Source organism: Micropterus salmoides, unplaced genomic scaffold, assembly GCF_014851395.1.
Source record: "Micropterus salmoides isolate LMB-PRFRI ecotype aquatic unplaced genomic scaffold, ASM1485139v1 Ms_hic_scaffold_9, whole genome shotgun sequence".
In the NCBI taxonomy this organism is placed as follows: domain Eukaryota; kingdom Metazoa; phylum Chordata; class Actinopteri; order Centrarchiformes; family Centrarchidae; genus Micropterus; species Micropterus salmoides.
The window spans coordinates 3,484,076-3,556,164 of NW_024044681.1; the positions used below are offsets into that span (position 1 = coordinate 3,484,076).

Consider the following 72,089-nt stretch of genomic DNA (forward strand, 5'->3'; position numbering starts at 1 on the left):
TAGTGTCCTTTGCATCTGAGTGAAATTTGTTTCTTAATACGAACAGATTTGGATTATATTTACAACAAACTGTTTCGGCATTGCATTATTTTTTTAAAAGACATTTATCAGAAGAAGAAGAATCATGTGGAAGGATTCTGGTGTCTCTGTGGTGTTAACTGATGAACACATGAATAATATCTGGTCTTTGGAGCCTCAGCTGGTCATTTCAATGAACAACAGGTGAAAGAAGAAACACCAAAGTAGCACACAGGCAGATTTAAGGCTTTAGGAGCACACTGAGGAAAACGTCGACATCAAACGGAAACAAACCACGTTCGTCTCTTCTGTCCACACGTGGATCCAGGCGGCTTCCCTTTAAAATCGCCTTCTCTTCTGTAGTTTTTCAAGTCACTTCCAGTTTGTGAGTCGCAGTTTTTAAACTAAAGCCAGTAAAAAGTCAAAGCTGGGTTACTGTGAATTTCTTATTTTTTTGTGTGTGTCTTAACTTAAAGGTGAGAAATCAACGAATCAACATAGAGCAGTTGATTTATCAAGATGTTGTGAGGCCGTTGCGTCCATCAAAGGAATCTGAAGCAAACAAACTAAAAAATAAGAACTAAATTAAAAATAAGAACTTCATTCGGGTTTGTCAGTTTTTTTTAATAACCAAACCAAGTCTGTATTTTATCAGTACTGAGTCTTTATGGGTCTAAATGTGATCAGAAATAGCCCCACGGCGGAGTCGCTGTACAAACGTGACCTGCCTGAAGATTCAAACATTAACTATAATCAGATCCTCAGTTTATGATACATTCTTAAAACTAACTTTTACATGACTATTTTCTTATTTTTCCCTTTTGTAAATCTCTTCGCTTCTTCCCGCCCCATAGTTTATTTTGGAAAACATGTACGGTAGTCAACGACGAGAAGCGGCTAATGCTTTTATCCTGTTTGAATTGTGTCCTGAACTTCACACGTGATGTTTGTCAGTTTAAAAGAAATTTAAATATAAGAAAGTCTTAGTTTGTTGTAAAACGGAAAAGATTAGTTAGTTTTGAAACCGCTCGATGAACTACCTCTCGTCTCGTGCAATATACATTGTAAGCTAACGTACTAGCTAGGTAAGTTAGCTGCGTTCTACGCACAGATTTTTCTCACTTGATGTGTTTTTCCAACGACTCCTGGTTCTTTCATCACGTCATCTACACATGGAAGCTCTTTAGCGTTAGCTTTAGTAATGTTAGCTTCAGTCACATTAGCTACAGTAATGTTAGCTACAGTGACTTTAGCTATAGTAATGTCAGCATCAGTGATTTTAGCATCAGTAACAGTTTCAGTGACATTAGCTTCTGTAACATTAGCTTCAGTCACGTTAGCTTCAGTGATGTTACCGTCAGGGATTTGTTGGTGATTTATTGTCAGTGAAGCTAATGATCAGTAACATTAGCTTCTGTCATGTTAGCTTCAGTGAAGTTAGCTTCTGTAACATTAGTTTCAGTCACATTAGCTACAGTAATGTTAGCTACAGTGACTTTAGCTATAGTAATGTCAGGATCAGTGATTTTAGCATCAGTAATAGTTTCAGTGATGTTAGCTTCTGTAACATTAGCATCGGTGATTGTAGCATCAGTAACATTAGCATCAGTAACATTAGCTTATGTCATTTTAGCTTCAGTACGTTAGCATCAGTCACATTAGCATCAGTGATTTTAGCATCAGTAACATTAGCTTCTGTCACGTTAGCTTCAGTACATTAGCATCGGTGATTTTAGCATCAGTAACATTAGCTTCTGTCACGTTAGCTTCAGTACATTAGCATCGGTGATTTTAGCATCAGTAACATTAGCTTCTGTCACGTTAGCATCAGTGATTGTAGCATCAGTAAGATTAGCATCGGTGATTTTAGCTTCTGTCACGTTAGTCTTATACTTCAACCGTTTTATGACAAACTGCGACTTTCTTGACTTTAAATTATCTTTTTGACAAACATCGTGTGTGTAGCTCAGGACACAAATCAAACGGGATCAAAACATTAGTTGTCTCTCGCCGTTGACTACTGAACATATTTTTTCCTAAATAAGGTCCTGTGGCGGTCCACCTGAAGGGCGGGGCTTACACTCATATAAAAGCACCCAGCTGGGACCGACTGATCAGAAGAGCCACAGAAACGTTGAAGCCAGTTGGAATATTTAAAGGGAAAAACCCAAAACTGTGATTTTACTTTCACAACATGAGAATAAAGTGGTTCTTTTATTTCTTGTAAAATTATGATTTTATTTTGATTTAAGTCATTTTTATATATTTTTTAATATATATTTTAATAAAAGTTTTACCAGATACATGTTGTTCTTGTTTAAGTAGTTGTCATATTCTACTTGTTGCTGTGAACTGGATTATGTTTCAGGTAGCTGAGCAAAAGAAAATGAATCTGCTGATCATCACAGAAAAACAGTAAAAAGTACCAAATAAGTGCTGGTTACAGGTTCTCGTGTGCTTCTTACTGTTGGTATTGGAGCACTGACAGAATAATCAGCATGAAGTCAAAGTTGTGATGAACACTGGTGACTTTCAGATACTTACGAGTCAATAAATGTGTTAACTGAGCGACTAGTAATCCATTTCCTGTTGTGAACGTGTCTGAATAAACACGGGGAGGGGATGCGACCCCCGCTTCGCCCGGTTATAGGAGGGAAGCTGTGCACATTTACCGTTTCCTCTCATACAAAAAAAAAAACGCCTCACGCCGTCTTGAGTGTAAATATTTTACAAAAAGAATAACTCCACGCGGTTCGTACGTGTCGAAAGCAGAACCTTCGGTCAAGGCGTCTCAGTGAGTAAAGCAGCAGGATATTTACAGGAACACGCACGTTCTCCACCTCCCTCACCTTCCGGTCAGAGTTCAGCCAAAGCCTTTTTTTTTTTTTTTTTTAACAATACTTTAAACATCATGTGATCCTGACGCCAGGCCCGTTTCTGTGGAGACGACCTCTTGGACCCAGCAGGGGACTGAAAGAGAGAAGAAGAAGAAGAGGCACTTCTCGGATGGCTGGTTGGTTTGTCGTCCCCTCTGACAGAGTCTCTCTGCGTTCGGGTCGTCTCCTCCGACTCGTCTTCAGGTGTTCGGTGGTCGCTCTGGCCACCGGGCGGCGCTGCTGTGGTCTCAGTGGCCTGATGCAGGAGGCACTTGGTAGTGACGCTCTGAGTCCAGCTCTGCTATGTCATCAGGATGGGCTTCTGCCGGACCTCCAGGATATCTGACGAAACGACCACAGTGAGTCTACGGCGAACCCGCTGACATTTAGTCCTTACAACTTACTACTTGCTACTAGGACTTAATTACTAGGTACTAGTAACTATTCCCGTTTTACTAGAACCTGCTGACTAGATCCTGGTAGTTATTTTTGGTTTTACTAGAAACTGCTGACTAGATTCTGGTAGTTATTTTTGGTTTTACTAGAACCTGCTGACTAGATCCTGGTAGTTATTTTTGGTTTTACTAGAACCTGCTGACTAGATCCTGGTAGTTATTTTTGGTTTTACTAGAAACTGTTGACTAGATCCTGGTAGTTATTTTTGGTTTTACTAGAAACTGTTGACTAGATCCTGGTAGTTATTTTTGGTTTTACTAGAAACTGCTGACTAGATCCTGGTAGTTATTTTTGGTTTTACTAGAAACTGCTGACTAGATCCTGGTTATTTTTGGTTTTACTAGAAACTGCTGACTAGATCCTGGTAGTTATTTTTGGTTTTACTAGAAACTGCTGACTAGATCCTGGTAGTTATTTTTGGTTTTACTAGAAACTGCTGACTAGATCCTGGTAGTTTTTTTGGTTTTACTAGAAACTGCTGACTAGATCCTGGTAGTTATTTTTGGTTTTACTAGAACCTGCTGACTAGCTACTGGTAGTTATTTTTGGTTTTACTAGAAACTGCTGACTAGATCCTGGTAGTTATTTTTGGTTTTACTAGAAACTGCTGACTAGATCCTGGTAGTTATTTTTGGTTTTACTAGAAACTGCTGACTAGATCCTGGTAGTTATTTTTGGTTTTACTAGAAACTGCTGACTAGATCCTGGTAGTTATTTTTGGTTTACTAGAAACTGTTGACTAGATCCTGGTAGTTATTTTTGGTTTTACTAGAAACTGCTGACTAGATCCTGGTAGTTATTTTGGTTTTACTAGAAACTGCTGACTAGATCCTGGTAGTTTTTTTGGTTTTACTAGAAACTGCTGACTAGATCCTGGTAGTTATTTTTGGTTTTACTAGAAACTGCTGACTAGCTACTGGTAGTTATTTTTGGTTTTACTAGAAACTGCTGACTAGATCCTGGTAGTTATTTTTGGTTTTACTAGAAACTGCTGACTAGATCCTGGTAGTTATTTTGGTTTTACTAGAAACTGCTGACTAGATCCTGGTAGTTATTTTTGGTTTTACTAGAAACTGCTGACTAGATCCTGGTAGTTATTTTTGGTTTTACTAGATCCTGGTAGTTATTTTTGGTTTTACTAGAAACTGCTGACTAGATCCTGGTAGTTATTTTTGGTTTTACTAGAAACTGCTGACTAGATCCTGGTAGTTATTTTTGGTTTTACTAGAAACTGCTAACTAGATCCTGGTAGTTATTTTTGGTTTTACTAGAAACTGCTAACTAGATCCTGGTAGTTATTTTTGGTTTTACTAGAACTGCTGACTAGATCCTGGTAGTTTTTTTGGTTTTACTAGATCCTGGTAGTTATTTTTGGTTTTACTAGAAACTGTTGACTAGATCCTGGTAGTTATTTTTGGTTTTACTAGAAACTGCTAACTAGATCCTGGTAGTTATTTTTGGTTTTACTAGAAACTGCTGACTAGATCCTGGTAGTTATTTTTGGTTTTACTAGATCCTGGTAGTTATTTTTGGTTTTACTAGAAACTGTTGACTAGATCCTGGTAGTTATTTTTGGTTTTACTAGAAACTGCTGACTAGATCCTGGTAGTTATTTTTGGTTTTACTAGAAACTGTTGACTAGATCCTGGTAGTTATTTTTGGTTTTACTAGAAACTGCTGACTAGCTACTGGTAGTTATTTTTGGTTTTACTAGAAACTGCTGACTAGATCCTGGTAGTTATTTTTGGTTTTACTAGAAACTGCTGACTAGATCCTGGTAGTTATTTTTGGTTTTACTAGAAACTGTTGACTAGATCCTGGTAGTTATTTTTGGTTTTACTAGAAACTGCTGACTAGCTACTGGTAGTTATTTTTGGTTTTACTAGAAACTGCTGACTAGATCCTGGTAGTTATTTTTGGTTTTACTAGAAACTGCTGACTAGATCCTGGTAGTTATTTTTGGTTTTACTAGAAACTGCTGACTAGATCCTGGTAGTTATTTTGGTTTTACTAGAAACTGCTGACTAGATCCTGGTAGTTATTTTTGGTTTTACTAGAAACTGCTGACTAGATCCTGGTAGTTATTTTGGTTTTACTAGAAACTGCTGACTAGATCCTGGTAGTTATTTTGGTTTTACTAGATCCTGGTAGTTATTTTTGGTTTTACTAGAAACTGCTGACTAGATCCTGGTAGTTATTTTGGTTTACTAGAAACTGCTGACTAGATCCTGGTAGTTATTTTTGGTTTTACTAGAAACTGCTAACTAGATCCTGGTAGTTATTTTTGGTTTTACTAGAAACTGCTAACTAGATCCTGGTAGTTTTTTTGGTTTTACTAGATCCTGGTAGTTATTTTTGGTTTTACTAGAAACTGCTGACTAGATCCTGGTAGTTATTTTGGTTTTACTAGAAACTGCTGACTAGATCCTGGTAGTTTTTTTGGTTTTACTAGAAACTGCTGACTAGATCCTGGTAGTTATTTTTGGTTTTACTAGAAACTGCTGACTAGATCCTGGTAGTTATTTTTGGTTTTACTAAAACTGCTGACTAGATCCTGGTAGTTATTTTTGGTTTTACTAGAAACTGCTGACTAGATCCTGGTAGTTTTTTGGTTTTACTAGAAACTAATTACATATTTTTGCCACTGAAATCTCCGGGGCTCTGCAGTTCAGATATTACGGTACTAGCAACTATTCCATCTAACTAGTATCTGTTAGTTGGAGACTAGTACCTGTAGTCACTACTAAATATTCAGTAAACTAGTAAATATTAGTAGGATATTACTAACATTTTCATTCTTACTGGTAAGTATTTTACTAGTAAAAGGCTTGTTGATAGTAACATTTTAATTCTTTCCAGTAAAAATGAAACAGATGATATCTAAACTGCAGAGCCCCGTAGATTTCAATTAGTTTATAACTAACGACTACCTAATCAATAGTTACTAGTAAAGCAGGAATAGTTACTGGTGACCAGAGGTGGGTAGAGTAGCCAAAAACAAGTACTCAAGTAGAAGTAAAGTAGTGATCAAAAAAGTTGTTGAGTACAAAAGTATTTACTAAAAAAATCACTTGAGTAGTGAGAAACTGAGTAAGTCAAGAAATAAAAAATAAAACAAGTCTCTTATTTCAGTCTGGTAGTACTGCGATAAGTAAAGCTTGTTTAAAAAGAAATTCTTTCCTTGTTGTCTATAATATTAAATTATGATTTAGGAGGAAAATCTGTGATGTTCCATAAATTATTGCTTATTAAATGCAGGTGTGTCTGTGTTTTTGTGTAATCTGTCATCAGGCTACGCCAAGATAAATACAGACGGCTTGAATATTTTCATTAAGGTAGAAAGCAGGACGACTTTTTAAGCATGATTTACTGTGTGTAGCCATTATTAAACATATTAGCATTAACACGTGTGACCTCTGACCTGAGGCGCTGCAGCGTGCGTGTGACCTCCGACCTGTGGCGTGTGACCTCTGACCTGAGGCGCTGCAGCGTGCGTGTGACCTCTGACCTGTGGCGTGTGACCTCTGACCTGAGGCGCTGCAGCGTGCGTGTGACCTCTGACCTGTGGTGTGTGACCTCTGACCTGAGGCGCTGCAGCGTGCGTGTGACCTCTGACCTGTGGTGTGTGACCTCTGACCTGAGGCGCTGCAGCGTGCGTGTGACCTCTGACCTGTGGTGTGTGACCTCTGACCTGAGGCGCTGCAGCGTGCGTGTGACCTCTGACCTGTGGCGTGTGACCTCTGACCTGAGGCGCTGCAGCGTGCGTGTGACCTCTGACCTGTGGCGTGTGACCTCTGACCTGAGGCGCTGCAGCGTGTGTGTGACCTCTGACCTGAGGCGCTGCAGCGTGCGTGTGACCTCTGACCTGTGGTGTGTGACCTCTGACCTGAGGCGCTGCAGCGTGCGTGTGACCTCTGACCTGTGGTGTGTGACCTCTGACCTGAGGCGCTGCAGCGTGCGTGTGACCTCTGACCTGTGGTGTGACCTCTGACCTGAGGCGCTGCAGCGTGCGTGTGACCTCTGACCTGTGGCGTGTGACCTCTGACCTGAGGCGCTGCAGCGTGCGTGTGACCTCTGACCTGTGGCGTGTGACCTCTGACCTGAGGCGCTGCAGCGTGCGTGTGACCTCTGACCTGTGGCGTGTGACCTCTGACCTGAGGCGCAGCAGCGTGCGTGTGACCTCTGACCTGTGGCGTGTGACCTCTGACCTGAGGCGCTGCAGCGTGCGTGTGACCTCTGACCTGTGGCGTGTGACCTCTGACCTGAGGCGCTGCAGCGTGCGTGTGACCTCTGACCTGTGGCGTGTGACCTCTGACCTGAGGCGCTGCAGCGTGCGTGTGACCTCTGACCTGTGGCGTGTGACCTCTGACCTGAGGCGCTGCAGCGTGCGTGTGACCTCTGACCTGTGGCGTGTGACCTCTGACCTGAGGCGCTGCAGCGTGCGTGTGACCTCTGACCTGTGGCGTGTGACCTCTGACCTGAGGCGCTGCAGCGTGCGTGTGACCTCTGACCTGTGGCGTGTGACCTCTGACCTGAGGCGCTGCAGCGTGCGTGTGACCTCTGACCTGTGGCGTGTGACCTCTGACCTGTGGTGATGCGGTGCAGCGGCAGCGTGACGTAGGTCAGGTGTGAGTAGAGCAGGAAGTAGTCATCCGTCCGGTTGAGTTTGAGCCAGGAGCCGACCAGCGAGCGTCCGGTCCCCGACAGAGAGCGGGAGCGGAGGTTGGTGGTGGTGTGAAGATCTGAAGCACAAAGCAGGTTCATCGTTAGCGCTGATGATTTAAGCCGACACAGTCCTGCTGAAATAAAACAGACGCTGAAGGAAAAACCGGGCCGGCCAGTTTGCGTCTCAGTTTATTTTTCACCTTCGTCGTCTTCCTCCCTGAAGAACTCCTCGCTGTCGTTGGCCGAGTGAGACTTCTTCATCTCTGCGTTTCGGTTTCGGGGAACTTTCCGCCTCAGCGATGGAGAGAAGAAGGAGGGGCGGTTCCTCTCGGGGGTCGGAGGTGTGCTGAAGGACGTCACCTGGAGGACGACACGTCGTCAACATACTGAGTCACGTTTCCACTTTATACCCAGCACGCCTCAGAGGCAGAGTGGAAGTGCATGTCTGACAGCTTCAGGTTACCCACGCATCTGCAGGCGTTAGTGAAAACCTGCAGGACTTCCTTTAGGTTCTGAGAAAACAAACTCCTCCCTGTGTCAGCTGGAAACAGGAAGCTGCAGATTAAACTAACCAACAGGATGTGAAGCAGAATAAATTCTGTCTCTGCAACTCCATTACAATTTTAAACCAAATCGAGGGAATTGTGAACCAGAAATGTAATCCGACGCTCCCGTACGCCAGAGCCGTTTTCCTGCCGCTGATTAATGTCAGCTGATGGAACTCCAGGGCTCACGAGGTTCTGGGAGGACGTTTTCAGTTTGCTCGGTGCTGTTTATAACAGACAACTGGTCCCTGACCGTCTCGCGGTGATACCGCTGTTTGGTATCCTAAAGGAACTACAGCTACATTTATTCATGACGCTTTTATCCAAAACGACCTACAGGCATGTGTCTTATCCACTGCGCCATCCCCACCCCTGTCAGCTTCCCTACAGTGACAGGTCTATATCCACTGGGCCACCGTGCCGCCCCCGGTCAGCGTATCGACACTTATAATTATATCAGTCAGCTTTTACTTTGAGAAGTTCTGAAATGTAAAATGCGGATCAAACGCCAGGACGCACACAGAGCAGCTCACGCTTTACTGTGAGCATGTGCAGAAGCGTCCTTCTAATCAGTTTGTTTCACGAGGGAGAAAAAAAGCATCTTAGCAGGATGTCGGGATCGATCATGAAACCCTCCCATCAGGAGTCTCGCGCTCTACCGGCTGAGCTAAGCGAGGATTTGAAACAACTTGACTTTGTTTCCGACCCGCCATGTTAACGACTTATGCGCCGACCCCTGGAAAGAGAAACACTGACAGCAACATTTTACTGCAACATGAGTACTTCTACTTTCGTACTTCATGTACATGCTGCTGATAATACGTATTGGAGTGTTTTCAGGATCTGAATACTTCTCCCAACACCAACGTGGCGGCCTGAGCAACAGAAACTTGTGTATTTGATGGACACGTGTTGCAGCTCAGGTGAACACGTGGCGTAAATTAAATGGATCAAACGTTTGGCACGTTCCCTTAAACGACGACTTCAATCGATTATAATAATAATCACATGATCATTTCAGCTCTGAACGATCAGGCCGGCGTGTTTCTCTGATCGATTTGATGTGTGAAACCGGAGAAACTGGATTTCGGTCAGTCAGCAGATGATTTGGTAAAAACAAAACTTCCTCCTGAGCTCTGAGGATCCATCTGGAGGACAGACTGTTAAAAGATGTATGATCCAGTCGGCCGCATCCATTATTGATCGTGACCTGATTTCACGTCTTTGTGCGGAGCGTGGTCGTGCTGCCCGCCGTCGCCTCTCGGGGTTTTCTGTTCTGTTGCTCGACAGCCGCAGACAAACAGGAAGTGAAACTGCTCCTCGGTTCTGCTGAAAACCTCCACCGCTTGTAAACTGACTGACGGGAAGTTTGTAAATTCAGGCTGCGAAACACCAGACGGAGTCTTTTAAAGTCTTTCTAATGAAGCCTGCAGGATAGAAGTTCATGCAGGCGGGTGGAACAGAAATATCCTGATAAAATGAGTTTCACCTCATTTGCACACAAAACGTCTTGGAAAGAACTTTGATCTGTTTTCAGATATTTATGTTCCACCTCGTCGCTCCACGCAAAGACATCTCTGCTGGTCTTCATTCGTCTCTAGCAGTGCTGGACAGGAGGACAGAAAGAGAGAAGGACAGAAAGAGAGAAGGACAGTAGGACAGTAAGAGAGTAGTACTGGACAGAAGGACAGAAAGACAGAAGGACAGTAAGAGAGAAAGACAGAAGGACAGTAGTACTGGACAGAAGGACAGTAAGAGAGAAGGACAGTAGGACAGTAGTACTGGACAGAAGGACAGTAAGAGAGAAGGACAGTAGTACTGGACAGAAGGACAGAAAGAGAGAAGGACAGAAACACAGAAGGACAGTACGAGAGAGACAGTAGGACAGTAAGAGAGAGACAGTAGGACAGTAGTACTGGACAGAAGGACAGTAGTACTGGACAGAAGGACAGTAAGAGAAGGACAGTAGTACTGGACAGAAGGACAGAAACACAGAAGGACAGTAAGAGAGAAGGACAGAAGGACAGTAGTACTGGACAGAAGGACAGTAAGAGAGAAGGACAGAAGGACAGTAAGAGAGAAGGACAGAAGGACAGTAGTACTGGACAGAAGGACAGAAACACAGAAGGACAGTAAGAGAGAAGGACAGTAACACAGAAGGACAGTACGAGAGAGACAGTACAGAAACACAGAAGGACAGTAAGAGAGAGACAGTAGGACAGTAAGAGAGAGACAGTAGGACAGTAGTACTGGACAGAAGGACAGAAACACAGAAGGAGAGTAAGAGAGAAAGACAGAAGGACAGTAGTACTGTAAGAGAGAAGGACAGAAGGACAGTAAGAGAGAAGGACAGTAGGACAGTAGTACTGGACAGTAGGACAGTAAGACAGAAGGACAGTAGTACAGTAAGACAGAAGGACAGTAGTACTGGACAGTAGGACAGTAAGACAGAAGGACAGTAGTACTGGACAGTAAGAGAGAAGGACAGAAGGACAGTAGTACTGGACAGTAGGACAGTAAGAGAGAAGGACAGAAGGACAGTAAGAGAGAAGGACAGAAGGACAGTAAGAGAGAAGGACAGAAGGACAGTAGTACTGGACAGTAGGACAGTAGTACTGGACAGTAGGACAGTAAGACAGAAGGACAGTAGTACTGGACAGTAGGACAGTAAGAGAGAAGGACAGTAGTACTGGACAGTAGGACAGTAAGAGAGAAGGACAGAAGGACAGTAGTACTGGACAGTAGGACAGTAAGAGAGAAGGACAGAAGGACAGTAGTGGACAGAAGGACAGAAACACAGAAGGACAGTACGAGAGAGACAGTAGGACAGTAGTACTGGACAGTAGGACAGTAAGAGAGAAGGACAGTAGGACAGTAGTACTGGACAGTAGTACAGTAAGACAGAAGGACAGTAGTACAGTAAGACAGAAGGACAGTAAGACAGAAGGACAGTAGGACAGTAAGAGAGAAGGACAGAAGGACAGTAGTACTGGACAGAAGGACAGAAACACAGAAGGACAGTAAGAGAGAAGGACAGAAACACAGAAGGACAGTACGAGAGAGACAGTACAGAAACACAGAAGGACAGTAGTACTGGACAGAAGGACAGTAAGAGAGAAGGACAGAAAGACAGTAGTACTGGACAGTAGTACAGTAAGACAGAAGGACAGTAGTACAGTAAGACAGAAGGACAGTAGTACTGGACAGTAGGACAGTAAGACAGAAGGACAGTAGTACTGGACAGTAGGACAGTAAGAGAGAAGGACAGAAGGACAGTAGTACTGGACAGTAGGACAGTAAGACAGAAGGACAGTAGGACAGTAAGACAGAAGGACAGTAGTACTGGACAGTAGGACAGTAAGACAGAAGGACAGTAGGACAGTAAGACAGAAGGACAGTAAGAGAGAAGGACAGAAGGACAGTACTGGACAGAAGGACAGAAACACAGAAGGACAGTACGAGAGAGACAGTAGGACAGTAGTACTGGACAGTAGTACAGTAAGACAGAAGGACAGTAGTACAGTAAGACAGAAGGACAGTAAGACAGAAGGACAGTAGGACAGTAAGAGAGAAGGACAGAAGTACTGGACAGAAGGACAGAAACACAGAAGGACAGTAAGAGAGAAGGACAGAAACACAGAAGGACAGTACGAGAGAGACAGTAGGACAGTAGTACTGGACAGAAGGACAGAAACACAGAAGGACAGTAAGAGAGAGACAGTACAGAAACACAGAAGGACAGTAGTACTGGACAGAAGGACAGTAAGAGAGAAGGACAGAAGGACAGTAGTACTGGACAGTAGGACAGAAACACAGAAGGACAGTAAGAGAGAAGGACAGAAGGACAGTAGTACTGGACAGAAGGACAGTAGTACTGGACAGTAGTACAGTAAGACAGAAGGACAGTAGTACTGGACAGTAGGACAGTAAGAGAGAAGGACAGTAGGACAGTAGTACTGGACAGTAGGACAGTAAGACAGAAGGACAGTAGTACTGGACAGTAGGACAGCAAGAGAGAAGGACAGAAGGACAGTAGTACTGGACAGAAGGACAGAAACACAGAAGGACAGTAAGAGAGAGACAGTACAGAAACACAGAAGGACAGTAGTACTGGACAGAAGGACAGTAAGAGAAGACAGGACAGTAAGAGAGAAGGACAGTAGGACAGTAAGAGAGAAGGACAGTAGGACAGTAAGAGAGAAGGACAGAAGGACAGCAGTACTGGACAGAAGGACAGTAAGAGAGAAGGACAGAAGGACAGCAGTACTGGACAGAAGGACAGTAGGACAGTAAGAGAGAAAGACAGAAGGACAGTAAGAGAGAAGGACAGTAGGACAGTAAGAGAGAAGGACAGAAGGACAGTAGGACAGGAGAAGACAATCTGCTGCATCAGTGGTTTTGGGTCAGCGCCCCCCCTCTATCCATCATCCAGGTCCTTTATTGCCCCCCATCAAAAAAAAGATGTTTTTCTGAATTTTTTTATTTTATTTATTTATTGTAGTTGTTGTTGTTGTTAAAAACACATAACTGAATGACAACATATTGATTCATTTCCCAGGTAACAAATGTTTCCCATGTGAAAATGTTATCATTATATTTAACTAATAAGTGAAGTGGGGGGTCTGAGGCTCCTCCCCCAGAGGAATCTGAGCATTAAACACTTCATTTCCTGCATTCTGCTGAAATGCTGCTCCAATTTATGGTGGAAATGTCTTTTTATATAACGGGACTCAAAGTATATAATAGAATCTAACGCAGTCAGGCTCTCAGGCTCTCAGGCATTCAGCTTGTTTCATTTCATGCGAAACTGACCGACACCTGTGACCAGACAGAAAGCTCACCTGTTAACCCCAACAGAGCAACAGGGCTTCAGGTTTTAGCGTTACACAGAATATCCCTGTTGTAAACGTGGAACCAGAAGACGTTCGCGGTGTGTTCCTCAGAGAAATAAACACTTTTCCACAGTAATACCAAGAAACACAGCGTTAAGTTTCCAAAAATAATAATAATAGTGGTCTAAAATAGACGGAGATCATTTGTGACACGCAGCTAAAGTGTGGACGAGGCCTGAGAATAACTTTAACAGGTCGGTTTAATAACTTGACTAAAGCTGGAAACAGGAGTGTAAAGAAAGTGGAAATAACAAAAGTTGTACTTGAGGTCTCGGGTTTCACGGTGTTTGTGCTCCTCACCCTCTCGTGCATGGGGGACACCTGGTCCTCCTCGGTGCCGCAGGGGGAGGTGTCGCCCGTCGGCACCCTGCTGACGGCCATCTCGGCGTGACCTTTGCCCTGCGGCCCCTTCATCCTCACAAACTCCATGTTGTTGTACTTGTAGAAGCCAAAAGACATCCGCTGGGCCATCTTAGCAGCGACGCTCACCTGCAGCACAAACAGTGTTAAATTTGGATTTAATCACCTCGACTCTCAAATATATTGTCCGTATTTCTAAGTAGCAGAAACTGTAGTTTCTATCCGTGTGTCCCTCCACGTGTCCCCCAGTGACACAGAAAGGGTCTAATTAGTACATCACACCAAAATCTTTCTTCTCCGGGAGCCGTTTGTTTCAACATCGAGCAAATAAATGAGCAGGACGCGTTTGGACTTTTCTTTTTTGTTTCTTCTGCCCCACCTTGTTCTGCTGTTGTAATAAAAAAACCTTTCATAAATAAAACAAACAATAAAAGTACTTGTCATCCACATGTTTGAGTCAAGCGAGATGGCGAACAGCATTTAGCTGACGGCTTCTCACCCGGTTGTCGTAGACCTTCTTGAGGGCCTCATAGCGGATCGAGCCCTGGAAGATGACGCCCTGGAAGGTGTTGCTCTTGTCGCTCGCCACCAGCTCCACGCACACCATCTCCCCCTCGCCCACCGTCATGTCACTGAACACCTGCACGAACACCACAAGAGGAATGATTTCCTTTACCGGCCTTGAACGAGGGCCTCTGCAGACTCGTGATAAAGTTCAGAGACAAACAGCCTGGGACCGTCGGGTTCAGCCGAGCGACTTTAAACACTTATTGACTTCCAGCAGAGGAAACTCTGATCTGGTGTTTTTCCCTCCAGTCGGCCAATAAAACGAGGTGTTAGTGCAGGAGCTTGTTTTTAAAAGCATCAGGTTTACGCTTCATTCACCTCCAATCAGCTGCTGCAGTTTTAAACAAATGTACTTTTTACACCCGATCAATACTTCAATAATCGCAGTAAACCATCCGACCCCTGAGCTGCTCCCAGTCCGTTTCACTCCTTCATGTTTACGAGCTCAATTTGATCTGAACTTACAGTATTATAGGGCGGCAACTAACGATTATTTTCATTATCGATTATTTTCTTGATTAGCTGTTAGGTTCAGAAAATTGTGAAAACTGTCGATCAGTGTTTCCCAAAGCTGAAGGTGACGTCCTCAAAGGTCTCGTTTTCTCCACAACCCAAATATATTCAGTTTACTGCCACCGAAGAGCAAAAGCAGCAGAAAATATTCACATTTACGAAGCTGGAATCAGAGAATTTAGACATTTTTTCTCAAAGCCATTAATTATCAAAATAATTTACAACTAATCGGTTAATGGACTAATTGTTGCAGCTCTGCAATAATACATCACAACTTGTTAGTTAGCAGCTGGATGATGAAGTGTCTCTGCCCTTTGAACAGCAGGGCAGTGCAGGTTTGAAAAACTCCAGTAACCGTCTTTCAGGCCAAATGCGAGGCGCGCGTTGGGGGCGGCGCCATTACATGCAAAGACGAGGAGAGACGAGATATCCCGGCGGAGATGCAAAGGCGCAAGTTGAAACTCAGGATTACTATTTCAAAAAGAGAAGATTACGGTTACTAATCCCAGTTACGCTGCTTTACTGCGTTACCACCATCCTTGACGTGCACGCGTGACGGTGCTGCAGGTCAGAGCGAGTTCAGGCTGAGAAGCCGGACCTGATGTTCACCTCAGCTAAATGAAGGACAGAAGGAGAGAGAGGCGTTCTTCCCACAGCTGGACGCATCACCGTCATTGTGTCACAGTCTGAGGTGTAAAGAACATGTCGTCCGTTGTCAACTTTGTTCGACCAGCAAAAATCTTTCAACCGCCAACAATTCTACACGTGATTTCCTGAAGCGCCTGAAGCAGCACAGCTGAAACTCCGAGACCTGCTTTATTTGTTTATTTCTGCCAGAGGCCTTAAGAAACTAAAATGATATCAGTTAGTCGGGAGAGACCTGCTTTATTTTTATTTATTTTTGCATCCTCTGGTCTGAGAGGCTGCATGTTTCCAGTTTGGCTGCTTGTCGACTCCTCAGGTTCATTATTGTTCCAGTGGATTCATCTCTAAACAGCGTGCGTGTGAAAGTAACATAAGTCATATTAGCCGAACTCTGCTCATTTCACAGGCTGCCGTGTGGCTCAGAAAGGGTTAAAGTCGGGAGAGAAACGTCACCTCCTCAAAGTTGTCGATCATGAAGAAGATGTTCGGGTAGCTCATCTTGGACTCCTCTCCTTTGCTGTCCATGGCGTGTTTGCTGGGAGATGCAAACACTTCCTGTGAAAAGGTCAGACAGACAGAACGGATGAAAGGTCGGCAGCTTCATTAACGTCCGCTCAGATAAACGCTGGCCCGGCTTCCTACCTGACATTTCTTCTTGTGGATGTGGATATCTCCTGCGTCTGAGCGCGTGCACACGGCACACGTCACCACGTAGTCCAGCTGCAAGAGAGCAGAGTTATTTCAGGTTACTGTTGGCGTCAGTGGACAAAGAATAATCACAAAATCTACCTGCCGTCAGACTGAAATACGGTAATTGTTTCCTGCTTCCTGTCCTTCTTTCTATCCTTGCGTGGGCGCTGACTGAACGCCACCTTGTTACTGCTTTGTTCAGTTTGCTTAGTGTCTTAAGTTAAAGTTAAACTGTGTTGTAAACAGAAAGTATTTTGCGTTGTCGCTGAGATTAAAACATTTTATTTTGGGCCAACCTTTGGGTCTCACTGCTCCCTTATCTCCTGCTACACTCATGAGCTGATGTTTTTCTTCTCCGTCACTGCTTTGTCAAATGTTTAAGTGTAAATGAAACCACAGTGCAGTAAAGTATTCATACAAATGTGTAGTAAAAAGTTGGTAGTACATACTGTAGTTATCTATCTGTGTGTCCCTCCATGTGTCCCCCAGTAAGACAGAAAAAGGCCTAATTAGTACATTTTACACAATCACACCGAAATCCTGACACAAGTTTCTTCTCCACGAGCAGTTTGGCCGAAAGACACGGACATCGACTGTTTTTCAACATCTTGCAAAGAAATAACCTGGAAATTTGTAACAAATATCCAAAATAAGTTGTTTTCTTTTTAATGACAAAGTATCTCAAACACAAATGGCCGTATTCTCCTGTAGATAATCAAAGTCCTCACGCACCACATGCTTCAAGTCTGTAAATCTCTAAAATTCATCAAATATAAAAAAAATCATCTGCATTAAAAAGATATTTTATGCTCATCAAAACTTGTGACCTGTAATATTCGGGTTTAATCTTTAATCATGATGAATTATAGTGCAGTACAGTTCAGACTGCGGTGTTTTTGTTCAGACCTGATGTGTTTCTAACAGTGTGAACAATATATTAACTCTTCTGTTCATTTTGTGGAGCGACGCGCTTCAAACAGCTGTAGAATGACCATGTTTCATTGGCCAGTTGCCCTGTCACGTGTGAGCGTGAGCACACGGGTCCAGTACACAAAAATTCACCTTGGAGCACGCCACGTGATGCATGTGCGTACTTTGAGAGAGAGAGAAACTAAAAGAAAAGAACGGACAGAAAAGCAATATCGTGCAACCCTAAAGTGAACAAGAATCTCAGCTCAGATTTGGGATCCACCAGATGCAGCCTGGAATTTTAAAAAAATATGCGACCTCAGTGTGGACGGTCAGATCGGGATGTCACGATAACAGATACTTCTGTAATAATGAAGGTGCTTGTTTTTCTAGGTACCAAAGTTAACGGGGACGCAAAACGCGGAAGATGGTGACAAGTGCAGCTGCAGCTCCGCGGCGACTCATCGAAAAGACAAACAGTAAGAGTCGTGTGTGGAGAAACTTACGGGGACTTTAGTCAGAGACCGCTGGCGTTTACAGGTACACGTTTACAGCCAAGCTCGGAGTTGGCTGCCATCCCTCACTGTACCGTCTGTGTCATCTGTCATTTCTGGACTGATGGTGTCACCACGTCAGGACATTTAAAGGCTGAGCAGACGTGTGTGTGACCTCTGCTGCTGTTTTACAGTCACTGAGCTGATCATTTAGTAAAGCAGCGTGTGTTGAAGTACTCTGGATTTATTATGTAGCTTTAACAACTACTAAATTTCTGGTATCGTGACGTCCCTGCTTAACTCTAGAGCGAGTTCGGGCGGAAACAGTAGAGAGAGAGCTGTAAGGCCGTACGGCGCAGGAAACTGTAATGAAGACGATGAAAAGGACAAAGTTGTGAAGATTTGTCAGAAGCCGGAAAGCGGTAGAGGGCGATGAAACTAGCAGGAGCTAACCTCTGAGGCCTCCACGTTTACCTCCGTACGCCAGCGTACTGTTCTCAGAGAAATCTGATGTGGGCAGTCACGCCTCGCATGATGAGTGTGACATGAAAGTGTTTTTGTGCGTCTGAAGCTGAAGTCGTGTCCATCGCCACCACTGTGAGCGGGACAGTGTTTGCGGTAGTTTTCACCTTCTGCAGGATGAGGTTCAGGTAGACGCTCTCCTCCCAGTCGATGTCCGGGTCTCCGAGGCCCGGCAGCTTCTTGGAGTCTCTCCTGTAGACCTCCACCTCCACCTGAAACAGAGCCGACACGGCGGATCAGAACAGCTACTGATGACGTTACAACACACAACGTATATCTGACAGCGAGTTTATGAGAGCGGGTCGATCCGGGAGCGGAGGAACCGGAGTAACGTCAGTTTGACGTCAAAAGGAGATCCGAGACTCTGAGCTGCAGCAGGTGGATCGGACTTCAGCTGAACCCGTTAACGCGATAAGGATCCATCGTTACCGATTTCTCCTGTATGAAACATGCAGAGCCTTTGTGTGGTTTCGCCAATTTATTCACAATTAAAAAATGAAATCGAGCTCAGGTGCATCCTGTTCGCTCTCATTTTCTTTGACATTTCCCAAAGATCCTGATTCAGTTCATTTTAATTAATTCAATTGATCAGGCAGGATTTTAAAAAGGCACACAGCTGTTTGTGTGACTGGACACGTCGCTGCTGGTTTATGTCATACCGGAGTTACAGAGCCCAGAGTGACTCCTTCACTACGCAACAGTACAAAGTTCAACATTATTACAAATGGTAGCCAGTTAATCTCTCTGTCAGCTGAACTTTATAACTGCTGGAGTTCATTTATAACTAAACATGATATTTTATAAACTCTTCATGTGTTTTGTGGGAAGAAGCTGAAGCTGTCAGATAAATTTAGTGAAGTAAAAAGAACAACATCTCCCTCTCAGATGAAGCAGAAGGAGAAAGAGGCGTGAAAAGAAAATACTCAAGTAAAGTAGCTCAAATTTTAAGTACAGTACTTGAGTAAATGCACTTAATTACTGCAGCGCAGCAACATGTGGATGGAAGAAGCCACTGTGACGTTTGAACAGATACGCTCAGATTTATCAAACCTAATTCATCTTCTCTGGTGTCTGTCGTTCAGAGGGTGGCGGTTTATCCCAAGTCCATGTGAGGAGAATCAATCTGCGGCTTCGGCTCTTTCCTGCACGCTGCGATGTTACAGCCGTCTGAGACGTTGGGCCGTACAGTCGTGTCACATCTGGCGTCAGATATTGAGCTCCAATAATCAACCAGAGAGCGACATGACCAGAACATGTGGCCCAGTGAGACCAGGTCACTGCACCAATTCAATTCAGCTTCATCAGCATGAATGTAAAACAACAATATTGACAAAGCTATAAATAAATCACAAAAGAACAATTCCTTTCATACAGTTCATTAAATAAAGTAAATAAAATACAGTAAAAGTGTCTGTGTGTCTTAAAAAACATATATATATATATATATATATATATATATATATATATATATATATATATATATATATATATATATATATATATATATATATATATATATATATAAATAAAAAGTGTTAAAAAATGTGAATAAAATATTAAAAATGTAAATAAAATAAATAAAACAACGTGTGTATATTAAGACAAATAAATATGTATTATAAAACAATGACTAAAAAAAATCTAAATGTGAAATTTAAAAAACAACAAAGGAATTATAAAGAAAATAATATTAATTTGGACAGTGGCTTCGACAGATATCACAGGGTAAAAACAAAGTGTAGCGCAGTATCATGTGGATCTTTCTCACCTCTGCTGTCGTCTCATGAGGCAGATGTTTAACGTGCTGAAGGCAAAATGGAGAACAATGTCAACTTGGGCGGGACGGCGTGACCACGGAGAAAATACCTCAAAGACGTCTCCCTCTCAGGAAACATCTATTTTTCTGCTTTTTTTTGCAGAGTCAGCAGCTTCTTTTCTGTTTCTGTTCCCTTTCTGTAACATGAAGCAGCGTTTTCTTCTTCTCGCAGCAGAAAACAACCTCTGAACGAGCGAGGGCACCAAACAGAATCCGATGCTTATTAAAACGTGAAAAAACGAGAATGTAAATGTTTTGTATTTGTGTGCGTTTTACTGTTTTGAGTGTGAAGGGGGATTTCCTTCCCAGTGTAAACATCCCTGCGCTCTAAATGGCTGGTGAGCGAAATGAATCCTGGCGTGTGGAGGATTCTCCCCGCAGACACGAACCTCTACCTGGTGTGTTTAGAGAGAGACGAGGCGGAGAGGGGGAGGCCGGGACTGTGGCTGATGATCGGGAGAATCACTAAATAATGAATAAGAGACCGAGCCGCGAACGTGACTGACCAACAGGAGAAAGGAAGAAGGAAGTGAAGAAAAGAAACATCCTGAGCAGTTGATTCAGGCTCCTGCTCTTTCCTGACCGTCATTCTCCAGGACTTTTCCAGGACTTTTCCAGGACTTTTCCAGTGATGATCCAGCCGGTATGACAGGGATCAGGTCAAACACGTTCCTCTCTGCAGAAATCTCATCTGTGGAATCATCTTGTTTCATTATTATTTTTTAGAAAGCTTTTTGTGTTCTCTGCTCTGCAAGTCCTTTTTGTCTCCTAACAAATCCCAGCGTTCTCCTGAACTTTAGTTTCCTAAAATCTCTGTAACGGGACAAAGAGTTCTGTCTGATGCAGTTCATTGTTCTGAACCCGGCTTCACTCTTATCCAACTTTCTCCACAACACCCAACACATGAGAAGGACGACGAAGACGAGGAGGAGGAGGAGGAGAGGGCTTAGTGCACCACATCTGTGTGTTGATTTGAGATACTATGCTGCTGAATTGTACGTAAATAAGTACACAGTGTACACAGTGTACTGCATGTTAGTGTACTAACACAAGTATCCGAATAGAGAAACACAGCTTCAGTTTTGTCTCTACTCAAGTAATTTTTCCTCCTTTTTTAGCTTTAGCTGCAGCGTTCGGTCCTCTCCTCATCTGTCCTGCTGTGACCTTTAACCTTTCTGTGGGCTCATGGGAAATGGTGTTCACTAAAGGCCTCCAGAAATACTGAATAAACAACGTTATTTATGGCTTTTAAAAGACTCCCTCTGGGCGTTTGGAGTGAAGCACACACTGTTTGATGAGCCAGATATTCAGTTCTGTGTTTTACTACAAAGTGATTCTGGACGCGGTTTTTGTGGAACAGAAACGCTTCCTGTTTCACTTCAGCTCGCTGCGGCGGCCTCGTCTGAGCCTGAATCCTCCAACAGCAGAGTCACTTCAGTCCGGTCCGTCTGACGTGTCCGGGCTGCAGCCGGCTGCTGATGGACGAGGAGGCGGCGGCGGCACAATGACGTGTAACCATGGAAACCAGGGACAGACGGGGGACATGGGACAAACTACAAAAAGGCAGACGCAGAGTCTGTCCGGGCCAAATGTAATAAAAACGAGATGAAAGGGAGAAACAGAAGCTCGACTGCAGTAACTCTGCAGTACATTATATACACACACACACTTCAGTAAATACTGCACAGTATATAATGTACATGCATATTATACAGTATATATAAATAACTTACATTTGTACTTTATCTGTTTAAAGGATGTTGATCTGTAAGTTTTAAAGAAAAGTTTTTAAGGTTTTTTAAAATGTAACAGAAACTTTGTTGTTTTCACACATTTCTTTTCTTTGTTGTTAATTTAAAGTACAATTCAGGTAACAACATCAAAGGTTTATAAAGATTAATTAAATAAAAACATTTTATTTTATCAATTATCTCTTTGTTTCCTTTTATTTGTCTCTCTCTTCTTCCTCACTTTCTTAATCAATATATTCATTCTCATAACTTGTCCCAGCAGAGAGTTTTTACATTTAGTTCTTCTGCTGTAAAGACAGTTGGATTCTGAAACAGCTGAAAGCTGCGACTGAAGGGAAAATTGAAAGTGGCTGTGCGTTCGTCTCCTACACAGTTTCTACATTTGAATCGTCTCGTCGAGAACAAAAGCTTCGCACTGATGTAGAAAACAGGACCCGAGAAGAAACCCTTTGGATAAAAACCACCAGCAGCTTCCCGTTTTATTACAACGAGGCACACTTCAGTTTTTGGGGACGCCTTCCTTTTATGTTTCCTGTAATAAACATCAGTGTCCAGTTTATTAGGAACACCAGCTAAAACTAATCTAACAGTTCTCCTCCCTGTATGTTCTCATGTTCAGTTTGTCATCGGTTTCACAGGTGTTTCTGTTATCCAGCCTGTTCTCACTGATATAAATGGGGTGGACAAAATAGCAGAAACAGCTCTCAGTCTGATCTGTACTCTGCTTCAACTGACTTCTTACAATTCTTATGAGGTTTTTGCTCATGTTTTAATGAAAGTGAATGTTCACCACTTCAAGGTCAACAAGGACAAAGCAGATAATGTCTAAAGCAGGATCTGAGCCGAGGAGATCAATACCGTCTCCGTCCTGTTCTCAGATTTAAAGCCTCAGCAGACACGTGCAGCCGGCCGAGTCGTGAAGGCGCATAAATCAGACGTTCAGTGAGAGCGCATGGACGCCGACATCACGTGATCCGAACATGAGCTTAATTTTAGTCTCAGGTGGCGTCTTCAAATTGCTTGTTTTGAAAACCCAGAGATTCAATTTAAAATGAACCCTTGATGATGATGACGGGGACCTCGGATAAATATGTTCCTGTTGTTTTTACACACAGCTGTTGAATTACACATACATGTTGTATTTAAAGTTGTTGTGTTGTGATGATTGTCTAACTGACGACCTGAAATTTAGCATTTTATTATTATTATTTTTTTTTTTTTTTTCAGTCAGTATTTTACAGTCTTGTATTTACGTTTGTCCTCTACGTCTTGCTGCAAAACCAACTGCCCTCCAGGGACAAATAAAGTTTATAAAGGTTGAGAAACCCTTGAATAAATCACTGCACGTCACCTTTTTGCCCTCGGTGTTTTCTGCACTGACGTAGGCGAGCTTCCTGCGGACGTAGAACAGCATGTCGTCCTGTTGAGGAGCCCTCTTCTCCATGAAATACGTGGAGAACATCCACGTCCAAAACACGATGCGGTCATCCTTAAAGCAGCCTGCAGAAACACAGACACAAAACAGGTGAATATACACAGTTAAAGAACCCTGCAGCTGCGTATTTCACATCTCAGTTAAACATTTGCTCCGATGTTTTGGACATTTGAGGCGCCGGCTCCCGATCAGGAAAACAAGTCCGATACCAAAAAGTGATCATCGGCTAAAAACTGACTGTTGTCCACTTTAAAGATATTTAAACTGCTAAAAAAGGAGGATTAGTTATAATACAGGATAGAGAGCAGATCGAGACTACAGTCCTGCCTATAATCACATAAATGTCCTGATTTTGCTATAAAAACACTTTCTTTTGGTTTACGGAACGCTTTAAAAGGAAGGAAAGGAGGAAAGAATAAAAAATGAGTACATATAAAAACATAAAAACACACACAAAGACACAGATAATCAATATAAAACACTTCCTCACTCTGGGTTTGTTATTCAGATGCCAGACGGTTTTATTCCAGGTTATTAATTCTTCCTTCTCTTCTGGCTTTTCCCAAATCAAAAAGTAATCTCTAATTATGGCTCTCTCCCCTTTTATTTTGAAAAATTATCAGCCACCCTAAAGAAAAAGGAAACGGCGCCGCAGTCGCTCTGATGGAGCGTGACCACCTGCCCTCCATCACCTCGGGGGTGCTCTGCTACCTTTCTACGGGCCGAGGCACCTGCCTGCCGCCTGGCAACTGTTGCCAGGCAACCAGGCAGAGGATGATCTGGCATTAAGTTGAATTTCCTGTAAGAGCACAGACCCCCCCCCCCCCCCACCTTAAAACCACACATAGCATTCAAACAGATTTCAAATGTATTCTGTTGGTTTCATTTTTCCCTCTTTTATAAAACTGAAACATTATTAGGAAAATATTTATATTAGTAATTATTATAATAATAAGAACATAATTTAATTTTCATAATGATATTTTATCCTCACATTTATATAAAGATCACGTTCTCTTGATTCTGTTTCTAGAAAAAGGAGTTTATTGTCTTTATTTTGCCTTTAGTCCCAGGAACTACTTCTTAGGAACTAAAAGGTTCCTTCAGTCCGTTGTTGACCTGCGAAGATCAGGCAAATCAGTGCACCGACGTATACGCCTTACAATACGACAGACAGGCGTCATTATTTAGTCACCACCCATGAGCAAAATGTTTATATGAACATCAGACTTGATTGGAATATAATAAAAAACAAAAAAAAAGTCTTAATCACCGCCCCCCCAAAGCTCCAGTACTTTTGGAAAGTAACAACCCCTCATGTTGTAGTACGCCTCGGGATCGGTCTATTCAATGGTCTTGCTCTTGTCTCGGTCATTGAGGACTCAGGATTTTATTCCAAGACCAATAACCTTAATTAAAAATGTGTTGTTCCCGTTAACGACTGTCCCTCCCCGCGATGGTAACCACGGAAAAGGCGTGTTGAATAAAGACGCTTACGTTGATTTCAGCTCTTACTGTTTGTATGTGGGTGTTTTAATGGGAATGTGGATCTTTCAGTTTCAGAAGTACCTCTGATCTCGTTCCACATTTTATTGTGCGTCATGTAACGTGGGGAACTGGTCTTGGTTTATAGTCTTGACTCGGTCTCTCCCTCCCTCGGTCTTGGTCTCAGCCCCTAAAAGTCTTGGTCTTGATAAACTCTGGTCTTGGTCTTGACTTGGTCTCGGTTTGGGCGGTCTTGACTACAACACAACTAATCCGCCTAGCAGGGACTTTTTTGTGGGGTAAAATAAAGACGCTAGAACTTCATGTAGACCCTGATCTGTGTGGTGGGAACACAGTGAGTTCCTCCACAGGTTCCTAGTTCTGGGGAGGAAGATGTGCCAATATACAGAACAATTCGCATTGATTGAAGGCATGAGGGTCGATATTAGGGGTGCGACGAGATCACGTACGACTTTTAAATAGTTTGCGCGGTAGCATTTTGGGTACCCGGTGTAAACAATAAACGGCGACGGAGAGACACAAACAATAGATCAACAACATTTCAACGGACTTTCAGTCAAATAAAAGACCATTTCTCCAGTGGTATATTTCGTCAGTGTTAAAATATCTTCAGAAAGAAAACAAAGCGTCCTTCCCAAAATGTTGAACCATAATGTTTCATAATAAAAGCCTTTATTCAGGGTTAATTTGACTTTGTCAGAATTCAGCAGCTTAGAGTGAGGAGACACAATGAACATAAAGCACAGCTCAGGAGAATTTATCTTTTAGTTTACTTCTACTTTGCTTGAAATATGAGTAAAATGCTTCTATGACAAGATATATGTAACCTCTAACCCTGAAGAAAACATGAATCCTCTTAAAAACTACAGAAAGAAAACGCTCCTCCTAACTTCCCAGAGAGTCTTCATGTTTTCTTCAGAGTCACAGTGATCCAGTGATGGCGGCCTGTACATCAATAGTTCACTGCAAACAGTGATTTCAGCTACTTTTACTGGGTACAGGTGAACAAAATGGGGCTCAAGTCGTAGCTCACAGCTAACCCAGTGAATCATGGCAACATTATACTTCTTGCTTGCATCACTGATTACTGCTGATGTTCCTGTTCTCCAGATTTGAATGGCTCCACTAAGAACTGGAAACCTTCCCTCAAACAAAGCACATTGATCAGCAGTGTGAACAGCTTGTCGGGCTGCTGCAGTGTTCACATTTCACACCAAAAACACAACAGCTCTGTGTTCAGGCCGGCGGCCAACCAGAGCTCTGGTTGTTGCAGAGAGGAAGCGACCTCTGGCCTCCGTCCAGTCACATTTGGCGTAAAGAGTCTTCTTCTCAGACAGAGGTGAGTGAACACAACCTCCTGGCAAGCAGAGCAGGAGAAGCTTCCAGCAGCCGTCACTGAACATCAGATCTCAACAGCTCAACCTCTCCTTACTTGCTTTTTGCACAGCTCTGCTCCACATCGCACACGACTTTGATGGCTCACATCACGGTATCCCTTCGGCCCTTCGACCCCTGGTAGAATTCTTCCTTCTCCGTGCTTTTGTCTGGGAAGCTGCCTGGATATCTCGACACAACGGAGCCACAGCCGAAGCCCTGGATACAACCTGTTCCACATGTGCTGATGGTACCACAAACAGTAACCAGTGTACATTGTGTTTCTCAGGGCTTGTCTAGGTGGACCCCCAAACCATGCCAGGCCATTTGGAAACTCCAAAATGACACTAGTAATAATATGAGTCATCAGAGCTATAAAATACCAAATACTTTTATAATTAGTCAACAAATCTGCATCAACTACTCACAAAACTAAATGCAGCTGGCTAAAAATCTGACAGGCAACCACATCGACTGGCCGGCTGTGCACACACAGGAAGTTAGGTTATTTGCTGTTGCTCGTATTGAAGGCATTGATTTGATGAGGCAGTAAGTCGGACTCTTTCCAGGTGAGGATTGGCCTTCGCCAGGGCTGCGCTTTGTCATCAATCCTGTTTGTGATATTCACGGACAGGATATCGAGGCGTAGTCGTGGCGAGGAGGGACTGCGGTTCGGTGGGCTTGGGATATCGTTACTGCTTTTTGCGGATGATGTGGTCCTGATGGCATCATCGGTCCGTGACCTTCAGCTCTCACTGGATCGGTTCGCAGCAGAGTGCGAAGCGGTTGGGATGAGGATTAGCACCTCTAAATCTGAGGCCATGGATCTCAGCAAGAAACCGGAGGAGTCCCAACTGGATGAAGATGGATGGATGACTGGCCAGTAGTAGTTTCAGATGTTAAAAAGAGGGCTTGTTAGCTTACTGAACCCCTTATCAGCTCCAGCCTGCGATACTAACAGCAAGATCACAACAACGTCTTGGTGAACTAGAAAGTGATCCAACTGTCCGTGGGCGAGTCATTTAACCTGACGCACAAATAGGACTGGGCATCGAGAACAGGTTTCAACATTTCAAATTTCATTTGGTTTTGTGTCCGATCATTGGTTCAAAATTTAACACGTGCAAGTTTTGTTTTCTGTAGCGGCCACCTCATTTCCAGGCACTTGTTCTGTTGCAGCTGTGCAGCACAGTAAGCCAAAGAGTCTTTAAACAAATCAACAAGGAGTGTACCGTGTTCGCCGTGCTGCTGCCTGTCCTGCCTCGTCCTCCTCGGACAACCCTGAGCTAACTAGAACCTCGTCCCAATCAGGTAAGTGAAGTTGTAGTGAAACAAGTTTCTAGACCGAATTGCAAAAATTGTGGTGAACAAATGTATTTTCTTGTACATAAATGGACGCAAATTGCTAACGCTAGTAGCCGACCTCAAGGTGTGTTCGAAATGGGTAAAAATCTTCTTTGAGCTCTAAGAGGCCTCCAAACTGCCCCTGTAACGTTCAGTTTTGAAGGCAGTATTGACGTTGACTCCATGCTGTCCATTAACCATAAATCTGTGCGCCTGCGGTAGCTCACAAAGAACTGACAAGATGACAAAGTTTTTTGTCGTTTTTTTGCTTTGATTTCTGAAAAGTTAGGGAGAACTAAACACTGTAGTCTTATTAGCCCTCGACTGTAACCAACCGAAGTTTGTTTGGAATGATTTCTGAGGCGTCTGTCGGCCATTTGTTTTCCCAATAGCTAGCAAGCTGACGATAAGGCTTGTGACTGACAGAAGAGAAGCAAGACGACGTGCTGACGTCACACGCTGCGGTGAGTGCTGCTCTAAAAGGCTCTTTGAAACAAACCGTCTCAGAAGATGTCTTCCCTCAAAGGTTCTGTCTCTTACGGCAGCGAGGCAGCTGCCTTCTGTTTCGAACAGGGCCTCAGCGTGAAACTCCATTCCCCTTAGCTGAGAGTCGGAACAAAGAATCGTTCAGAACCAGAATCGAAAGCAAATATCGGAATTGTTAAAATCAAAACTATGCCCAACCCAACGCAAAAATCATATCTGGAATAGTGTTGTATGTTGTTTGTTTCTCCATTTACAGAGCCAGCACTGAGTACAAACACCGGATTGTCTGTCAGCGCGCTCACAGAACAGACAGCTAGCGGACGTGAGGAGATAATTGCTGAATTTGACAAACTTCACCTTTCAAGTAATTTTTGGGCCAAAGTTTCAGAGCAAAAACACAAAATAAGTTGTCACTGTGATATTGGGTTTATAAAAATCATCAGAATCACGAGGCTTTGTGCTGTCAGAAGTGTAAAGATTGTCATGGTTGTAAGGATTAATCTGCATGTTAACTACTCTCACTTTTATGTTGGTAATTATTTTGGTCTTTAAACTCGTGTAAAAAGGTGTTTAAGCGCCACGTTTGGCTGCCGTCCTGCACATCTCCGAGTGTTCATCTTATTCCAGAGTACAGTTCTGCAGCAGCCTCAGAGATGTTCATAAAAGTGCTGCTCTATTTATAGCTGTGTATCCCATTTTAAAAATACATCAACTGTGTTATGAAGCCCGGCGCACTATCACTCATCATCTGATGAAAGTGAGCTGAATCACCCAAAATCTATCTCTGCTGGCACCGGGAGAGATATCATGAGCCGTGGTCGGGCTGGTGTATTTCATGACAGTTATATAATACTTGGTAGGAGCTCAGTGATGCTCAGTCAAAGCTCCGGTGACCTGCATGAAAGGATGAACGACAGGATGGATGGAAGAACAGAAACTTTCAGTGCTGACGGAGCCACCGAGATTAAAGGTTTAAATTAAAGTGTCAAGTTCAAACATTCACTGAAATACAAATTTAATCTCAAATTTTCTCACATGCTCCACTTTCCCAGAACCCTTAAAATTTTAAGGCCCACTAGAAGCCCCCTAAGTGCCACTAAAACCTCCTGAACACAAGCACCTCCTCAATGACCCAAGCACCATCTGCAAATGTCTAAATTAGAGATCGCCCTTGAGACCCCATACAGTTTGGGATCCACATTTTACACGGTCAATCTGTTTAAGGTCCTGGATCTGTTTAACATTATGCACGGCACACGGGTGGATCCGTGAAGACCCGGGCCGTCATCAGACAGCGCCGATCATGATGGAAGTGCTGCAACAGCAACCGCAAACAAACCGGCCACAAGGTGCTACCACATGACCTGCTCTTTGACAACTTAGCGTAACACGTTAACGTAAATTAACGCGCTGATCGGGCGGCTGTGGCTTAGAGATCGGAAGATCGGATCCCCGGCTTCCCCCCCAGCCTGCATGTTGAAGTGTCCTTGGGCAAGATACTGAAGCTGTTTACGGTGTATGAATGATTTGTTTTTTGCACGGCAGCCTCCTGAATGTGTGAGTGCGACACGTAGAGTAGCTTTGAGTGGTCACATGACTAGAAAGGTGCTCTACAAGTACAATCCATTTACCATATGCAACTTGTGAGACATGAGGTGTAACTAATACCTTTAGACCCTCCTCAGTCATTGTAATTACAACAAATGGACTCACTAGTAACTATGTCCCACCTCCACCTTTACAGCTGTGATGTTTCCGTGTGCGGCGCCTTATTCTTCCACAGCAGATTTAATAACCTAGGCTTGTTTTAAATGTGCTTTTTTAAAAAGGGGGTTCTGCTGTAGGGTGACTGTAAACCATGTGACTTTCTCTCCGTCATGTGTTCATGGGTTGAATGACTGAATGCGTCATGTGATGCGGCCCGTCTTCGGTTCTGTCTGAAATGAAGCGGGGGAACTGATGACACGCAGCAGGCGGGATGAAAGGATTTAGCATTAAGACGTCACACGGATCAGAGTTTCTCTAAAGGATCATACAGCTGGTTTCCTCCTGACAGCCTCGACTAATCCTGCACTCAGACTCCAGATTTCCTCTCCTCACTGCAGCTCAGCGTTCAGCTGCCGTTGGCCATTTGAAGCCACATTCGTTTTCATACTGCATTTCAATTAAAGTAGAGGTTTTCAACTGACCCGAACACAAGGCCCAAACCAGGATTTAGGTCTTCTTCTAATCAACCTCAAAAGGAATTATAAACTAATGTCTTATAATATCCTTTACTCAAAATCTTTTTTATTGTATAACCAGACTGCTGTTTATTTTTGCTCAATTTAAAAATAAGTTTTCACTGCTGTGTAAAACCTAAACTAACTTGTGAATTAGTACAATAAGTACGCATTTATATATCACTTTTCAAAATAAAACCTACAAAATGCTTCACATTAAAAGCATAAAACATGCAGGTTTCCTCGAGCTCTGGGAACATCCAGTATACGGGATAAATATCCTATAAAGTTCTGAAAGACTGAATCTAAGGGCCCCATTTACTAACATCCAGAATAAAGAGTTCTAAAATAATGCATGTGTAATTTTAGTACCTGCTATGGGTGATTTACTAAGAAGTATTGTGTAGATGACAACAGGAGGAGGCAGTGTTTAAATGAGGGTTTTGCGTGTTTTATGGAGAGTCGGGAGGGAAAGCAGCCGCTGCGTAAAGACCGCGGTTTGTTTCGTTCAGTGCGTCCAGAGTATGTGGAAATCATCCTGCCTGAGACAGCACCCCTGAAAAACTGCTGGGAAACCCCTGCAGAAACAGCGACAGTGTGCTGGAATGACCCAGACGCCAGGAAATGCCAGCAGAACGACCACCGACCGTCCGCAGCGTGATCTCCTGTCCTTGTTCGCCACTTTCCCTCTCCAAGACCTACAATGGGTTGTGTCGCTGTTAGGACCGGCGCGCTGCGAACACTTGGTGATCGTTCCCTCTGGCTGGATGAATTTTACGTGTGATCCGTGCACTACTGCAGCTGGGGGCTCTCCTTCTGGCAACAATAACAGAAGCCTCTCTGCACAACACTTGGCGGTTTGCACCTTCCTCTCATGTGAAATTGTGTTTAGGCTTGGTAGTAAATAAATGTATTTGCAGGTTACGCCCCAAACTGCATATTCATTAAGGCAAAAGCAGTAAATGAACAGCAGGAGCTATCCTATGCTTTTGAAAGACGTCACCGCTGCACACCGTTAGTAAATCAGCTTGAGTGCTGATTTGCTAACTTACTCACACAGACCTTCAGTAAATCAGTGTTTGAAAACTCAAAATCTTACAAAAAAAAAAAAAAAAAAATAGTAAGATTGTGTTAAAAAAATAAAATCTCTGCAAACACAAACACAAAAAAGGCTTAAGGAAATATTTCAGTTTATTTGTAATGAATCTAGAATAAATTAAAGATTCACTTTTTTAATTGAATTATTAAAAAAAGTGTTGTTTTTTTTTTTTAACATACACCTGTAGAAACTTTAGGTGTCTCATGTCAAAGTGAAACTTTAATTTTAAATTTTTTTTGTTTTAATCTTAATGATTGCTCTTTTATGAAAAGCAATAAGAGATAACGGTTGTTGTGATTTGGCGCTATATAAATAAAATTTAATTGAAATCACAAATTGAGCCTCTCAAAACGTATTAGAAATTTAGAATAATCTTGTTTACTTGTCAAAACCTGCAGCCACACCAGGCCAGTAAAAAGGGACGGGCGTCTAACTGGGACGGTATCCTACAGATGGACCTTCTCGGGCCCACTTGCTAATTTCAGACCCCTGAATATAAGTTTTCTGGACATTTACAAAGCGCTTCCTCATGCTTTAGAGTGCGAGTGTTACACAAACAGACTGCACAATGTAAACAGATGGGAGACCCCCCGCTGTGGCCTCCTTCTGTCTGTGATGCCCTGCAGACATATACACAAACACATATGTGCATACAGACCATACTAATATAGAGGCTGTCACATGTTAGATATTCTTTTACTTTGACTCAGGACCGACTGTTTCACACTAAATCAGACTGAGACAGAAATTATTATAAACCCTGCAGAATATTTAATGCTGTCAAAGTGTCAGATCATACACTATTTTTACCGTACAGTAACACAGCAGTTTATGAAGAGCAGAGCTCAGCGGGCGAGTCAACGACCTGCTTCTATCGATCCATCTGCATCTGTTTTCTGTGACTGACCAACATTAAAGCTGCATCTAAGTGTATTTATAGCAGTGGAGGGATACGCTGGCGTGTTCGGAGGTAATTAAACCTGAATCATTGATGTTCATTGATGTCTGGTGATCCAACAGAGCTCCAAGTGGTGGAGACATAGGGGTTCAGATCTGGGGTGTGAAGAGACATCACGATACGCGATACAAGGTTCACGAGAACAAAACATCCTTGAACAGTGTTTCAAGATATCCTCAATGCCGAGACATATGAGCGGGGGGGTCGTCACGCAATGTTGATCATTAAACACTTCATTTCCTGCATTCTGGTGAACGTTTCCGCACCAATTTATGGAGGAAATATTTTTATTTATGTAAAAGGAAACAGAATTCAGGTGGCAGGTTACATTTCAAAATATATAAATATAATCTAAGTCAGAGCAGCTGTCAGTCTTTCTCAGTCTGTTTACTGAGGTAATCAATCAGCTGAGAAGAAGCCTCATTTTCTCATGGACTTCTATACAATCGAGTGGAGTCGCCCCCTGCTGGCTGTTACAGAGGATGCAACAAAGTCCTTTTAGGGAAATCATGCCGCTCAGCCGCCATCTTGGCAGCTATTTCAACTAACAAGTCACACGAGCCAGATCTGCACTTTCACTGGACATAAAAACTACATGAATAGAATCAGCATTAAAACCCTGACGTCAGTGGAACAGCACGATTGGCTGAATTATGTTTCCCGCTCTGGCTGTTAAAAGCAGCTGACATCGAAACACACCGACCGGTTCGTCTACAAGCTTGACTTGAACAGTGGGCGGGACGCTGGCGTTCTGCTGTGACATCACTAAAGTACAGCGTCATTATAACTGAAGGGAACGATGAACGAAACCACCAAAATAAAGCTCCAGTTGTAATAAACCGTAACTATAATTTCATATCTCGCTCCAGTAAAGACCTGAGTCACTGCTGACGGTGCTGGACAGAGTCAGACCTGACTCACTCTGGGCGACCTGTGGAGGACCATCCAAGGACACGGACTCTGAATAAAGAAACACCAGCTCCCGCCAGACAAACGCCTGTGAGATAACAGCATAGTCCGTGACCTACAAGTGTGAAGCAAACCTGCTTCAAAGATTAAACTCGTGTTCTCATGGTCGGTTAGTCACACAAAGTCTCAACAACACTGAACCTCAGTTTTTTTAAGCCAACCTTAAAGTGATCTGAAAATGAACCAGGCATCTGTCTGCTGAGGAAGATCATGTGATGTTATCAAAAGCTCCAGAAGAGCTACTAAAGGCACCTTGTGGAGAGGTGCATGTATGTATCCGTCATTTTAGTCCAAATAAATGCCAGAAGAAAGGAATGTACCTGTAGGAAAGTCCCTCTCCTCTCAGTACAGACTCCATTCAAAAATCTATTTAAGACAAAAGTGTTTGTGCAGTTAATAACAGAGCGAACAGGGAGGGACGTCCGGGTTTTTACAAATCAAGGGTTTTCTGCTAAATTCTGCACACGAGAAACTCACTTATTAGCTTATTATTTCAATAAAATGTTAATGCTTAGTCTATAAAATTTTTTTAAAAATCACGAGTTCAAGAAGATGTCTTCAAATGTCCCATTTGTCCAACAGTCCAAAACCCAACAATATAAAAAGACAAAATATTCACATTACAGAAGTTTGAAGCAGAGAACTGTTGACATTTGACTTAATAAATAACTTGAACCTCTTCAGCGCACACAGCTCCTTCCCTTTCTTTCATTGTGTTTGGCGACAACAAGGCCGCCGTGGTTCGGCGGTGAGCATGTGCAGTGATGAAGTCATGGGTCGAGAACAGAGCGCTATTGAGTTCTCCATCAGATAAACAGTCAGCGTCGCCGCAGGAGACTCAACTGCAGAGCCGGAGCTTTCTATCAGCCGCTTGGTCTTCGTGTACATGTGATGAATTAGCAGCAGGATCCAGACGCGGAGGTTTTACTCACTTATAGTTCACTTTGAGCTGCCGTTTATCGTTCTATAAATAATTAATATGAATAATACAAACTGTAGGAAATGTGTTCAGTACAGCTGCTTCTGTCCAGAGTTTAAAAAATACACCTAGAAACATGTAAAACTCTCTCTATCTGTACAAAAACAGTAATGTAAAATGTATTTTGGGAGATTTATACTAGGAAAATACTGCACTTTTTTAAGTATAACTCTTTTATACTTTTACAGCTAGAACAAAAAGCTCGCACGATTTTCCAAATACACAATAATTTAAATAAAACTACAGAACAGTATAACTGTTAGGCCGACCACCACCCGATCAAATACAAATGAAAATACGTTGCACATCTTTTACATTCAGCACAACACGTTTACGTTTTTACTGCTCACTACAGACAGACCGATAAATCAGCGTGCCGATATTATCGGCTGACACGAGCTAACAGCAGATATATCTAACCCTGAGACGGATCCTTCAGTCATGTCATGAGTGTTGTTGTTGCGCAGTTTGTCCACCAGACGGCGCTCTACTTTTCACCGACTCGATCAGCTGCACTTCAGTTCAAAGTAGGATTTATAACAATTAAAAAAGGTTTATTTTTAAACCGCTGTTATCTTGGCGGCGTCTCATGACAGCACATAACAGATGTTATATTAATCTTTGTTTATGTTACGCGTTTCTGAAAAGAAGAAGAAGAAAAAGAATATCAGATATTAAAATATCAAAATGAGTGTCGGTTTTAAAAATACCAGTCAGGCTCTACCACTGACGCCGCTGACTTTAATTTGTAGTGGCCAGTAAGTGTTTACTCAAGTACAATTTCAAGGTACTTGTACTTCTATATTTCCATGTCATGACACTTTCTACTTCCTGCAGATCTCCGGGGGGAAATGTTTTACTGTTTACTCCTTTAAGCTTCTGTTACTTTACAAAACATTTGAAGAACTTTGAAAACGTGTTGTTTGGTAAAATATTAAACTTCACAACAAATCTGAGCTTAAAAAAATAAGTCACTAACTGAAAACAAAAAAACAAGCTCGTGCAAAAATCCCCAAACACATCTGATGGTTTCAGCTTCTCTGATTAAGATTAAGTGGCTGCAGCAGCTGTGATGTTTGTTCATGACGTTGAGCTTTGGACTGTTGGTCGGACACACTGGGCAACTGTGACGGCAGAATCTTTACAAACCAAACAACCAGTGGGTCGATGGAGTAAATGATCAGCAGACTGATCCAGAGTGAACAGTCTGAAACTGAAGAGTTCAGAATGAGCTGCAGCAGCAACAGAGTACTTTCACACTGTGGTATCAGTACTTCTGTTTAAGTAGAGGATCTGAATACTTTGTCCACCGCTGGTAATAAAGGCCCATGTTGATATTTATCTTTATTAGTGCCCATTTCAACTGCTCCGTTATGTTTAAGGCTGCAACTAATGATCATTTTCATCGTCGTTGAATCTTATTTTCTCGATTAATCGATTGTTTGGCCGACAAAACATCAGAAAACGGGGAAATATGCCACAGTTTTCCCAAAAGCCCGAGATGACCTCCTCATATGTTTTGTTTTTTTGTCCACAACCCAAATATATATTCTATAATATCCAGAGATGTGGATGTTGGTAGTTTCATCTCCTTTTGTGGACACGCAGATGAAACATTTATCCATGTCGGTCGTTTATTTACTTTCCTACAGATGTTTTCTCTCTGATGAAGGATAATAAAAAAGTTCATGTATGTTCAGGTTCTTCAGGGTTTGTATATTTTGTATATTTTGTATATTTTGTGTGATATTTGGATTTCTCTCTGACATCATTGTAATTTATGATAACTATCATTATATCATCTTATATTAAAACACATTCATTTTACTGTTGCAGAGGAGCAACCTGAAATTATTCACATTCAAATCAGACCAAACAATTAAATCAATCATCAAAATAGTTGCCAATTAATTTTACAGTTGACAACCAATCGATTAATCAGCTCTGGTTAAATTACCACAAAGAGCTGAGACAAAGTGAACTTGAAGCATTATTGATCCCGACATGTTTAATTAAGCTGCTGCTGAGTGTAATTAAATATAAATGATATGTCATGTGTGCAGGAGCCCCAACACGGTGCCACAGTGAATAAATACCGAGTCCGCTGATCTCCTGGCGGATGTTCAGTCGGTTCCTCTCGTCGGCGATGGCCTTCAGCATCTGCTGCAGGGACCCGTCCAGCTCTCCGTTCTCCTCCTCCGCGGGCCCGACAGCCTTACACAAACCGGGGAAGGACGCCATCTCCGAGCTGGGATCATGACAGTCCGGGCTAGCAGCTAGCGACGGCACCGGTTCACGGTAGCTAACAGGCGGCTAAGAGGAGCGCAGGCGCGGAGACAGGAAGGTGGTGGGGGGGGGGACACCAGATATTAATCCCGAATCAGGTCCGTCCTGTGGGGGTGCAGACCTGCCGGCGGCCGGTCCGCTCTGCTGTGGTGCCCGGAGAAGGTGCAGGGAGGTCGGGCTGCTGAGGGTGAGACTCTGGTCCTTCTGTTGTGCAGATCAGCTGGAAACACCCCTCACACTTCCTGTAACAACACGAGGCTTTTAAAGAGACAGCGCACCGGACCGGTGTTACAGAGACTTCTGTCACCCGGAACATTCTCTTCCCCTTTCATCCATGAAGAATTACATCAATAAGTAATTTATTTTTTAACGTTTGTTTTTACTGTTAAACAAGTAAGAAAAGTACGCCTACAACCTTTTTTACCCAATATATAACCCTAAAAGCAAGTGGTATAAATACACATAAAATTATTCAAGTGCAAATGATATTATCATTTTAAATAAAACACACAAAATAAGGCAGAATACAGGGCCAGATGTATTTTCAGTCACAGGAGAAATATTTAATTCAAATCTGGCTAAAAGTAAAAGTTAAAAAAATCGAACATCTTATTTCATTGAAAAATAGTTTTTTATGGGTCTGTTTTTCTGAGAATAAAAGGATTTTACAGTTACTGGTGAGGTACTTGGTGAATCTCCTCTTCCCTCCCTTACTTTTAATTAATTATGTAGTATATCAAAATGATGTATATAAAGAGTGAACGTCATGTATGAAAGGGTTCATTTTTATTCCTGCATATTACTTATAATTATTCTTTGACATGTCATGAGCATTAGTTCTATTTTCATCATTAATTATAAAATAATAAGTCAGAATTATTATTATTATCTTGTACATCATGTTATTTATAACAAAACTTGTGATACATTTATATTAAAGATGGTGACTCTTAAAAATCCAGCCTCAAATGTTTAACTCATCATTTGGCTAAACTATGTCAACATTTTCACTTAGAAACTGAAACATTTGATTTATTATCGTTATCTTAATTTAGCGTCACTCACTTTTGGTCTTCCACACTTTGGAGTATTTGGGGTTAGTTAATCTGAAGGGTCACAGAATACAGTATAACACTAGTACTGATACTTATGAGCTAGTATTTGGCTCCATACTGTGTATAAATATTTATTTTCCTGTACTAACTTACTGTAATCCGTTTTGCTAGTTTCCAACACTTCAAACATGTTTAACTAAACTAGTCTGCAGTTAGTTGTGGCCACACTGTTGATATGTGATGTAGTGAGAAATAATGTCACGCGGTGTTTAGCGGGTCACGAATCAGACGCACCCGTTAGCGCTGCTGGGCGGTCGGCTGAAACTAGAGTCCCCGCCCGGCTGGCTGGGGGAGGAAATAAGGAGTAGTTACCGGAATGAAGACAATAGATGACTGGTTCACTAAATATGTTATCTTGGCTCACATTTCATTATCTTCAGGTTCCCGGTCGAGGTTTAAATTAGCGGCTAACCAGATAGCTAACTAACGTAACCGTTAAAGCTAACGTTAGCTCGTTGTAACGTACTTTACGGACTTAATCCAGGTACTTTTAAAGACCGGAATGAACCACGGACGGTCACAGGACAGTTTCGGTGCTTTGTTGGAAGGCTGTTGCCGTTAAATCGGGCAGATTAGCCGGTCTACCGCGGAGATTAACGGACTGTTTATCACCGTCAGTCAGTTGAAAGTTGGAACAGGAGTTACAGCGAATTCTGTGACCCGTCAGATTCTGAGACGCTACAACACCGATAACCATAACTTCCGGGGTTATCGTCTCAACTAAACCACTAAAATAAATAAATAGTTATTAAAACACACAAAGCACAACTAACTTTAATAATCAGGCCACTGGACCGAAGTTGACAGGTGGCAGAATTCTGCACAACACCGTTGTTGCGCAGCATCAAACCCCGCCCGTCCAATACGGGACCTCGGCGTCGTCAAACGAGTGCACCCTTTGTTTCAAGACAAAAGATGACGTCATTGTCTGAGGAGCTCCTGCATAAAGGATTTCCCCTGAAAATCAGCAAACTCTCTCTTATTTAAACACAACTTCTCTCCACACCGACATTATATTTGGAATAAGAAGAACATTCTCTATAAAAACAAGTCAATACTTCTTGAAAACTGGTTTAATAATAATATTTTACTTGTCAGCTGTCTGAGACTATATAGCTACTCAGACTTTTTGACTACAGATCAAATCCCCATATCAGTTAAAGAGTATGTGATTGTTTTTGATGTTGTTCCTTCAGGATGCTGTGGGGGGGCGTTAACTTCCTGCGCCCACTTATTCACACTATACATTTATGTGACACTGCTGTGGGGAGTTTATGCTTTTCCACAGAGCAACAGGTAAATAATAAACTACTTAGATACTGGAACAGTGTAATAGAGAGTGTGCCAACAAATCTGTTATTCTTACTTGCCAAGTTCCATATCCACAGGTGTAAATTTAGCCTTTCTGAACGATTCGTCCCCGCCTTCATGAGTGAACTAGATGCATATATGGAATATTCAAAAACTGCAAAGCTCAAAGGACTATACAACTATATTCAACACTTACGACCTGATGGAAGTGACTGATACTGGAACTCAAGTTGGTGCTTTAACCTGGACTTTTTAGTCAGAAAGCCTTAATGAATGTTAAATAATTTTTGCATCCCTGGAGAATGAAATGCTGTATGTCTTCATATGTTATATGTATGTGCTGACATCCATCCATCCATCGTCAACCGCTTATCCTGCGTACAGGGTCACGGGGGGCTGGAGCCAATCCCAGCTGACATTGGGCGGAAGGCGGGGTAAATCCTGGACAGACCGCCAGTCCATCGCAGGGCCACACATAGACACACAACCACTCACGCTCACACCTAAGGACAATTTTAGAGACACCAATTAACTTAGCCTGCATGTCTTTGGATGGTGGGAGGAAACCCGCAGAAAAAGCCAATAAAAAATATATTAAAAAAGGATTTCCCCTGAACATGTCTTATAATATCTTCATGTTGTGTTCTCCACAGGTTTTTATATCATTTAAAGTTGATATGAATGTCTGTAAATTCTCTTTTTACTAATAAATAAAAAGATTAAGGAAACAAACATTTATGCTGTTCGTCTCTTCCAGCAGCAGCAGCAACAACACAAACTTGTTATGAATGTGATAAATTAAACTTTTGTTCATGGATTTTATGGAAGGATTGAAGGTATTTAAGAGCTAAAACCCCATTAAAATATATTTATTAACCTTATTTTTGCATCCTTTTCAATTAAGCTGCATATTTATTGTGTCAGACGGTTGGCAACATGAAGGATTATCAGCTGGAACAAGTCATTCATTTAATCTTTGAAGGTAAATTATGAAAAATTTAACATTCTCACTTGGTCAAAATTATTATTACTAAGTTATAATTATGAGATAAGACAACAATTTGACTATTCAAGTCTAAATGAAGAAAACAATTGTGATTTAGTGTCTCACAATTTTGATTTATTAAGTCAAAATTAGTTCAATCTTAATTTGTGGTCTTATAAGAAGCACTGGTATTGCTATTTTGGTTTGTGCTCTTTAAAAAACATTAATTGTGTAAAAAAAAAAGTCAGAATTGTGACTAGAAATGTTGACTTTTTAATTTAAAATTCTAAAATACCAAGTCAAAAATAAAATAAGAAGCTAAATTAGAACTTCAGAAGTCAAAATTATTTTATTTTATTATTTTTTTATTTAACCAAAAGTGCTCTTTGGCAGAGATAGAAACAAAATAAAATCAGGTTAACAGTTGACAAAGGACTCATTCACCTTTTAATATACAGTTTAATTTCCTTTTGCTGCGTTCCAGTGGTTAAAGCACAAATCAAGTGTTTCTCCGTCCTTCCAATACAATCACAGAGTGTCCTAATTTTAACATGACAAAATTATGAAATACAAAGTCAAAATTTTAAAGTAAAAAAAAAAGTATAACTCAGATGTGACAGCAGGTCAGTTAATGTATGACGACCCTGATAATGATTAATTCCTTTAAGTATGAGTTTGGGGAATATATTTGGTAGAATTTATGTTGTTTTATAATATTGTTTCAGAGAGAGACACCTTTCCTTTTTGAATGTCTTTGTTAAATGTGGACCAATCAGAAAGAAGAATATTCTGATTTATTTATTATTATTATACCACATATATTCAGTGTAATGAGTACATTAATGTACACTGTACATTTCGCTGTAAAGCGCTGAGACCTGGTCTGACAGCTGCAGGTCTGAACCCTCCATCTGGCTGAAAGGACAGAAAGTAAACGTGATTAGCTTTTACAACTTTTACAAACTGCATAAAATTGCTATAGTATTAGTATCATAGAATAGTATAGTATAAAACCGCATTATTAAGGTAATTTTAACAGGACAAGGGTCTTATCCAATTTAAGCTACTGGCCTTTATAGCTGTCTATATTGTCCATCTAACTTTAGCCGAGGAGCTGTTTTGAAGGACTGATTCTGGAGCTTCCTCCAAAGCTGCCAGTGCTGAAAATCTGAAGTTAGAATGAGACGGCATCAAAGTCTTGCAGATTGTCTTGCACTAGAAGATCCTTCAGATTTGATGCTAAGAACCAAGTCATTTCAATTCAGTCGATATATTTTATAATTTTTTAAATATTTCACAGCAGGTCCATCAGCCTCCACCACTGAGATCATCCACACCTGGCTCTCCAGTTTCTACTCCCCCAGTGGATCCAGCTGACTGAATGACCAATCACACGTTGATGTGGTGAGCAGGGGGCCAGCAAGGGTTGACAGAGACTTGACATTTCCAAATAGACACTCAGGCATCAGAAGTCCACTCTATCACTTTAGATCACTCATAAAGAAGCTGGTTGACTTATTCAAAAAGAAACACAACGCTGTCTGCCTTTGTTTGGCTGTTATTAAAGATTTGAGTCAGTCAGAATGTCTTTATCAGTCTTTTCATTCAGAAGTTCATCAGCATCTGCTGGGTCTTGCACTGCCATTAAGCTCAGTAGCACTGGTGGTATCATCTGTTTCCTGTTTGATATCAAACATAGAAGATATAATAAAACAGAGTATAGTCCACTTATTATTATTGTTTTTCATCAGAATCAGCCTTTTTGCAAAGAAGATTTAAGAAATTTGCTTTGGTGTTTTTATTTAAGAATATAAGAAAGATTCATTTGGTCTTATTTAAAAACAAAAAAATGTTGTTTCTGTGCCAAATGTAGTGAGAACGGTCAGAGGGGCCTCCACCTAAATTTTGATCAGGGCCCCCAAAGGTCTAGGGCCAGCTTTGGTTGCTTGCCAGACTGTGACTGAACAATGAGTGAAATACAACTCTTTATTACCTTTGATAGACGCCGACGGGCCTCAGAGTTTATAAACTGCAGCTCGGGAAATATAACCTTGTTGCGAAAATGTGTTCCAGCAAGAAACTTCTGTGGGACCAGTCCAGACAGGATGTGAAGGCACTGCTCATACATCATTTTAAAACAAGACAGTGAAGTTAAGTTATGGACTAATGCATGATGGGAAGCAGTGGATTCACATTGAATATTAAAATGTTGATTAGCAGGCTGGGCAATATGGATGCACATCGCAGTAAATAATAAGCAGCACATATTCAGCCAAATCATTTTATAAATAGTATTTTATATTTGAAAATGTATTGAAGGAAACCTGGAGAAGCCAGTTTGAATGGGCCTGATGCAGCTGATAAGTTGACAGGAAAACAGAACAAATATATACATGTACATCTTCATCACTAATAATGACACTAAAAGTTTAGAGTTAGTTCTTTTATATTATTTTTATTGGTTAATTTTATGTCAAAAGAAAAAAAAAAAAGAACTAACAAGTTATTAAAATGTTCTGGTGTTCAGTGTGTGACCAAGGTTTAAGACAGCACTGGCTTTTCACTAAAAGCCACTCTAATTAATATTTTTTATATTAACAACGGATCAAATGAGGAGGTGAAAATGAAAAAGGTCTTTCATAGTGACAAACCCACAGACAATTCTCACCAGACTTTGCAGCTCTTTAGTTTAGTTTTCTGCAACAACACAATCTGTTGGGATATACTAGAAAACTGAGTATTTTAAAAAGATAATAGATATATAATCCTGCACTAATAACAATGGGAGTCAGAATGATGTCTCAGTTTGTAGACCTCAGTGAAGCTTCCATTGAATCCAAACTTTCTACAGGTTTTATCTTCTTGTTTCTGTGTTACAAACTATTATCTGTTAAACTGAGAGAAAAGTCTGGTGTTGGTGGTAAGAAGCAGAACTTCAGAGAGGGAACTTTATGCAGGCTGGATGCTGCTTTTTCACATGAACCTCCAAAATTAACTGCAATTCTCCATCAATCCACAAGGTGGCGCTGCAACAGAAAGCAAAGCGGAAAAGTCGATTTAAATAAGTGTGAATCTGCAGTTCTGTTGTCAGAAACAGACAGAATCAGGTCCAGGTGGAGGTCCAGGTGGAGGAGGTGGCTGAGTGTGCAGCAGAAGGAGTAGAGGAGTCTCAGTGTGTCTGCAGAGACTGTGTAGAAGGACAGAGCAGCAGCAGAGCAGTCCAGATCCACTGATGATACTCTGTCACATCCAGAGGAACACACAGGGAGGATGGTGGACTTGACTTTGTGTCTGACAGTGGAGCTGATCTCAGAGCAGTTCAGACTGCAGCACTGTTGGGATTCCTCTGTCAGTCACTGCTGGATGAAGCTCTCCTCTCCACTCTACCTCCCAGTAACATGGCCCAGTCAGAGCCTCTCCACACACAAGCTGATGCTGCTGCTTCAACCTCTCTGGATCATCAGGACACAGCTGATCCTCTCTCAACACCACCACCTTTCAGTTTGCTCCCAGCTGATGAGAGAAGAAGACAGCAGAAGTCATAAATCAGAGTTTACAGAGACTCCCTTCATCAGCTGTCAGTCAGTGATGCAGCACATCCAGTATAAAGACCAGCAGGGACTTCAGTCCTGTTCAGATCAGAAGTGGAGCGGCTGTGTAGCGTAGCCAGCTTCCTTTCAACTCTCACATTTAAGAGTAGGCTTAAGACTTTCCTCTTTGATCAAGCTTATAGTTAGGGCTGACTCAGGTGAGTCCTGAACCAGACCTTAGTGATGCTGCTATAGGCCTAGACTGCTAGGAGATGATGCACTGAGCTCCTCTCTCCTTCTCCATCTGGATGCATTCTTATCCCATTACTTTGGGCATCAGGTCTGTTTATTCTGCAGGTTTCACTCAAGTACACAGTGGAAATAAAGTGCTGAGAGTCCCTGAACGCATCATGACTGCAGACACAGAGAGATATTCACTGCTCACTGTAATGATGGATTTACTGCTGTTAGGGCTCAAAGCTGTTAAAAACCAGCGGCTCAGTCACATTTGAAGATTTCATCTACTTTTGAAATATTACAGGACAAATCTGTAAATATGGAGTCTGTTCTAAAAACATCTGGACCAAACTAAAGATACATGGACAGATATAAATTTGATGTTAAAGGTCCTACATGTTCATACAAAGACAGAACAGCTAAACTTCAACTGTGCTTACTGGACAGCAGAGGTAAAATTAATGATGGTTCTCTGAAATAAGAGCCAGTGATTTGCAGGCTTCAGTCAGACTGATCTCAGAGCTGTGACTGATCAACAGTTTAGTGTTGAAATGAGAGAACAAACACTTTGAGATCAGATTTGATGGTCCGGCAGTTTGATGAATGAGGACCACTGTCTCTATACATCTTGAGATGCTGTCAGCTGGAATCCAGCTTTATTTCCTGGAGACATGAACACAACAACAAGAGTCGTCTTCACATCAACTCAAACACATGATCACTGCCTGTTCTCTCTCTCTCTCTGTCTTTCTGTCCAATCCTGAAGCCTGTCACCATTCTCCTCTCACAGCTTCACTGAGGAAAGCAGCCGCTGAGAAGGTTGGAGGTTTACAGGAAATACTGGATCTCTGCTTTGATACTAACTGTGTTTAGTACAATACTGCTGAAACCAGCATGGACTGACTCCAACCCTCTACTGACCTCAGAGTCTCCAGTCTGCAGTGTGGACTCTCCTTCAGATCAGACAGCAGCTTCACTCCTGAATCCTGCAGCTCGTTTCCTCTCAGGTCCAGCTCCTCTCAGATGGGAGGGGTTGGATTTCAGAGCTGAGGCCAGAGAAGCACAGCTGATCACTGACAAACTGCAGAACCTCAATCTGAAAAAATAATAAATTATGTAACTTTAGAAGACAATGTTCCTGCTTGAAATCATTCAGTGTTTAATAATCTGTTCAGAGCTGAAGAAGGTTTAGAATGTAGAAGTTTATAAAATGGAAACTCCAAACACCTGAACCCAACAGGATGCAGGTTCAAACTGTAAAATATAAAAAGTACAGAAGGCAAAAATGGTGTCTGACCTCAGAGTCTCCAGTCTGCAGTGTGGACTCTCCAGAAAACCACACAGCAGCTTCACTCCTGAATCCTGCAGGATGTTGCTACTAAGGTCCAGCTCTCTCAGATGGGAGGGGTTGGACTTCAGAGCTGAGGCCAGAGAAGCACAGCTGATCTCTGACAAACTGCAGCTCCTCAATCTGAATAAAGAATAAATGATGGAGATAAAAATCCATTTCTAATCCAATCAGATGTGTTCAGGTTTTAAATGTGGAGCTCAACATTACTATGTCCTAATCAATGAGCTGTTCCCTAAAATGAGTAGAGGGACTTTGTCATTGTGTTATTGTGGATCATCATAATGTCAGCCTTCTACAGACATCATCCAAATGTCAGCACAACATTCATACACCTATTCATGTCAACACAGATAATAACATGCTGCTGATCTCAGGCCAGTGTGTGTGTGTGTGTGTGTGTGTGTGTGTGTGCTGGAGGATCAATATCCGTGACCAGAAATTCTTTGTGAAAACACATTGAAACCACCAGAAAGCGAAGAAATATTTCTACGTCAAGCAGTAAACTTGAGCAGTTTAAAACAAATATTAGTTCAGAGGATCTTCTGTATACAGATGTGACCATTTACCAAAAATTAGAAACATTCATTTACTTTAACGACTAACAGCGGACATTTTCTACAGTTTCTTTAAGAAACACAAGTCTTTGTGACTGCAGGCTAAATTTAGTACAAGAAACATGAAAACATGAACAAAAGGACATTTACAACCTTATGGATGGAAGTTATGTATGAACAGAAATTAGGTTAAATTGTTAATTGATCTAACAGAAACAGAGAGTCAGTGAACTGACCTCAGAGTCTCCAGTCTGCAGTGTGGACTCAGTCCAGCAGACAGCAGCTTCACTCCTGAATCCTGCAGCTTGTTGTTGAAATTCAGGTCCAGCTCTCTCAGATGGGAGGGGTTGGACTTCAGAGCTGAGGCCAGAGAAGCACAGCTGATCTCTGACAAACTGCAGCTCCCCAATCTGAATAAAGAATAAATGATGTAACTTTAGAAGACAATGTTCCTGCTTGAAATCGTTCAGTGTTTAATAATCTGTTCAGAGCTGAAGAAGGTTTAGAATGTAAAGTTTAGAAAATGGAAACTCCAAACACCTGAACCCAACAGGACGCAGGTTTAAGCTGTAAAATACAAAAAAGTAAAAAGATTTCTCATTAATATTAATGACAACGTGCTGCTGCTTCAATGCACCTCAAATCTATGGGTGACAGGGCTCCATGTCCATTACCTTAGTCTGAAGGATTTATTAATTAACTACAATAACATGGTTAAGGATGCGAGGACACACTATTTTTCTGAACACATAACTACACATAAACACAATCCCAGGTTTCTGTTTAAGACTGTGGATCAGTTGGTAAACCCAGCCCCTCCTTGTGCCTCAGCTGGAAGTAATGATGACTGTTTTAACCTTATTTTACCAACAAGGTGGTGTCAATCAGAGCCCCTATTACCACTGCCTCTTACTCAGAGGTTCCTCACCAGCAACAAGAGAGTTTTAACCAGTTTTATCCCATCAACTTGTCTGAGCTTTTAAAAACAGTATCACAAATGAGAGTGTCCTCCAGCCCACTTGATGTAATACCTACAAAGTTTTTACTGAAAGTAATAGATTCTGTTGGGGCCCATTTGATCTCTGTTTTCAACAGCTCCCTATCTACTGGCTGTGTCCCTGATTATTTTAAAACGGCTTGTGTGAACCCACTTTTAAAGAAACCTGGTTTAGATCCCTCCCTCCAACAAAATGTTAGACCAATTTCAAAACTGCCTTTTATTGCAAAGAATTGTGTCCAAACAGCTGCTCACTGTACTGGAAAATAAATTATTTGAAAAGTTTCAATCTGGTTTCAGGAAGTGCCACAGCACTGAGACTGCCCTGCTTAAAGTCACCAATGACCTTTTAATGTCTGCTGATGAAGGCATGTGCTCAGTCCTGGTACTCCTGGACCTTAGCGCTGCTTTTGACACCATTGATCACAACATCATGTTAGACAGACTGAGGCACTGGGTGGGGATCTCTGGTACTGCCCTAGAATGGTTTTCATCCTTCCTGTCAAATGGGGAAGTTCTGTGTGTCTGTAAAAAACTATGTCCCTTCGGTCTGTCCAGTTAAATATGGTGTGCCTCAGGGGTCGGTCTTAGGAACCATTTTGTTTTCCTTGTATCTGCTTCCCCTTGGACATATTATCCATAAATATGGCATTTCTTTTCATATTTATGCTGATGACACACAAATATACTTGCCCGTCAGATCCACAGACCCTGGAATGCTGAGTTCACTTAACAACTGCCTTTGTGAAGTTAAAAAATGGATGTCAAATAATTTCCTCCAGCTGAACTCAGACAAAACAGAAATCCTGGTCATCGGGTCCCAGCAGATGGCAAATCAAATACTGCCATCTGCTGGTTCCCTAGTAAATCACATTAAGCCTGTTGCAAAGAACCTTGGTGTTTGGTTTGATAGTAATTTAAATTTTGAGCAGCACACCACAAAGCTTGTTCAATCATGTTTTTATCAACTTAGAAATATAGCAAAAATTTGATCTATGTTAACTTTTAAGGACACCGAGACCATTTTACACGCCTTCATCCCATCACGCCTGAATTATTGCAACATCCGTTTCACTTGTTTAACCCAAAAATCTACAGATCGACTCCAGACTGTCCAGAACTCAGCTGCCAGGCTTTTAACCAGAATAAAGAAATATGACCACATTACTCCTATTTTAGCTTCATTACACTGGCTCCCAGTATGTTTTAGAATTGACTTTAAAATTCTATTGATCACTTTTAAAGCTCTTCATGGCCTCTCGCCTTGTTATATTTCTGACCTTTTAGTCCCATACGCACCAGCACGTACCTTGAGATCCTCGGGCAGAGGTCTGTTGTCTGTTCCAGAGTCTCGACTGAAAACTAAAGGGGACAGAGCGTTTGCTGTCAGGGCCCCGAGGCTCTGGAACAGCCTGCCCGAGGAAATCAGGTCGGCTGGGTCAGTGAACTCTTTTAAGTCCCTTCTTAAAACATACTTTTACAGGAGAGCCTTTCCCGATCTTATTTGACTTTATTTTATCCCTTTTATTTTATTGTATTTGACTAATTTTATATTTATTTAAACGTGTATTTTAGTCTTGCTTTTATCATGTATTGTTTTTGTATTGTCTTTTGTATATTATTGTCCTTACACTTGTTAAAGCACTTTGTAACTTGTTTTTTAAAAGTGCTTTACAAATAAAGATTATAATATTATTGTTATTTTTCTGTTTATGCTCCTTCACTTTGGAACTCACTTCCTATTGAACAAAGGGAAGCCCAGATTCTTGGCATTTTTAAAGCTCTTCTCAAGACACACTTTTTTAAACTTGCATTTGACTGCTGATGTTGATTTTTGTTCTTATTAACTTTTATTTGTTGTATTTTTCTGTGGACTGTGATTTTATGTTTAGCGCTTTGAGAAGCTGCTTTTAAAGGCGCTCTATAAAATAAAGTTTATTATTATTATTATTACTATTATTATTATTATTATTATTATTATTCAATAAAGACATAGTAACTTCACCTCTTAAACTCTAGAGCTGCACCAGTGGCTCCATCTATACAAACTCATGTTATGCAGCCAAACACAAAGAAAAACCCACAGAAACTGATTTAAGATTCCACTCAAGATCCCAAAGATACCAAATAATATATATATATTCTGATAGTTGAAATAGATTATTTATCTATTCATTGAATTCATGTAGTTTTATTCTCATTTCTTTAAAAACATGATGTGGTATAGAAGCTGAAAATCAGGAGTTTAAGAGGTTCAGAGTGAATTATCCAGTGGAGATTTTTCTTGTTATATTAAGCTTTTAAATGTGCAGCTCAACATTGCTCTGCCACAGTCAATGGACTGAACCACTGAAGAAGAAAAGAGACTTTAGCATTAAGATCCTCAGTGTGGATCAGTATAATATCAGCCTTATGTCTACACTTTAGTGTCACCACAACATTCACATCATATTAATCTTAGACCAGGAGGAAAAACTGGTGTCTGACCTCAGAGCCTCCAGTCTGCAGTGTGGACTCTCCAGAAAACCACACAGCAGCTTCACTCCTGAATCCTGCAGCTTGTTGTTACTCAGGTCCAGCTCTCTCAGATGGGAGGGGTTGGACTTCAGAGCTGAGGCCAGAGAAGCACAGCTGATCTCTGACAACCTGCAGTCCCTCAATCTGAATAAAGAATGATGAAGATAAAAATCCATTTCTAATCCAATCAGATGTGTTCAGGTTTTAAATGTGGAGCTCAACATTACTATGTCCTAATCAATGAGATTTTCCCTAAAATGAGTAGAGGGACTTTGTCATTGTGTTATTATGGATCATCATAATGTCAGCCTTCTACAGACATCATCCAAATGTCAGCACAACATTCATACACCTATTCATGACAGCATACAACTCTTCACACTGACAAACCTTTAAAAAGACACAGGTGAAGGAGGTGAAAATAAGAGAACTGAAGTAAATTTAAAACTTCTGTTATGGATTTAAATTTTGTAGATATACACTGGACAAGAGCAGAATACATGAACTGACCTCAGAGTCTCCAGTCTACAGTTTGGACTCTCCAGTCCAGCAGACAGCAGCTTCATTCCTGAATCCTGCAGGTTGTTCCAGCTCAGGTCCAGCTCTCTCAGATGGGAGGGGTTGGACTTCAGAGCTGAGGCCACGACTTCACAGTGAGTCTCTGAGAGTCCACAGCCACAAAGTCTGTGATGACAGATAATATAAAACTTATAATAATATATAATAAAATCTGATATTTTATTCTAAAAATAGACATTTCTTCTCTGAGCTTGGTGATGATAAAATCCCTCCACTGAACTGAACCCGCTGAGCTCTCCTTCACTGGCAGAATGAACCTGGAGGTCCCAGCAGCTGACTGTGTAATGAGCTGCTGTCTGAGGAAACCAGCTACACAAAGACTGATTCATTCATAGAAAGCCACAGTGGAAATGTGTGTGTTACAGGTACCGCACTGCAGCACCCAGAAACTATTGGATTTGTCTTGAAATACAGGAAACAATGATGAGACAGGGAGACGTGGCCTGTCGCTGCTTAAATCTCCTCATTTAGGAGGAAAACCAGTGGAGCATGCATTCTTGATTACAGTCCCTGGGTAAACCACAGTCTCACAGCGCCACCTACTGTCCACAAACTGCTGCAGCAGATTTACCATTTTGGTTTCCAAACTGATATCATTTCTCAAATTAAGCTTTAAAAACTCTCTATTAGTGAACATTACTAAAGTAGCTTTGGAATTTACCAGTTTATAGACCAGTCCATTCAAATCCTACCAGAGAGAGAGCTTACTTACTGTTTCTAAATCAAACTCATTTCTAATGCAGCAAAACACATGAAGAGACATTCATTGTTGGAACTAAAGAATGTAAAGTGGCATCTTTTATTCAATGAGGATGGAGTGGGGGATGTTCTGTTCACTCTTCAAGAGGGAGGATGGCCTCCCCTCACATCCTCTTAAATCAAACAATAATCAGAGATATTGTATAAAGTGTGAAAATGGACAGAACAGTCCTTCATATGAAATAGCTCCCAAACTGCAGAGAAAAAATAGAAGAGCAATAACTGCATGAAAGCTTCAAGTGCCGTTAGCTCCAGCAGATCACAGATAGGACATGTCTGTATAGAAGAAGAACAAGAAACAGACACAGTATAGAAACAGAGTGCAGACACTGGATCAGTGGAAAAATAAAAAGACTGCTGGGATAAAATGACGACTGTCAAAACATTTTCAGCACAAACTCTTAATCCTCAAGTTTTCCTGCTGGATTTGTATCAAGCCTCCATCACCCAAAGAAAGATAGAAGATGATAGAAGATACTTGTGTCACTAACTTGATGGATAGAAACACAGAAATGATGTTTGGAGACATTTGGAGTTTAACACATGTAGAATTATTTCAATAAGCAGCTTTAATACTAGTTTAAGAAACTTTTATAGTGTGGAGGTTTTATATTGAGCGAGTGTGTAAAGTGTGGATCTTTACTGTAATACTGATGCTTCAGCTTTACAGTGTTGATAATCACATCTGGACTTACTGAGCCTTTCTGCAGTTCCTCACAGCTGCAATCAGTCTCCGTCGTCCCTCATCTGATGTGTTGTACTTCTTCAGGTCCAACTCATCCAGAACCTCCTCTGACATCTGCAGCATGTAGGCCAGAGCTGAGCAGTGGAACACAGAGAGTTCCTTCTCTGATCTGTTCTCTGACTTCAGGAACTCTTGGATCTCCTGATGTACTGAGTGGTTGTTCATCTCCGTCAGACAGTGGAAGATGTTGATGCTTCTGTCAGGAGAGATCCAGTTCAGTTCATGTACATGTTCATCTCCTTCAGGTTGTTGATGGCTCTCTGGAAGATTTCTGGACTGTTGTCTGTCCGACCCAGCAGGCCTCCTAAGAGTCTCTGGTTGGACTCCAGAGAGAGGCCATGAAGGAAGCGAACAAACAGGTCCAGGTGGCCATTTTTGCTTTTGAGAGATTTCTCCATGGAACTCCTCAGGAAGTCCTCCAGTCTCTCCGTGTTCCTGCTGGTGAAACAGTGGAACATGTAGACTGCAGCCAGAAACTCTTGAACGCTCAGATGAACAAAGCAGTAGACTGTTTTCTGGAAGATCACACTCTCTCTTTTGAAGATCTCTGTACAAACTCCTGAGTACACCGAGGCCTCTGTGACATCAAGACCACACTGCTCCAGGTCTTCTTGGTAGAACATGATGTTTCCTTTCTCCAGCTGTTTAAACGCCAGCCTCCCCAGCTTCAGAAGAACCTCCCTGTCAGCCTCCGTCAGCTCCTGTGGACTCGTCTCATGTCCCTCATCGTACTTCTGCTTCTTCCTCTTTATCTGAACCAGCAGGAAGTGTGAGTACAGGTCAGTCAGGGTCTTGGGCAGCTCTCCTCTCTGCTCTGTAGTCAACATGTGCTCCAGAACTGTAGCAGTGATCCAGCAGAAGACTGGGATTAGACACATGATGTGGAGGCTCCTGGAGGTCTTGATGTGTGAGATGATTCTGCTGGACAGCTCTTCATCACTGACTCTCCTCCTGAAGTACTCCTCCTTCTGGGCGTCAGTGAAGCCTTGTACTTCTGTTACCCTGCCAACACACGAAGGAGGGATCTGATTGGCCGCCGCAGGTCTGGAAGTTATCCAGACGAGAGCCGAGGGAAGCAGATTCCCCTCGATGAGGTTTGTCAGCAGCAGGTTGACTGATGACTTCTGTGTGACATCAGACACAACCTCACTGTTGTGGAAATCCAATGAAAGTCTGCTTTCATCCAGGCCGTCAAAGATGAACAACAGTTTCCAGACGGCGAGCTTCTCTGCTGGGACCTTCTGTAATGTTGGATGGAAAACATGGAGCAGCGTGAGGAGACTGTGCCGCTCATCTTTGATCAAGTTCAGCTCCCTGAACGAGAGCAGAACCAGCAGACTGACATCTTGGTTTTCCGAGCCCTCTGCCCAGTCCAGAGTGAACTTCTGCACCGAGAAGGTTTTTCCAACGCCAGCGACGCCGTTGGTCAGAACCACTCTGATGGCTCTCTGTTGGCCAGGTAAGGCTTTAAAGATGTCCTGGCACCTGATTGGAGTGTCATGGAGGCTCTTCTTCTTGGAAGCTGTCTCAAGCTGCCTCACCTCATGCTGGGTATTAACCTCTTCACTCTGTCCCTCTGTGATGTAGAGCTCAGTGTAGATCCTGTTGAGGAGGGTTCCACTTCCTGTTTCATCACTTCCTTCAGTCACACGTTCACATCTCCTCCTCAGACTGATCTTATGTTCATCTAAAACCTCCTGCAGACTGCCATCCACTGTCACAGAAGAAAGAATCATTAGTGGGAATTATTCATTAGCACCAACATAAAAACAACCAGTAAGAAAAATGAATCCTATTGAAAATGTTTCTGATTGGCTGAGACAGCAACATTTTAAATGCTGCGAGGCAAAGAAAGCCAAGAATCCTGTTTTCAGACATGAGGACATCAGCAGACAGATGGACAGTCTTACTTTGTACAGATCTGCTCTGACTGGCTGTCTGCAGTCCAGCTCTGGTTCTTTCTCCACACTGGGGACAGGAGGAGTGTCCTGATGAAGCAGACTGGTCCCAGTATGAGGCGATGCACCGTCTGCAGAACCAGTGTCCACAGCTGGTAGAGACTGGATCCTTCAGGACGTCCTGACACAAAGCACAGCAGGACGGCTGCTCCTCCACAGAAACATGACTCCTCTTCCTCTCTCTGTGAAGACATGTTTCCTGGTTTATTTTGTTAACTACTTCCTCTTGAGTCTTTGTGTTTTACTTTGGTATTTTCCTCTCATCATCTGGTTTCGGTTCACTTCACTTCCCCCTTGTGTGACTGTTTGCTCCTCCCTGATTAACTTCACCTGTGTCTCATTATCTTAGCCCTTCTGAAACTAGACCCTTGCCACTTCCTCTCCGTCACGGAGTAAACTCTGGGTGTGTTTTTGCAATAACAAAAGTGTAACCATTTGTCATTTATTTTATGTTTGTTTATGAACCAAACTGTTTTGGTTAGATTTTAAATATTTCTTTAAGACTAAAACATCAGCTATTTATGAAAAAGAGACATTATCTTTTTCTATGAAAAGATTGATGTTCATTGTTAAAGAATAGCCTACATACTGTATGTTCAGCCTCTTTATCTTATATGCAATATATTACATTCACAAATAAAAATGGTCTAAAAAGAAACCACAAATACAACATTTCAAAATAGAAATCAAAGATAATATTGCAGCATTATATGGTCTAAAGAAGTTAAAACAGTTAAAATGTTGTAAGAAAATGTTAAATAAACTATTTGTCTTTAATGTCTTTGATGCTTGTTCTCTGATCCCCGAGTATCTGATAGGTCTTTAATGTAGGCTATTTTGTTTTGGCTGAAGTTTTTCATACGAGATGAATACGATTCAATAACAATAACAGTTGTGTTTCTATCAGAGCGTTTTTTTAATTAAACACAAAAAAACCTTTGGGCTGCGTTGTTAACCTGTTTATGGTAATATAGAGATGTTGGAGTAGTTTTGGAATTTAAAATCCTACATCTTTACCGGCGAAGTCACACGGAACTCACATTTGAAAGAAAGGCCCTCATGCAGAAAACGGTGTTACACACCTCGTGCTCACGTATAAAGAACTGAGTCATCACATGTTCGACTTTAATCTTTCTTATTGTTGGTGACCAGGATGGAATGGACACTCCACTGATCGACACCTGGGTCCAGACTGAAGGTTCAAACTACCAGTAGGGAAAGTTTCTGCTCCGACAAACCAAGGACAGGAACCCGCCTGACGTTAAAGACCGGGTGTTGGACAGCGGACGCTCCATCCAACTTCATATGTGAGTTCTATGTTGTGAATAATTTCTTGCAACTTGTAAAAACCTGGGTTAATAGGCATGTAATTCTCTTGTGGTGGTGCTATCAGATTGTACATAATTCCTTTTTTTGTGGCACTGTTAGATTCTCCATGGGAGCAAGGCTCGAGAGGGAGGGGGAGAAACTGTAAGTGTAAGTGTTATCAAGTTTCCTCCTCAGAAAATGTGTTTATAAAAAGTTCTATGAGACATTTTGGGTTTAATAAGTTCATGTTTCAAACTTTAAGAATAGTCCCAGTAAAAATAAAATGAGTGAGATGATAAAAAAACTTTGTGGTAACTCATTCAGTGTCTAAGTAAATACAGGGTGCGTTGCTCGAACGAATGTGTCGTACAAACCATCTGGCTGAACGAGTTTATCTAGAGTTTGGGTGTGCTGGATAAGATCCAACTATGCACAGAGAGAGTATGGTAAGTGTAGATGTGCAGCAAACACTGAATGAGTTAGTAGCAGTTCTCTTACTTTGTGTCTGAGGGTCCAGGTTCAGGACTGAAGTATGGAGGTTCATCTTTGGACAAGTCACTCTTCATAGACAGACAGCTGGATCCTGTGTCTGAGGGTCCAGGTTCAGGACTGAAGTATGGAGGTTCATCTTTGGACAAGTCACTCTTCATAGACAGACAGCTGGATGCTGCAGACTCTGCTCTCTGTCTGTTGGACTGAACTCTGCAAACACCAAGATGTTTTTATTCAGATCACATGAATCCTTGATATATTCTCTGATGAAGCCATTCAGGAAGCTCTAAACACACAAACTGCTGCTGCTGTGGATCATTAGGAGCTTTAAAGTTTGTATTGGTCCTCTTAGATCAGATTCCAGCTTCTCTAGGTGACTGACAGCTGCACAGATACTAAGAGGAAGACAGCACCAATGATTTCTCTTTGTCTGTGGCACAAATGTAGAAATAAAGCAATACAGGCCAGAAAAAAAGGCAAACATTGTTTATACAATATGCACATAGCATGGACACAGAAAGCAGGGCTGCTGAGAGGCTGCACAGAGAGAGAGAGAGAGAGAGAGAGAGAGAGACACATGACACACAAAAAACTCCACTTACCTTGGCCTCAACATTACATACACAGGGAACTTCAACATGGCTGTGAAAGATCTGAGGGACAAAGCAAGGAGAGCTTTCTATGCAATAAAAAAAAAAAACATTAAAATATATATTCCAATTGAAATCTAGCTGAAAATCTTCCAATTTGTACTAGAACCAATAAAGAATTTGACAAATGGGACAAAACAATCATAGAATCTTTCCATACTGAGTTCTGTAAGAGCATCCTTCAGGTGCAGAGAAAGACACTAAATAACCTGTGCAGAGCAGAGCACGGCCAATACCCCCTATTACTAAAAATACAGAAAAGATCACTTAAATTTTTACAATCACTTAAAATCAGTTAACCCCCAGACATATCATCACAAAGCCCTAACATACCAGGAGCTGAAACCAGAGAAGAGTCCCCTCAGCCAGCTGGTCCTGAGGCTCTCTGCAGTAACAAGTCCCCAACAGCCTCAGGACAGCAACACCAACTCAAGCAGACCAAACCAAATTATTAGCAAGCAGAAATAAAAATATATTGAATACTGGAAAGAAACGACCAAAACACAAAGTAAATTACAATGTTATCTGACCCTAAAAAGAGAATTCACACTGGAAAATTACCTGTGTACAATAAAATGTCCTAAACTAAGAAAAATGTTGACAACATACAGACTGAGTGAACACAGCCTGGCCATAGAAAAGAGTCGCCACAGACAGAGCTGGCTGCCGCAAGAGGACAGACTCTGCTCCCAATGTGACAGGGGACAGGTAGAGACAGAGGACAGGTAGAGACAGCTGCACTTTCTAACCTCATGCCCTAAATATAAAACACTAAGACAAAAACACTTTGCAAACATTTCCCAAATATACCCCGAATTCAAAGGTCCAGGTTCAGGACTGAAGTATGGAGGTTCATCTTTGGACAAGTCACTCTTCATAGACAGACAGCTGGATCCTGCAGACTCTGCTCTCTGTCTGTTGGACTGAACTCTGCAAACACCAAGATGTTTTTATTCAGATCACATGAATCCTTGATATATTCTCTGATGAAGCCATTCAGGAAGCTCTAAACACACAAACTGCTACTGCTGTGGATCATTAGGAGCTTTAAAGTTTGTATTGGTCCTCTTAGATCAGATTCCAGCTTCTCTAGGTGACTGACAGCTGCACAGATACTAAGAGGAAGACGGCACCAATGATTTCTCTTTGTCTGTGGCACAAATGTAGAAATAAAGCAATACAGGCCAGAAAAAAAAGGCAAACATTGTTTATACAATATGCACATAGCATGGAGAGAGAGAGAGAGAGAGAGAGAGAGAGAGAGAGAGAGAGAGAGAGACACATGACACACAAAAAACTCCACTTACCTTGGCCTCAACATTACATACACAGGGAACTTCAACTTGGCTGTGAAAGATCTGAGGGACAAAGCAAGGAAGACATCACCAATGATTTCTCTTTGTGTGTGGCACAAATGTAGAAATAAAGCAATACAGGCCAGAAAAAAAAGGCAGACATTGTTTATGCAATATGCACATAGCATGGAGAGAGAGAGAGAGAGAGAGAGAGAGAGAGAGAGAGAGAGAGAGAGAGAATGGTAAGTGTAGATTTTGCTCATGAAGCCTAATATTATTCTACAATCGGCAAACAGCAAAACATTAGCAGCAAACACTGAATGAGTTAGAAACAGTTTCTTACTTTGTGTCTGAGGGTCCAGGTCCATTACTGAAGTATTCAGGTTCCTCTTTGGACCAGTCACTCTTCATAGACAGACAGCTGGATCCTGCAGACTCTACTCCGTCCTCCTCTTCCTCCACACAAACACTCATCTTATCCTAATAAATGCATTTGAACAGCAACAAGACAGAAGTCATTCTTCTCGGCTCCAAACAGCAAAACCTCTTTATCAATCCTGATGGTCACTCTGTCATCCAAAGTAAAAAGCCTCTGTGTCCCCTGTATAACACCCTGTCCTTCCAGTCCCACATAAAAACCACCCTGACTCAGCCTTCAGTTTTCTTCTTCCTGCTCTGTTGACTCAAAATGCAATCAGAACTCTCTCAGCTTCAGGTTGAGCAGGTCTGATCAGGTGAGAACACGGAGGGCTTGTTATATCTAGAATGCCAAATATCTGGAGGAGTCGGCCGACTCTACAGCCACATCCAGCCAATGAGAGCAGGCAGCTACTTTTCACCGCAAAACACTTTTTACTCCCCTCCAGCTCTCTCTGTAACTCAGACGATCCCTGCTACCTGCATGTGCTGATCCATTCTTTCACCCATATTTTTCGTCTTTATAATCGCTAGCTTTATAATAACAAACAACAGCTGTTTTGTGTGCAGGATCGCATCATTTCGTTTCACATTTCACGTGTGTTTTCTGAACAAAACGTAGTTTGGAGACCAGCGTCGGGTGACACAGCCGTCACAAGATGGCAAGTTGTGTAGTGTGAATGGCACGGTCATCGGCCAACGCTGAAAGTCGTGTGGACTGTCTATCAGACATATCTGCATGGATGAAGGCTCGCCACCTTCAACTAAACCTCTCTAAGACCGAACTCTTGGTCATTCCAGCCAAGCCATCTATCCACCATAACATCAAATTACAAATTGACTCCGCAACCATCACTCCAACCAAGGTGGTGAGAAACTTGGGTGTCATGATTGATGACCAGCTGTCCTTTTCAGACCATGTTATTGCTGTCTCTCGGTCATGCCTCTTTTCTCTATACAACATAAGGAAAATCAGGCCCTACCTCGCTCAGTACGCCACGCAGCTTCTGGTACAGGCCATGGTTATCTCTCGCATAGACTATTGCAATGCCCTCCTGGCAGGTCTCCCAGCTTGTGAGGTGAAACCCCTACAAATGGTTCAGAACGCAGCAGCGCGTCTGGTTTTTGATCAGCCCACTCATGTCACTCCATTACTCTGTGACCTCCACTGGTTCCCCGTGGCCTCCAGAATCAAATTCAAGTCACTAATGCTGCATACAGACTGACTACTGGGTCTGCACCATCTACCTAAACTCCATAATACAAGTCTATGTTCCTTCTCGGCCGCTACGCTCCTCCAACGAACGCCGCCTTGCTCTGCCATCCCTTCACACAAAGCGACCTCAGTCCCTGTTCTCATCTGTGACACCACGATGGTGGAACGAGCTACCGCACGCCATCAGAGCAGGGGCGTCCCTCTCTAACTTCAAGAAGCTCTTGAAAACTCATCTCTTCCGAGAACACTTCCTCTTATAACACCTCTAACTCCTAACTTCTAACATGCACTTCCTGTGCTCTTCTTCTTCTGTCCCCTACAATGATCTTGTATTGATTGCACTTTTTGTTTTGATTGCACTTTTTGTTAACTCTTACTTCCTTCCCTAGGTATTTACCCCATTGATGTGATATGTACTGTGAGCTCTTACTAGTACTTATTGCTGCTCTTACTAGTATGTATTGTCAGTTGTAGATCTGTAGTTGATGCTCTGTTGATGCTTGTATGTTGTTCCTCAAATGTAAGTCGCTTTGGATAAAAGCGTCTGCCAAATGAGTAAATGTAAATGTGTAGTCTGCATGAGGCATAAGCGGCGTGAAGTCCGTTTTGGGCGTGTCCAACTCCAGTGTTTGAACAAACGGTCAGTGCACCAGGCGCACGGTTCAAAGGGCGTAACATGCAATAAACCAATCAGAGTGTCATAGTAACCCAAGTTAGGTTATTTTTGACCCAACTCCTGGGTTAAAAAGGGACCAACTAATTTCTGGGTTATTTCAACCCAGAAAATTGGGTTATTCTTTTTGACTCAACTTCTGGGTTAAATACCTGACCCTGGTTAGAAAAACCCCAACACTGTAGTTAATATAACCCAACTTCTGGGTCAAAAGAACAACTCCAATTTCTGGGTTGAAATAACCCATAAATTAGTTGGTCCCTTTTTAACCCAGGAGTTGGGTCAAAAATAACCTAACTTGGGTTACTATGCCTTTGTTTTACGTTATATCTGTCACGGTGTGGCGCAGGCAGAAGAAGAAGAGGAGGAGTCCAAAGTTCCAATTCAAATGTTTTACTAATAAAGCAACTTCAAAAGGTACAGACAGGCAGGATGTACACACACTAAACAAGACTACAAAGTAGAACAGCCAAAGACCGACTGAACTGAAGGAACTAAATACTAACACAGATGAACATTGATTAACAGAATACCGGTGGAATAGATGATGATGATGGTAATTAATTAAACAAAAGTGATGCAGATGAATTAAATGACAGAAACCATGGAAACAGATGAGTGGCTGGAAAAAAGAACAAAGGAAGACATGTGACAATATTACACACTTCAAGCACTTTTTATTGCATTAAATTAAATCAAACTCTATATAAAAAAAAAATATAAATAAACATTCAACATTCAATAACTGGATTGAACTTTAGGCTTAAAGTCTTCAAACACTGGTTGTGTCATGTCATGTGTGATTTTACACAGACTTTAAAGTAGTTAGATGTACATGGCAACCACAGAATGACCACGGCTAACGCTAGTCTCAACGTAGCAACTAAACCATGGTAATTTTTTCAGCAAATGGTGCTAAACTAGCAACGGGGAAATGGACACAGAAATGTTTACGTTACATCAACACTGAAAATACTCGCTTACCTTGAATACACAAAGAAGTTGTACCGAAGAAGCACAGGCCAAAATGGATCGAGCGTGAAGCGACTGTTGTGAGAAAATTCCAGAACAACTGCGGGGTGGTTGCTATACATTCATGCCAATAAAGCTAATTTGAATTTGAATTTGAGAGAGAGAAAGCCAACCCTATAACCCAGAAAATGGTTTCTCTCTGAAAAATAAACCAGAAACCCAAACAACCCAGGAATTGGATCAAAAATATTAGCCCTATAACCCAGAAAATGGTTTCTCTCTGAAAGAATAACCCATAATTTTAACCCAACACAACTAACCCAGGAAATGGGTTGAAGAAATAACCCAGGAGTTTTTAGTGTGAACTGCAATCACTTATTTGGCCACAATTGTGATTATTACATTAAAAGAAATGTTTAATTACCACAAAGACATCTTTGCTATTACCACAGACGTAAAGTGATGTTTACTTGCATGTTATGTCTGTTTGATCCAGATAAAAGCAGCTGTAGTCGTAAAGAGACTGGGCGCTACAGCTTTAACACACTGCGCATGCTCCCGCGGACAGCAATCAATTTTCGGCAGACCATCTCTTTTTGGCACAACACCGGAACAGTTATCCTGCTGGGTTCCTTATAAACTTGGACAGGATGGCAGTGAGGGAGACAGATGATAGTGACAGTATGGAGTTTAGTGAGGAAGAGGGAAATTACATAGATGAGAAATTTCTTGATGTAAGTGATAGATATCTAAGTCAGATTCATGATGGGATGAACATAGAAACACTGGACAGTAAATTAAAGCAAGGCATAATATTTGCTGCTATAGAATCAATTCCTAAAAGCAAAGGCAGAACAAGGCAGAAAGTAGTACAATGGTGGGATGAGTGCAAGGAAGCAGTGAGAAATAGAAATAAGGCAATAAGGCAAGGAGGGGATGAGACAGCAGTAACAAATAGGGAAAAGGCAGAGCTAATGGCAAAAACTTTTGCTATGGTACATAGTTCAAATAATCTCCAACAAGAAGGTAGAAGAGGTAGAGAGAAAACAAAATCTGAAAATATGGAGGCTTTAGGTAGGAAAAGTAGTGTGGGGGATGGACAAAATGTCCCCTTTAGAATAGGAGAGTTAAAAAGGGTCCTAGATAAAGCAGGACAGAGGCGGGGAAAGATTAAATATGGTATAGTATAATAAAGCATCTCAGTGTAGGAAGTCTGGAAGCCACACCAATGTAAACCTGCGACTGAAGCTACGCAGGTTTGGATTTGGCCAGTACCTGGTTAGGTTGTGCTAAGTTATAGTTTTAACACAGCCGCACCGTAACTTTAGTCCTGCTAGTGTTTACAGCCAACAGCTGATGAGAGTTGTTCTGGGTCCACTTCAGAGCCCTGACAGGGTTCTACCTGGAGCCGAATTACCACAGAGGTCGTCTCCTCTCCAAAACAAACGGACCCGGACATTAAACCGTTAAAACACAGCCACATAGCAACGTTAGCGCTAGCCCTGTGGTTTGTTTACAGCTAACAGCTGATCCGGTCCGCCAGAGAACGCAAGTTAACTTTTCCTTTTTATTTACCAACAGAGCCGTGCTGGTGAACAACCTGCAGTGTTTGAGATTATTATTAAATTTGTTAAATTTTAATAAGAGTGTGTTTTATTCATCTAGTGTGTCAAGCTTATTGCTTCAATATATTCCCTGTAAATCTGATGTTAATATATAGATTTTACTCATGGATAGGCGTTAGGCTGCTGTATGAATGAGCACTTTAGAGATATAGTGACAGTAATTATAATTAAAGCTGCAAGCAGCGTTGGGCGGGCCCTTGCACGTGTAGCGCGTCTGGGCGCGAGGCGGCCGCTTTGCATGTGTCATTTCCTGTTACCAGCAGGTGGCGCTATGACATTGTGTTTGTTGGCATATGGATGTGTTCAGGACGGGACTTTCATTCTACATGCAAAGTTTGGTGCAGATCTGAGCATGCACACTGAAGTTATAACAACTTCCTGTTTTGCCCATTGACGAAAACTTACAGATAGCACAACTTTTAATGGTCAATGCCTTTAGAAGGCACAGCAGAAATTTGAAGTCGATCGGACTAAATCCCCAGGAGGAGTTCGTACAAAGTGTGTAAATCGCCAAAAATGACCATTAAGTCCAAAATGGCCGACTTCCTGTTGGCTTTAGGCAAAGGCTCCAAGAGGCTTTTTTTGCGTCTAGACATGATACACGTACTACAGAAATTTCGTACGTCTAGATTAAACTTTACCCAGGGGCTGCACTGTAGGGGGCGCTAGTGAGCCATTTTGGGTGGAGGCTGATCTTTGGGATAGAAATCCTAGCTCTGTTTTCCTTAGAGCAGTGGAAAGAAACGAGATAATAGACACTAGAAGAAAGTGTGAGAGCAAATCCTCCATGGATTGGAATAACACGGAGATGTTGAGGTTATGGGCTGGCTGGGGCTCAGGAGGTAGAGCGGGTTGGCCGTTAATCGGAAGTTAGGCGGGTCAATCCCTGGCTCCCCCTGGTTGCGTGTCGAATTGATACTGAAGCCTGAATTGCCCCTGGCGGCTATTCCGTCAGTGTATGAATGAGTGTGAATGTTAGTTTCCGTTCGAGCACTTAGGCTCAGTGTATGAATGTGTGTGACTGGTGAATGCAGATGTGTAAAAGCGCTTTGAGTGGTCGAAAAGACTAGAAAGGCGCTATACAAGTACGGAACATTTACATGTTAGTAAAGAAGTTGAAGAACCATATCATACGGATCATATCTGTAACTCATCTTTTCAATCGGGTAAATTTCCAAATCAAATGAAAACAGCTAAAGTAATAGCATTATATAAAACTGGGGATAGACACCATTTCTTTACAGGCCTGTTTCTGTTTCTCCCCCAATTCTCCAAAATCCTGGAAAAGCTTTTTACAGAAAGACTTAACAGTTTCATGGAAACACATGAGCTTCTAGTTGACAGTCAATCCGGATTCTGGACAGATCAACATCTTTGGCACTAATGGAGCTAACTGAGGAAATCAAAGTACACAGACAAGAAGAAACATGTAGAGGGAATTTTCAACGCTTTAAAGAAAGCATCTGAGCCCATAAATTATGACATTTTATTCCATAAACTAGAGAGGGATGGTATCAGAGGGGTTGGGTTGGACTGGCTGAGCAGCTGCTTCAGAAACTGCTGAACACAAATCTACACACATGAACATAAAGTGTGGTGTAGCGCAGGGATCTGTCTCAGGTCCAAAGCTTTTCATCATTTACATCAATGACATATGGAAAGTATCAAACATACTAACATTTATTTTATTTGCTGAGGACACAAATATTTTGTGTTCCGGTGACAATTTACAGCAGCTTTCAGAGGCGATCAGTCCAGAAATGAATCAATCAAAATGCTGCTTTGATGGAAACTAATTGTCATTAAATATAAAGATCATGTTATTTGGAAACATAAAACAAACCCTCAGGTAGAACTGAAAATGGACAACATAAGCATAGAAAGAGTTTATGAAAATCCATTTCTTGGTGTGATCTTAGACCCAAAATCTGCTGGAAACCTCACATAAACCAGGTCAAAGCAAAACTGAATAAATCAAGACATATTCTGGACAATAAATCACTGCATCCTCTGTATAATACACTCATGTTACCATATCTGAGTTACTGTGTGGAAATATGGGGAAACAGCTACAAAACCAACCTCCAGCCGTTCTGCACATTGCAAAAGAGCAATCAGAATCATCAATAACGTCGGATATCTGGAAGAGACAAACTCATTCTTCTTAAAGTCACATAAGAACAAGTCTAAAAAGTCTGTCCATCACTATCTGTGGGGGGAGTTTGTGGAATGGTTTGGAGCAGCTGCTAAAACAGAGCACAGACATTAAAAAGTTGAAACAGTTGTATAAAAAGACTATTAAAAAGATGTGAGGATGAAGAGAGGTGAGTGTGAGTGTGGGTTACTATACTGACTGTAATGGGATGGCTGATTATAGGCTGATGCTTTGTTTGCTGCAGAATGTAAAACAGCTGCTGGTGTTTATAATGACTGTATATTTGTTATCTTGCTATGAATATATATATATAATGATAAACACACTGAGTCTGTTTTAGTTCACCAAGATTTACATTCACCAATAACTGTAAAATCCTTTTATTCTCAGAAAACTAAAAAACTAATTTCCAACTAAACAGGATGTTAGAAAAACTTTTATCCAGATTTAAATTCTATATTTCTTGACTGAAAATCCATCTGTCCACTCCAGTGGACGTTCTGCACCAAAGGCTTTATTCTGCCTTATTTTGTGTGTTTTATTTAAAATGATGATATAATTTGCACTTGAACAACTTTGTGTGTATTTATTCCACTTACTTTTGGTAAAACTTTTAAAAACATGTAGTTTTTTGGACCAATATTGAGTTCCACTGAATCACTTTTGATGCCGTTGATGCAGCAGACACATTAAAAATCAAATATATTGGGGAAAAAGATTTATAGGCAGAGTTTTGACTTGTTTAAAAGTAAAAACAAACTGATTTAATAATATGCAAATGAGGTACTAAGCCTTATCACACAAATCCATTTTCCAGCACATTGATAAGAGTCAGATGGATTTTTGTTGTTTTATTGTGATAATAAACCAAATGTTCAGACATTTACAGAACGCTTTATCAAAATATAGTTTTACATGGATTTATTCAAAATAAACCACCTGTAGGAGCCACAAATGGAAGTTTTTGCATCTTCATGTCCTTGATTTGTATTTGCACACTTGATTGGCACTTGGGTGGTGGGTGTGTATGTGGGTGTGTAGGACGCAGTTAGAAGCAGGTGCACTCACCTGTTCACCTCACCTGGCTGCAGTGATCATGGGGGTAGGGTCATTTTAGATCTTTAATGGTGCATGTTGACTTGTCTTGTGCTCCGGCCTTTTCTTTGCACAGACGTATGGAAACAGCTGTTAAGTGGAACTGTTGTGCATCGTTGTGAAATAGAAAATAAATGGATTGTTAGAAATGTGGTGGAGTCTCATCAGTTTTCTCCATGTTCAGCCTCTCACGGCTTGTTTTCCCTTTATCGACAGTCAGCCGCAACACCACTCATCTGTGGGAAGGAGCCTTTTATTCTACATATTTACAGATAAAATGAAAATTATAAAAGATATATTGCTGTAAGAAAAATGACTTAGTGTACAGGAAACATGTCATTGTGAGAAAACGACTGTTTAAGATTAGTAAAGCAACAAAAACACACTGAGAATAAAAATGACATTGTGCTCTAGATAACAAGCTTCAAACAATATATGATTCAATATGGAGAATTTTAAAAGGGGTGGTCGAACTTCGAAGGTTGATGTGTGAAAAGTCGATTTAAATAAGTGTTAATCTGCAGTTCTGTTGTCAAACAGAACTAATCTGCAGAGGCTCTTTGGGTTCAGAACATCTCAATGAATTAAAAACAGACAGAATCAGGTCCAGGTGGAGGAGGTGTCTGAGTGTGGAGCAGAAGGAGTGGAGGAGTCTCAGTGTGTCTGCAGAGACTGTGTAGAAGGACAGAGCAGCAGCAGAGCAGTCCAGATCCACTGATGATACTCTGTCACATCCAGAGGAACACACAGGGATGATGGTGGACTTGACTTTGTGTCTGACAGTGGAGCTGATCTCAGAGCAGTTCAGACTGCAGCACTGTTGGGATTCCTCTGTCAGTCACTGCTGGATGAAGCTCTCCTCTCCACTCTACCTCCCAGTAACATGGCCCAGTCAGAGCCTCTCCACACACAAGCTGATGCTGCTGCTTCAACCTCTCTGGATCATCAGGACACAGCTGATCCTCTCTCAACACCACCACCTTTCTGATCCCTCACACTCTGACTGAGATCAGTCCTCCCAGCTGATGAGAGAAGAAGACAGACAGCAGAAGTCATAAATCAGACTAGCAATTTGAAGAGAACCAATAAAATCAATCCTAAAGTGGACAGGAAGCCAGTGGAGCAAGGCTGAAACTGGAGTAATGCGCTCACGCTTTTTAGTTTCAGTTAGAAGTCGAGCTGCTGCATTCTGGACTAACGGGAATCGATGGAGAGATGACTGATCCACTCAAACACACCAAGAATTACAGTAGTCTAGTCGAGATGTTATAAATGCATTAGGGTTGGGCACATTAACGTGTTAACGCATTAATTAATTAACACAGTTTATTTTTATTATTATTATTTTGAAAGTCTGTTTCTTGTTGTTGTAGCCTTTTTAACTGAAGTTAAAATTAATAGGCTACATAACTTTTACCAGATAGGCCTACATCTAATTTTAGTTGCTGGTGTCCTACCAAAACAGTAATAGATTCTGCAAACTCACAGCAAGGATCAGTCTCTCTTCCAATGATTTGTGCTGTGCGTCGCAAATAAAAAGTTCAAGACAGTTCAGCTTCGGCAGCGGGCATGTGCGTGAGGCGAGCACCACCGCAGCAGTTTCAGAGGAACGTACCCGCTTGTCGCTACACCTTGTGCTGGACCACTTCACCTCACTCTAACAGGGAAACTTGCTGAACATAGACTTTTTCTGCTGCTCCCTGATAAAATAAAAATGTTTCTGCTGTTCAGAAAAAAGCCCCAAGAAAACTGGACTCTGATGGTAACTTGTTTTAACAAGCTAGATAAAAGGTAACGCCCTGGCAGGAGCAAAAAGCTTTGGTTTAACATTTGATTTGATTACATTAATGTTTAAGTTGAAATTTACAAGAAATATTTTATTGCTACTGTGTAAAGGGAATACTGCTGGTAAAAAGCACGTTAAGTGTTTCTACTTTTGTGTATATAGCAGTACATTTAAATTAAAAGCGTGCAATACAATGTTAGATTTCATTATTCAATTTTGCGCATAACAATGTGATTAATCGCAAGAAAATCATGCAAATAATCGAGATTAAAATTTTTCATCGTTAATTGCCCAGCACTAAAATGCATGGATTAGTCTTTCAAAGTCTTTGCGTGGCAGGTAGGGCTTGACTTTAGCCAAAAGTCTCAGATGGAAGAAACTGGCTTTTTACAACAGAACTAATCTGTGTTTCAAATTTAAAAGCACTGTCAAAGATCACAGCTAGATTCTTGGTAAATGGACGACTATATGTTCCTAAAGTACCAATAACATCTACAGAAGAACTTAAGTTCTGATCCGATCATATTTTAAGATCTCTCAGGCGGTTAAGCAAGGACTGAATTAATGCTTTGTGACTGGATTTTACAGAGTTTACAAGAGTTTTGTATATCATCTGCCAAGCAACGAAAGGAGATATTGTGTTTCTTGAAAATGGACCCCAACGGCAGCATTTGACGTGAAAAAAAGCATGGGGCCCAATATGGACCCTTGGGGGACCCTATAAGAAAGAGGGGCAGCAGATGAAGAAAATTCACCAGGTTAAACAGAAACTCCTATCCGCCAGATATGATTTGAACCCTGTGGTGGCTGGCCAATAGAGTGCACTAGGGTGCCGCCCTCCCTGGTGGTGGAAAGTGTTTTGATTTTTCTTTTTAAAATAAAAATTTCTGAAATAAACAGTAATTACTTTTTAAGCATATGTGTGTTGAATATGCATAATAATCTTTAATATATGAAATAGAGGCTAAATAATTATGTTTTGGGGGGGGGATTAGCTTCCTGCTCATCCAGTGATCTTTTCTGGGGCACTAGAAGGATCGCCCAGGCAGTACAGCAGCGCAGCCAATAACTAACCCAAGATATGCCCATAGCAATATAAATTAAGCGTTCTCGAATTTGATGCCTGAAGGGCGAAATTTTTTTTGCCCAAAGCAGTGTCAGTCGGTGGTAGAGGGACACGTGACGTTGTTGACAATAATGAATGCGGATCTCAAGACACAGGCTTTCAGCCTTGGCTAGCTGGATGCATTCATGTAAATGCCGTATTTTGCTTCCCATGCTTGCTTTTTAAAACAGCAGGGACGGATACAACATGGACTGTTACAGGAGTGAACGACACGATACATTTATTTGAGAAGCTTAAGAAACATGAGTGTACGAGTGCACATATGGATAACACGGTGAAGCTAGCCATGCTAGGCAAAGTTAACATTGCTATACAGCTGGCCACAAGATTGGGGTGAGGAGACACAAGAAAGGTGGTTAAGAACAGGCACGTTTCATCAAAAATAAATGACTGTGTTAAATTCTGAGGGCCTGCGATGGACTGGCGACCTGCCCAGGGTGTACCCCGCCTTGCGCCCGATGTCAGCTGGGATTGGCTCCAGCCCCCCCGCGACCCTGTACGCAGGATAAGCGGTTGACAATGGATGGATGTATGGAAATTCTGAGGGGCCTTTGTGCTGGCCTTGCATGGCCAAAATGAGACCACATCCTCTGACAACCCTGGCGTTTTCAGTAGATCTTGTTCCCTCGCTGGACAGCGTGTTGGAGGAGCACCTTAAGACAGCTACTGTTTTCAAAGACTTTTGGACTGCATACTGTCAGTTCTTAAAGATAACATTCTGGAGGAAGTAAAAAATGCAGAATATATTGCTATTCAGGCAGATGAGACAACTGACATTTCCAACCACTGCCAGTTGGTGCTTGTGCTGTGGTACATACACAAGGAGACAGCTGTGGGCTAAAGAGGTAAGCTGTATAGTTTATATTCAGCTCTGAAGTTTTAAGATGTGGTTATTCCCAGTGGTGGACAGTAACTTAAGCAGGGCTACTGTACTTATGGACAAATTAGAGGCATTTGTACTTTACTTGAGTATTTTTTTTTCATACTACTTATTGACATAATAAGTAATAATTTCTGACTATTTCACAAAGCACTGGTATCGTGCAGTTTGTGTTAAATTGTATCGGGACGGTTTCTGAAACTGACTGGATATGGCACAGCTCCACCTAAAATATTTTTCTCCAGCCGCCACTGTTTGAACCAATAGAGGGCTGTTCCCCTAATGCAGACACACTGTTCGAGTCGGGATAAAATAATGGAGTGTTTAACCGTATCAAGCAGCAGTCACATCTGAAAGCACTAAAACAGTAGAGTTTCCAGAGACAACAGCTAAAAGACCATTGAAAACTCTTAAATGGGCAGTTTCAGTACCATGATGGGGTTTAAATCCAATTTTTCATAAACACTAAAATCAGACTAAATCAGACTTTTGACAAAAAGGGAAGCTTAGAAATACTGTAGGTCTAAAATTTGATAGAATTGAAGTATCCAGATTCTTCTTTTTATAAACGTGGTTGCACAACCGCATGTTTGAAAACAGCTGGAACACACCCTGAGCTGAGAGATGTATTAACCAATGATACAATGCTTGACCCAACATCTTTTAAAAAAGCGTGCAGGAATACTGTCAAGGGGGCAGTTTAACTATGTCAGAAAGAAGGAGGAATGTAACCGGCTCAAACTGCAGGAAGAAAGCTGGGCAGACAGGAGGGACAGAGGGGGGTCACTGTTAATGTAGTGGGTGAAAAGCTAAGACCAGTAATTTTTTCAATAAAATATTTCAGAAATTTTTGACATTAAATTATAGATGGGACACAATCTAATTTGCGAGGGTTATAAACACTTAAAAGAACCTCCGGCCTCTGGCTGTTTCTGGCTACTAAATAGGATAACAAATTTTTTTTAGCAGACTTTACTGCTCTCAGGTATTTACATAATGTATCCCCCTGTAGGAGCCAAATGTGGTGTTTTGTGCATTTAGATATTGGGTGTTGTTTCTTGTTTGGAAATTGGGTGTCGCTCTGATATTACCTGGGGTCAAGGTTATATAGGTAGCATCTAAGCTGTTGAAGGCAGGTGTTTTTGACCCGGAAGGGCAAAGGCTTTTGACCGCTGTGGCGCATTGGCGCTGAAACCTTTTGTTTGACAGTCTAAACTGGATAAATGGACATTTCACTCTGCACAGTCATTGAAACTGGATAAATGGGTATTTCATTCTGCACGGTAAAACAAATAAACTTATTAATCAGCAACACAACAAAGCCTGGAGATTCTTAAGAAAGATACAGTATGGTAACAGAAAGACAAAGGTACAGCGCGTCAGCCAGGGCACTCCTGGGCTAAACCACTGCAGTAGCCCTCAGTATTAGACTGAGCTACTACACCCCCAATATTTCAAATGAATTTTTTCATTTTCTCTTAGCTATTCTACAGGCATGTCTGAGAGAGCGTATAGTGTCATTTTTCCCCTCAGTTGAGCAACACAGTCCATTATCTCTAACTACAATTAAAATGGTAGGTGAAGTTCTCAACATTGAGATTACAGCCATCAAAATTGTACGAGCCTGTCACCATTCTCCTCTCACAGCTTCACTGAGGAAAGCAGCCGCTGAGAAGGTTGGAGGTTTACAGGAAATACTGGATCTCTGCTTTGATACTAACTGTGTTTAGTACAATACTGCTGAGACCAGCATGGACTGACTCCAACCCTCTACTGACCTCAGAGTCTCCAGTCTGCAGTGTGGACTCTCCTTCAGATCAGACAGCAGCTTCACTCCTGAATCCTGCAGCTTGTTTCCCCACATCTCCAGCTCTCTCAGATGGGAGGGGTTGGACTTCAGAGCTGAGGCCAGAGAAGCACAGCTGATCACTGACAAACTGCAGTGCCTCAATCTGAATAAAGAATAAATGATGTAACTTTAGAAGACAATGTTCCTGTTTGAAATCATTCAGTGTTTAATAATCTGTTCAGAGCTGAAGAAGGTTTAGAATGTAGAAGTTTAGAAAATGGAAACTCCAAACACCTGAACCCAACAGGATGCAGGTTCAAACTGTAAAATACAAAAAAGCACAGAAGGAAAAAATGGTGTCTGACCTCAGAGTCTCCAGTCTGCAGTGTGGACTCTCCAGAAAACCACACAGCAGCTTCACTCCTGAATCCTGCAGCTCGTTGTTACTCAGCTCCAGCTCTCTCAGATGGGAGGGGTTGGACTTCAGAGCTGAGCCCAGAGAAGCACAGCTGATCTCTGACAACCTGCAGTCCCTCAATCTGAATAAAGAATAAATGATGGAGATAAAAATCCATTTCTAATCCAATCGGATGTGTTCAGGTTTTAAATGTGGAGCTCAACATTACTATGTCCTAATCAATGAGCTTTTCCCTAAAATGAGTTGAGGGACTTTGTCATTGTGTTATTGTGGATCATCATAATGTCAGCCTTCTACAGACATCATCCAAATGTCAGCACAGCATTCATACACCTATTCATGTCAACACAGATCAATAACATGCTGCTGATCTCAGGCCAGTCTGTGTGTGTGTGTGTGTGTGTGTGTGTGTGTGTGTGTGTGTGTGTTTGTGTTCTGAAGGATCAATATCAGTGATCAGAAATTCTTTTTGAAAACACATAGAAAGCAACAGAAACAAAGAAATATTTCTATTTCAACAAATATTAGTTCAGAGGATCTTCTGAGGACCATGCTGGATTTATGCTGTGGCTCAGTAAGTGAGGCTTACAACTCTCTGCCAATGCTTTCTTTTGGTGCTTCGTACCACAGCAGTGTATATCCCATGCCTGTATACAAATCATCTTTCAGGCGCCTGGAGCGGGAGGAAAGGACAGTGTAAATCTGGTCAGAGGCCAACTTTTTTCTCTCTTCAGGCATGTTTGCAGTTTACAGACTGTCACTGCTTTTATGATGTTTGTGATCATATTAATGAACTTAAAGACACCGTTTCATTATATATCACATTCTGCATGGACTCAATTATCCCAAATAAAAAATAGGTTACTTACCCAAATAATAAAGACCCTGAGTGACTAAAGAACCTAAATCTGCCATTAATAAAAAGAAAATAATCTTCTTTTCTGGTGACCCCCAGGAGAAAAAAGGGAGGGTCGCGAAATATTTTCAAACTTCAAAAAAGGGGCGGACTGCCAGAAAGGTTAAGAACCACTGCTGTAGATCAACTTTTCACATGTAATATCATCCCTGCTGAGTGAACACACATGCATGATTTTGTCTTCCCTCCTTTTTTTTCATGTTCAAATGGAGAGAAAGGGAAATTTGGCCAAAAAGTAACCAAGTCTTGTTAAAGTTACTG

General features: G+C 41.7%; 2 protein-coding genes and 1 pseudogene across 2 annotated transcripts in view; all 3 read right to left on the reverse strand.

Annotated features, from left to right (window-relative positions):
* Window positions 1–1,657: 1,657 nt before the first annotated feature.
* On the reverse strand, window positions 1,658–36,619 carry LOC119896062 (uncharacterized protein KIAA0930 homolog). The gene is made up of 10 exons (XM_038709544.1): window positions 36,188–36,619; window positions 23,071–23,219; window positions 18,260–18,364; window positions 16,180–16,257; window positions 15,991–16,092; window positions 14,312–14,452; window positions 13,753–13,941; window positions 8,216–8,375; window positions 7,937–8,092; window positions 1,658–3,236 (listed from the first exon to the last, which is right to left on the reverse strand). Exons 1-10 carry the CDS (start codon window positions 36,330–36,332, stop codon window positions 3,196–3,198), a joined length of 1,266 nt encoding a protein of 421 aa, XP_038565472.1. The 5' UTR covers window positions 36,333–36,619; the 3' UTR covers window positions 1,658–3,195.
* Window positions 36,620–44,102: 7,483 nt separating this feature from the next.
* On the reverse strand, window positions 44,103–57,490 carry LOC119896049 (annotated as a pseudogene).
* Window positions 57,491–70,864: 13,374 nt separating this feature from the next.
* LOC119896050 (NLR family CARD domain-containing protein 3-like) overlaps window positions 70,865–72,089 on the reverse strand; it is a gene marked incomplete at its 3' end in the record, with an annotated part of 8,728 nt that continues 7,503 nt past the window's right edge. Inside the window, exon 5 of the mRNA XM_038709530.1 lies at window positions 70,865–71,033. Within this exon, the coding sequence (XP_038565458.1) occupies window positions 70,865–71,033 (169 nt within the window). The remainder of the gene's footprint in view (window positions 71,034–72,089) is intronic.

Bases quoted from the DNA above. Each gene is read 5' to 3' on its own strand.
- LOC119896062 (XM_038709544.1), bottom strand. From the start codon at position 36,332: ATGGCGTCCTTCCCCGGTTTGTGTAAGGCTGTCGGGCCCGCGGAGGAG. The intron at 18,365-23,070 runs GTGACGTGCAGT...GCTCTGTTTCAG, and splicing joins AAAACACCGAGGGCAAAAAG to GTGGAGGTGGAGGTCTACAG. The intron at 8,376-13,752 runs GTGAGGAGCACA...GTCGTCCTCCAG, and splicing joins TGTCCCCCATGCACGAGAGG to GTGACGTCCTTCAGCACACC.